This window comes from Lactuca saligna, chromosome 7 (genome assembly GCF_052625555.1).
Source record: "Lactuca saligna cultivar CGN05327 chromosome 7, ASM5262555v1, whole genome shotgun sequence".
NCBI classification, from domain to species: Eukaryota; Viridiplantae; Streptophyta; class Magnoliopsida; order Asterales; family Asteraceae; genus Lactuca; species Lactuca saligna.
The window spans coordinates 63593017-63665105 of NC_136423.1; the positions used below are offsets into that span (position 1 = coordinate 63593017).

General features: G+C 40.2%; 1 protein-coding gene and 1 non-coding gene across 2 annotated transcripts; one reads left to right on the forward strand and one right to left on the reverse strand.

Annotated features, from left to right (window-relative positions):
* Positions 1-36885: 36885 nt before the first annotated feature.
* LOC145007020 (uncharacterized) lies at positions 36886-39277 on the reverse strand. Its single transcript, XM_078966025.1, has 2 exons — positions 38849-39277; positions 36886-37284 (listed from the first exon to the last, which is right to left on the reverse strand). The coding sequence occupies exons 1-2, from the start codon at positions 39275-39277 to the stop codon at positions 36886-36888; spliced, it is 828 nt and encodes a 275-aa protein (XP_078822151.1).
* A 1301-nt stretch (positions 39278-40578) lies between these two features.
* LOC145007719 (small nucleolar RNA R71) lies at positions 40579-40685 on the forward strand. Its single transcript, XR_013663089.1, has one exon. It is a non-coding gene; the product is annotated as a small nucleolar RNA R71 (small nucleolar RNA).
* Positions 40686-72089: the final 31404 nt, after the last annotated feature.

Consider the following 72089-nt stretch of genomic DNA (forward strand, 5'->3'; position numbering starts at 1 on the left):
AGACTTGGTCGCGGGTTCGCAACTGGACTCGACGAGTCCAGATATGGACTCGGCGAGTCTGCGCTGTTCAGCGAAAACCCTAGCCGTTTGGTTTTGGGACGTATAAAATGGACTTATAGGCCGTCATTGTCCGTTTTAGCCTACTGAGAAGAACCCTAAACTGATTGTGTGCATCTGAAGCAAGGATTGAAGACCATTGTTGAGTTTGGAAGAGTTGTTGTGCGAGGAAGAGAGGGGCTTGGCTAAAGGAACAGCAAGAGCATAACATTCTGAGGTTTGGGGACGCAGAGAACACGTTATTCAGGTAATAAATCGAATTACACTCTTCCATGTTGATGTGTATATGGATTTAGGGTTTATGGAACCCTTTTGTGGCTAGATTGTATGTTACCCTTGTTCCCCAAATGATTATAACCATGTATTAGGACCTTTAGAGGTCCAGAATGCCCCATGCCTGTGCATTTCGGGAATTAAGAGAGGTTTTGGATTGGAATCCTTATGCCTTAAGTTAAAATGTAAATTATAAGTCTTGGGGTGTAGCATGAGCACCTAAATGAAGACATTATGTGATGGACCAGTTTAGGAGGACCAGACCCATGATTGGTCGAAACAATTCTGATCTTAGGAAGCAGTTTGATCGACTGCATGGCATGGACTCGCCGATTTCAATGAACAGACTCGGCGAGTAGCTTGGAGAATAACTGGGACTCGTCGAGCTGTTCTTCAGACTCGGCGAGTGGAGTCGGGGTGGCCCCGCGATTCTTCCACGAGGAACTCATCGAGTCAAGAGAGATACTCGACGAGTAGAAAGGGAACATCAGGGAATTGGTGAGGACGTATAGACTCGCCGAGTCGCCATAGCACTCGCCGAGTCCGGTCAAGTTGACCATTGACCGTTGACCGTTGACCAGAGTTGACCTACATGTGATTTCTTAGGGTCAGTTGTCTTGAAAGATAAAAGTGTTAATAAGGGATATATGATATTATAGGGAGTCTGTAGCTCGGCGGATCGAGCACGAGTGATTTCGGGATTTGCTAGCTTTTGATATTCACGAGGTGAGTCTTCTCACTATACTGTACCCGGAAGGGTTTGACTGTGTGACCGGAAGGTCGGATATGATATGTGATATATGTGCTATATGTGGTAAGTCATTTGTATTATGTGCTGTGTATGTTTATGGCCGGAAGGCAATATGTTATGGGCCGGAAGGCGATTATGTTACGAGCCGGAAGGCGTTGTGTTGTGGACCGGAAGGTCAGGGCCTGGAAAGGCGTATACGTGTAAGTAGTATACTGGGGAACTCACTAAGCATTTATGCTTACAGTTGTTATGTATGTGTTTCAGGTACTAGTGAGGACCGTGGGAAGGCGCCGGCGTGATGCGTACACACTGTTTGATATTATGAGATCTTGGGAATTTTATGATTGTATTTTGACATAAAACTTGGAATAATTATATTTAGTTTGAATAAAATCACTTTATTTGAAATGAAAAATTTGTTTGAAAATTTGCGTTGTTACAATCCGAGTTATAACGAAGAAGTTATGACCAACCGAAGATTCTCGGCCAAACTGGCAACACCGATTAAACGAAAAATGCGAATTTTCAATACAATAGTTTTTAGCCTTAAATATCTAAATGAAAGTTGTAGATAACATTAAACTGTAAACGTACGTAAAAAGAACGTCCAAGTCTGACATCATATGAAGCGGTTGTGATTTTTCCAAGATCTTGATATAGCAGTAGATAGCTAACTCGAAATAGAGATCGAGATACTTTTGGCCAAAACAACCTAATCCTAAATGAGAATCGAAGGTATCAACAATAGTGGTGCAACGATGAAAAGTCTGACGAAAACAGACATTAGATGAAGAAGTTATGGATTTTTAACGGAATTTTCGTGTCCCGACCCATTAAAAATAAATAATTAAAATTAAATTCAAAATTAGCGATAAAGTCTAAATGAGAGCTGTAGATCATATTCTCAGCTACGCGTTCATATAACGAACGTCAAAAACGGAGCTCATATGCGAAAGTTACGGATTTTACAAGTTCGAGGCCCGAAATCTGAGGCTATCAGGCTTGCCACGACGTGGAAAGTGTTTGCCGCGATCCGACAAGTTCCTGAGGGCGTCCCATCAATCGAAGAGGATACAATTTGCTCCCCACGACGTGGCCAACCTTAGCTACGACGTGGCATTCAAAAATCACCCCTATAAATAGAACTCTTGGGGTGCCGGGTTTAGGTGCTCCATTCTTCCATCTCTCGCACTGAACCTCTGTGTTTAAGCCCCCAAGACCCTCCCAAAGTCCCGGTTTTCACCTTCAAGTCCCAAAGGAAGGTTTTGTGTTCCTGAGATTCCCGAGAATCCCGAGATTTTCCCGCGTTTTCAACTCTTCCTATCAATGTTCTGCTCGATTCTTCTCTCGACTACTTCAAATCAACCATTTCAATCAAGTGAGTTCATACCCCTATAATTCACACTTTTAAATGTTTTATAAATACTTTTATATGCTTTTAAGGGGGGGGGGATACAAGTAAAACACTCAATTATTATCGTGTGTTATATAATAAAGTTTCATTATACGCTTTTTATCAACGGAATCATATGTGATTTATAACTATTATAGGGAAACTTTCGTATGCAAAATATATCGCGATAACATCATAACTTTTGAAATGAAAAATGTTGTTATATATATATATATATATATATATATATATATATATATATATATATATATATATATATATATATATATATGAATCAAACACCCTGCGTATACGATATGTATATGTGTCCATCTTTAGTACTACAAACATACGATTAATTTGGCACGAAAAATATCAATCTTTTACTATACTTACTGTTAATAAATCTATCATATGAGATTTATAACTAGTATACAAATGGATTTACTATAGGTTTAGCAGTTTTACCAAACATATTACTTAAAAGGACTTTCTTAAAACGTTTTTACATGTTTAAAGCTCTTTGTCAAACTGTCTTACATACTGTAAGCTTCCTTTCAAACTCGGTTACAAAGGTGTTTTCAAACAGAGGTTTTCCGTATACATAAACAATATTATCAAACAAAATACTTTCAATCATTTTATAAACTGACATCAGGTCATCGTTTCTTATTATTAAACTTTTCAAAGGTTTTAGAAAACTTCTTTTACGCTTTCATATTATAAATTGCATGCCTTTATATGTATAGTTATATAAGAAATGTTTAAAAGATTTAGGAAGGCTATCCACTGTGTTTCCTTTTCCTCGATTTGGATGTAGTCTGGTGGGATATCGGGTACCTGTCCGAAGGTCGTCCAAATATTATTTATATATCATGTATACATATATAGGTATCAAGGTTCCATTAGTCAGTTCAGTACCTTTGAGTAGCAAAGGTATACTTCCAGTTATACTCGTACATTACTAGTAACTATAATAGGTATAGTTAGGAGATACCACTTACTATTCCAAGTACAGGGAATCACACAAGAGTCAGTTCATTCATGAGTCTATACGAGTACATTACATGATACATGAGTACATTACATGATACATAAGTACGTTTACATGGGTACGCTTACATGAGTACGTTTACATGAATACTTTTACATGAATACTTTTATATGAATACTTTTACTTAGATATTATATGGCGAATTACTATTATATATTATATGTCTAGATACCATTATAGGTATACTTTAAGGGACTAACTATTCCTAAACCCAGCTATTAGCAACAGAGGTAAATGCACATCTACGGATGTCTACGGTTGATACCATTACAAGTATACTTTAAGGGACTAACTATTCTTACAACTAGCTGTTAGCAATAGAGGTAAATGTACATCTACGGATGTCTAAGCTTAACACTGTTAGTTATTCTAGTATAAAAGGATAATATGTAAGTTAGTTATATTATTACCATTATCTTGTGACTCATTCACATAACCGATGAGGTGAATTGTATTTGAGTATCCTAGTACCAAAGGATACAATTTCTTATATTAATAGTAATTGTCAAACAGTCGGGTCTTGGTAGAAGGCTACTTTCAAAACAGTCGGGTCTTGGTAGATAACTACTTTCAAAACAGCTAGGTCTTGGTAGAAGACTACATTCAAAACAGTCGGGTCTTGGTAGAAGACTACTTTCAAAACAGCTAGGTTTTGGTAGAAGATTTCATCTATACTAATAGGAATCATATAGATTTCTAGGGTTTACCAAACGGTTTTGATTACTTACAAACATTTCCACACTTATACGAACTTTCTTTCATAACAATATCAAGTCTTTCATTACAAGTTTTACAAATCAAAAACACATTAATACTTATGAATTCACCAGCTTTTTGGCTGCTACTCGCTTTCAAAATAACTTGTATTCTCAAGTCACAAATAGACAAGTACGACGACCAGGTTTTTTGAAGACGGAGCAGTCTAGACTCGTCTTATTTTCTGATTATTCAGTTTATTGTTGTATATTATGAAAGAACACACTTGTAATTAAAATTATACTATTAATGCAATGGACGATGTTGTTGCTTGTTTACTACTTTACATTGTTGTGATACATTACATGACGTCCTCCGCCCCAGAACGTTTTCGCCGTTCTCGGTTTTGGGGTGTGACAGATTGGTATCAGAGCATTGTTTATAGAAAATTAAGTATATCAACGCATAAAAGATATACTAACTATAACTACAATGGGATTAAAAATACTCTGACCAAGAGTTTATACTTTTAAATAATAAAATATTTAATTAAGTATACGTGTCTGCATTCATACTAAAATCAGTGTCTCAATGACAAGAACAAAAGCATTACGATTGTTGAATGTCACAAGTAAGCTTGGGGATGTATGGTCAGTCCTGGGAATGGCATAGCCTGAGCAACTATGCTGGTCCGAGGAGTGATTAGCATATGCCCAAGAATGGTTGTGATGTGGTAGCAAGTCTAAAAACTTACCAAACACTACCACAATGAGAACATTATAACAGAACCTAAGTCTAAAATACTATAGGAGTATTTTGTGTTACTATAATTACTTACTTGAGAACTAAAAAGGATCTTCATTACTAAGTTGATAGTTGCTAAGTGGATATACTAAGGTTATATGTAACTAGGATGTCATAGACTTAGAATCTGTGAAATTCTGCTTTACCTCGGTTCCTTGTGAATTTGGAGTTGAGTTCACTTATTCGAAAGCCTATCCTGTTTTGATTACATATAACTGGTACGCACTTTACAAATAATGATGTAACTAATGAGTATTATCTAATAATTATCTAGATAGTTCGTCTAATAATTATTTCTTTACCCAAATTCTCGTGTAGATAACATGCCTGGACTCTATCCCCACGACAACCCGTACTTCCCGAACAAAGGCAGTGCTGGATGGTTCAGAGAAGAACCAGAGAATGATCATCCACTCCCTTTTGAATGATCACCATGCTGAAGACCTTTCGGATTATGGTAACTCCGAACTCGAGGATGAGAACCTACCACCAGTAGCTCCCAATTCAAACCCTAACCCTCGTCTAGCTCTTCATGGCCTGACGCCTCCTTGGGTAGAATGCTTGGAAACATGGAGCGAAGAGAAAGATCAACCTATGCTGTTTAATGGATACCAAAGCGTCTACCACTCAAGCGAAGGAATCTCAGCAAACAGAGTTCTACAAATCCTTATCCGTAGAGTTGCCCGAAACGAAATTCAGGGGAGGATGACTTTTCAACGTATCGAAGAGGTTAATGCCAATGAAAGAATGCATACCATTCGCACCAATCACCTTGAACACAACCATGAGAGGTCTGAGAGAGACCATGAAACCTTTCTATGAACACTAGCTGAAACCCGAGCAGAAGTCGTAGAGCTCCAAGTACACCAGAGGGTGTACGAGAGATACCTGCTTGATATGAAACGTCAACTAACCGAACTAAGGGTTCACCATAGGGGTGACCGTCGCCAGTAGGAGATACCTGATGGGTTTTGAGCATTCTAACACTTCCTAAGTGTACATGCAACCCTAATAACCTTGGATCTATGTTTTGTCTAATTATCATGCAAAGTTGAATTCCAAGGCTATATTCCTATCTAGCATACATGGGGAAGAATTTTTAACTTGAATGATAGATAGAATAACTTACCGTGTTGTTGCTTATGTTCTTTGAAACCTTATGAGCCTCGCACCCCATGTGTGATGCCTCAAATGCTTCACACTACACCAAATGCTCTTGGAAAGACTTTTGAGAGATTACACACTTCTTGAAATCGGCCTAGCCCTCTTGTTTCATATGTGTAGCCAATTTTGGTGGAGAATGAGATCCTTATGTAGTGTTGACACATCTAGGGTTACACCATGTAAACCCTAATGTGTCATGACTCTTCATTTCCATGACCCATGGGTTTGTAACTCCCATGGAGCATCCATGGAGCATCCTATGGGTGGAACCCAACTTGATAATCCATGGAGCATCTTAGCCCACTATACAAGATATGGATGATTTACATAAGCAACCCATACGTTTAATTAGTTATCTTTTGATCACTTAATTAATTCTAAATTAATTCTTGATCAAACTAATCAAATAATATTATTAATATATTAGAACTTATAATATATTAATAATCTCCAAATGTTATTTCTTTCATTTAGTCTATCCAATTGCATGTTGCCATGCAACCCAAATGGACAATGTCGGGCCGGGTCAAGTATATACCTGAAATAGTTATGGACTTAGACACCTTATCCAACAGTCTCCCACTTGGATAAGTCTAATAATTATTACTGCAAGTATGACTTCAGGAACCGATCGCCAATCGTAGCTCTTTTCAAGGTTTCTCGGAACTGAGAAGATGATGGTACGCCATTTAAGATAAGTGATCATATAATCCTCTGTTCTAGATATCAGTCGGAAAAATACATGGAACAATGTCTTACTTATTGTCGAACAGGTTGTTTCCCGATTTCCGATTTGTTTGACAAAGAACTTAATTGAACACATCAACTTAGTTCTGACCGGGCCCGGTAATTAGGTCAAAACAAAATCATCGAGGGGCCCAGATATCATCTTCTAATCCAAGAAGGAACATATAAACTTCGACTCATATGTTTGTTCTACCACTCATTGAATTATACACAAAAGCACGTTTTATGACATCGAGTTACCAATACATTTTCGTACAATCAATGCATAACCAACTTGTAGGTAACATATCATATCTCTAGGTTTGAAGACTTATATGATATTACCGTCTCACGATCACTCGAGATAGAATTCCATGAAGTGATTCCAGTGAGCATGGGTTGAGTCCAATGCTCAGAACTTATGAGCACTCATGATTTTTGTAGCCTTGTCCAACACCTTAGACCTCTGCAACCAATCATGACAGTCTTGATTCATACCTACTTCTTACATATGACCGACTGTGGAGGTTTGAATAATAAGTTATACCAAACAAAATTATTCTGAAAGTCAAAACATGCAAAAGAAATATAGTAAACGATTGACAAGAGATAGCAACACTTTACTCATAAATAAAACACCTTTTATTCATCATCTAATGTCAATTACACTTTACAAATTTCGAGGTTATCTAACTACTAAATCTAATATTATCCTTCAGCCCTATGCTCCGAGCATGCTGGAGATGCTTAACCTGAGTCAGTCCCTTCGTGAGGGGATTTGCAGGGTTCTCATCGGATGATACCCTCTTTGCCACGAGGAGTCCTTCTTCTATTCGATGTCTGATAAAATGGTATTTTCTGTCGATGTATCTGGATCTCCCGTGATCCCTTGGTTCCATGGCTAAGGCAACAGCGCTTTCACTATCACATAAAATTTCCATTGGCTCTTAAATAGCGGGTACAACTCCAAGGTCTCCAATGAAGTTCTTTAGCCATATAGCCTCCTTTGTCGCCTCACTCGATGCAATATACTCTAATTCGCAAGTTCAATCAACCACTATCTCTTGCTTGGAACTCTTCCAAGAAATTGCTCCTCCATTTAGGGTAAAGACCCAGCCCAACTGAGAGCAGAAATTATCCCTATCAGTATAGAAACTAGCATCACTATATGCTACAACTCTCAAGTCGTCACTCCCACCGAGGCTAAGGACCCAGTCCTTAGTCCTTCGTAGGTACTTGAGGATATTCTTTACTGCAGTCCAGTGTGCCTTGCCAGGGTTCCCCTGATACCTGCTAACCATGCTCAGGGCAGAGGCTACATCAGGTCGAGTACACGTCATAGCATACATGATCGATCCTACAGCCGAAGCATAAGGTATTCGACTCATTTCTGCTATCTTAGCCTCAGTGCTAGGGCTTGGTGTCTTACTCTATCTGGTGTTACTCTGGATGGGTAACTCTCCCTTCTTGGAGTTCTGCATGTTGAATCTCTTCAGCACCTTATCCAAGTAGGTACTCTGACTAAGTCCAATTAATCTTTTACTCCGATTTATCAAGATCCTTATCCCTAGAATATAGGCAGCTTCACCAAGGTCCTTCATAGCGAAACACTTCCCAAGCCAGGACTTTACTTCCTGTAGGGTTGGGATGTCGTTTCCTATGAGTAGTATGTCATCCACATACAATACCAAAAAGCTAACTATACTCCCACTAGCCTTGACATACACACAAGATTCATCTTCACTCCTAGAAAAGCCAAATTCATTGACCTTGTCATCAAAGTAAAGATTCCATCTGCAAGGTGCTTGCTTTAATCCATAAATGGATTTCTCAAGCTTACACACTCTATTAGGGTACTCGTTGCTGACAAAACCTTCTGGCTGACTCATGTAAACATCTTCAGCCAACTTTCCATTAAGAAAAGTAGTTTTGACATCCATTTGCCAAATTTCATAGTTATGAAATGCAGCTATGGCTAACATAACCCTAATAGACTTAATCTTGGCTACTGGATAAAAGGTCTCATCCTAATCCACTCCAGGAATTTGAGAGAAGCCCTTTGCGACCAGTTGAGCCTGATAAGTGTGTACATTACCATCCATGTCATTCTTCTTCTTGGAGATCCATTTGCACCCTATTGTCTTACAACCTGGTACATTCTCAATCAAGTTCCAAACTTGATTGTCATACATGGATTGTATCTCGCTATCCATAGCCTCTTTCCATTTAGCAGACTCGGGGCCTGCCGTGGCTTCCTCGTAGTAGTTAGGGTCATCTCGACCTACTAGTGTCCCGTCACTAATAAGTGTCTCAGCTTCTGCAGTAATATGGAAACCATAGTAATGCTCAGGTGTACTCCTAACTCTCGTGGAACGTATTAGAGGTACAAATTCGTGAATTGGCTCAACAGGAGTTTCCTCCTCAAGTTGAGGGCTTGTGTTTGAAGTTCCTTCACCACTTGACTCTTGAATTATTTCAAGATCAATTTGCCTCCCACTGTCTCCTTGGCTTATAAACTCTCTTTCTCGAAAGACTCCTCTTATTGCTACAAAGACCACATTATCACTAGGTCTGTAGAAGAGGTGACTAAAGGATTGCTGTGGGTAGCCGATGAAAATACACCTCTCGCTTCGAGGTTCGAGCTTATCATGAGTCTCGCATCTCATGAAAGTCCAGCAACCCCAAATCTTGATATGGTCTAGTTTGGGTACTTTACCAGTCCACATCTCGTGAGGAGTTTTGGCAACTTTCTTTATAGGGACTAGATTAAGGAGATGGGCCGCAGTCTTTAAGGCATACCCCCAGAATGAGATTGGTAGCGAAGCTCGACTCATCATGGAACGAACCATGTCTAACAAGGTTCGATTACGCATATCAGCCACACCATGTAGCTGCGGTGTCCTGGGAGGTGTCAATTGTGAGACAATCCCATATTCCCTTAGATAGTCGAGGAACTCTAAACTAAGATACTCACCACCTCGATCGAATCCAAGCATCTTAATGTTCCTGCCCAATTGATTCTCGATTTCCTGTTTAAATTCCTTAAACCTTTTGAAAGTCTCTGAATTATGCTTGATTAAGTAGACATATCCATATCTACTGTAATCATCAGTAAAAGTCAAATAATAACGATTAGCATCCCTTGTGGCATGTTTGAATGGTCCACACACATCCGTGTGTACAAGGTCCAACAAACCATCACCCCTCTCATAAGAACCTATGAAGGGTGACTTTGTCATTTTTCCAAGTAAGCATGATTCGCAACTATCATTTGACTTTAGGTCAAACGACTCCAAGACTCCATCCTTTTGGAGTTGGCCTATGTGTTTCTTGCTTATATGTCCAAGATGACAATGCCATAATGATGCTTTATCCAAGTTATTATAATTAGGAGAATCAACACACAAAACATTATTTGCAAAGTTATCTACAACAGATACAACTTCATACACACCATCACAAGGTAATGCTTTAACATAAAGAACATTATTAAAGAAAGCATTAATCGAACCAACGTCATTATCAAATGAAAAGGTGAAACCTTGTTTATACAATGCATGAAAGGAAATAATATTTCTTGCCATTTCTAGCAAATAACAACATTTGTTTAAATCTAAATTTAACCCACTACTTAGCGATAAAGTATAAACTCCAATATTGGTGACAGGTGTAACTTTCCTATTCCCCATGATTAAGTTTATTCTTCCTTTCTCCACATTCTCACTTCTTCTTAGTCCCTGCAAGTCACAACAAATGTGAATACCACAACCGGTATCAAGGACCCAAGATTTAGAATGGGGTGAGTTATTAGAAATGATAGTGTAAATACCTGCATGGTTGGGTTTAAGTTTCCCATCCTTCACATCTTGCTAGTATTTTGGGCAGTTTCGCTTCCTATGTGATTTTTCATGGCAATAGAAGCATTCAGCCTCTTTTGGGTCAGAAGAAGGAGTGACGAAACCTTTCTTGGTACCACTTGAAGAAGAGCCATCAAGGGTCCTAACCTTGGTACCCTTCGAAGAACTCTTTCTCTTCTTCCCTCGACTTTTCCCAATTGCCAAAACTGGAGTGGAGTTTGGAGTAGGAGTGTTAACAACCGACTTCCCCTTAAGACCTGATTCAGCGGTCTTGGGAAGTCCCTGAAGTTTGCTGAGTGTGACCTCTTCCTTATTCATGTGATATGTCATGCGGAATTGATCATAGCACGATGGTAAGGAGCGCAAAATGATATCTATTGCAAGCTCCCCAGGGAAGTTCACATTAAGCTTCAGCAATTGATCCACATACCTTTGCATTTTCTGCATGTGGCTCGTGACGGAATCCCCATCCTTCATCAAGGTTGTTATCATGGAGCAGATGATTTCATACCTCTCTTGTCGTGCACTTTAATGGTATCTTTCCATCAAATCTTGGTGCATTTCATAAGGGTAGAAATCCTCATAGGACTTTTGGAGTTTCGCTGTCATCGTGGCCATCATGATGCATGCCACTTTCGTAGCATCCCTTTCATGTGCCTGAAAGACAACGATCTCCTGAGGAGTTGTAGTGGTCTAATGAACCAGTGTGTGTAAGCTTGTGTGTGGCCGAAAATTATACAAGTGTGTATACTCTCTCAAAGTTTTCCAAGAGTTTGTGGTGTTTTGTGATTCCATTTAAGGCATTCACACTATTGGTGCTTGGCCCCCAAACTCCTTAGAACCAAACTCATCAAAAGGTATGTAATCTCTTCTAACTCTTTTATGTTGAAATGTTCCCCATGCCATGTTAGATAAGTTATAAACCTTGGAAAATTATTATTTTGCATGTATTTAGACAAACATAGATCCAAGGTTTATTAGGGTTGCATGCACCCTTAGGAAGTGTTAGATTGCTCAAAACCCAACAGTATGAGTTGTATTATGAGCTTCAGGATAGAGACAGCCCAAGACTGCGAGTGATCGTGCTTTCGTGAGAATAAACTTAGAAATACCTACCCTTTTTCCTTAATTCATGAGTAATCATACTTTCTTTTAGATCTTCACGACATCTAATCAACCCCAAGGTTCTGACTTCATAATCAGTAGGAATTGGTTTTGTTCTTATGCAAGAGAACGGTCACTGCTTATACCTAAAGACAGCTTAAGACACAGAAAGTTAACTATACAACACATGATCTTGAGTCAGGAGCAATGGTAATTGCATTGAAGATCTGGAGACACTACTTGTAGGGTACAAGATGTACTATTCTCACAGTCCACAAAAACATTCAACATACGTTCCACCAAGAAGAGTTATCATGCCAGTGAAGTCAAACAAAAGAAGCAAAGTCGTATCCCGATAGTGAAAGGTTCGCTGGAATGCCAAGGAAGCAACCAAGTTCACTTAAGAACACTAGAAGCAAACAAAACTTCTAATGGTAGCATGATTATCAATTCTGTTTAAACTCAAATTTTAGGATGAAATTCCCTCTAACGGGGGGGATGATGTGACAACTCGATATTTCAAGACAATATGATTGATCACAAGTCAAATTTAGGGCACAATTTAACTTTCCTAAAATCTTATTTGGGTTAAATAAAGTAGTAGGAATCGTATCAAGGTTTTCGTACATATAAAGAACCCTAGAATCCAAGTTATAACAAAGAAGTTATGACCAACCGAAGATTCTCGGCAAAACCGGCAACACCGATTAAACAAAAAATGCGAAGTTTCAATACAATAGTTTTTAGCCTTAAATACCTAAATGTTAGTTGTAGATAACATTAAACTGTAAATGTACGTAAAAAGAACGTCCAAATCTGACTTCATATGAAGAAGTTATGATTTTTCCAAGATCCGGATATAGCACTAGACACCTAACTCGAAATAGAGATCGAGATACTTTTGGCCAAAACAACCTAAATGAGAATCGAAGGTCTTAACAATAGTGGTGCAACGATGAAAAGTCTGACGAAATCAAACATCAGATGAAAAAGTTATGGATTTTTAACGGAATTTTCGTGTCCCGACCCGTTAAAAATAAATAATTAAAAATAAATTCAAAATTAGCCAATGAACTCTAAACGAGAGTTGTATAGCATATTCTCAGCTACGCATGCATATAAAGAACGTCGAAAACGGAGCTCGTATGCGAATGTTACGGATTTTACAAGTTCGAGGCCCGAAATTCGAGGCTGCCAGACTTGCCACGACGTGGCACAAATTTGCCGCGACCTGGAAAGTGACTGACGGCATCCCATTAATGTAAGAGGATAGAATTTTCTCCCCACGATGTGGCCAACCTTAGCCACGATGTGGCACTCAAAAATCACCCCTATAAATAGAACTCTTGGGGTGCTGGGTTTAGGTGCTCCATTCTTCCATCTCTCACGCCGAAAGTCTGCGTTTAAGCCCCCGAGAACCTCCCAAAGCCCCAGTTTTCACCTTTAAGTCCCGAAGGAAGGTTTTGTGTTCCCGAGATTCCCGAGAATCCCGAGATTTTCCCACGTTTTCAACTCTTCCTATCAAAGTTCTGCTCGATTCTTCTCTCGACTACTTCAAATCAACCATTTCAATCAACTGAGTTCATACCCCTATAATTCACACTTTTAAATCTTTTATATATACTTTTATATGCTTTTAAGGGCGGGGGGGGGGGGGGGGGAATACAAGTAAAACACTCGATTATTATCGTGTGTTATATAATAAAGTTTCATTATGCGCTTTTTATCAACAGAATCATATGTGATTTATAACTATTATAGGGAAACTTTCGTATGCAAAATATATCGCGATAACATCATAGCTTTTGAAATGAAAAATGTTGTTATATATATATGAATCAAACACCCTGCGTATACAGTATGTATATGTGTCCATCGTTGGTACTACAAACATACGATTAATTTGGCACGAAAAACATCAATCTTTTACTATACTTACTATTAAGAAATCAATCATATAGGATTTATAACTAGTATACAAATGGATTTACTATATGTTTAGCAGTTTTACCAAACATATTACTTAAAAGGACTTTCTTAAAATGTTTTTACATGTTTAAAGCTCTTTGTCAAACTGTCTTACACACTGTAAGGTTCCTTTCAAACTCTGTTACAAAGGTGTTTTCAAACAGAGGTTTTCCGTATACATAAATTGTATTATCAAACAAAATACTTTCAATTGTTTTATAAACTGACATCAGGTCATCATTTCATATTATTAAACTTTTCAAAGTTTTTAGAAAACTTCTTTTACGCTTTCATATTATAAATAGCATGCCTTTATATGTATAGTTATATAAGAAATGTTTAAAAGACTTAGGAAGGCTATCCACCCAATTTCCTTTTCCTCCATTTGGATGTGGTCTGGTGGGATATCGGGTGCCCGTCCAATGGTCGTCTAAATATTATTTATATATCATGCATACATATATAGGTATCAAGGTTCCATTAGTCAGTTCAGTACCTTTGAGTAGCAAAGGTATACTTCCGGTTATACTCATACATTACTAGTAACTATAATAGGTATAGTTAGGAGATACCACTTACTATTCCAAGTACAGGGAATCACACAATAGTCAGTTCATTCATGAGTCTGTACGAGTACATTACATGATACATGAGTAAATTACATGATACATGAGTACGTTTACATAGGTACGCTTACATGAGTACGTTTATATGAATACTTTTACATGAATACATTTACATGAATACTTTTACATAAATACTTAGACATAGATGTTATATGGTGAATTACTATTATATATTATATGTCTAGATACCATTATAGGTATACTTTAAGGGACTAACTATTCCTAAACCCTACTGTTACCAACAGAGGTAAATGCACATCTACGGATGTCTACGGTTGATACCATTACATGTATACTTTAAGGGACTAACTATTCCTACACCTAGCTGTTAGCAACAGAGGTAAATGTACATCTACGGATGTCTAAAGTTAACATTATTAGTTATCCTAGTATAAAGGGATAATATCTAAGTTAGTTATATTATTACCATTATCTTGTGACTCATTCACATAACCGATGAGGTGAATTGTATTTGAGTATCCTAGTACCAAGGGATACAATTTCTTATATAAATAATAATTGTCGAACAGTCGGGTCTTGGTAGAAGGCTACTTTCAAAACAGTCGGGTCTTGGTAGAAGACTACTTTCAAAATAGCTAGGTCTTGGTAGAAGACTAATTTCAAAATAGTCGGGTCTAGGTAGAAGACTACTTTCAAAATAGCTAGGTCTTGGTAGAAGATTTCATATATACTAATAGGAACCATAGGGATTTCTAGGGTTTACCAAACGGTTTCGATTACTTACAAAAATTTCCACACTTATATGAACTTTCTTTCATAACAATATCAAGTCTTTCATTACAAGTTTTACAAATCAAAAACACATTGATACTTATGAATTCACCAGCTTTTTAGTTGATACTCGCTTTCAAAATAACTTGTATTCTCATGTCACAAATAGACAAGTATGATGACCAGGTTTTGTGAAGACGGAGCAGTCCAGACTCATCTTAGTTTCTGATCATTTAGTTTATTGTTGTATATTATGAAAGAACACACTTGTAATTAAAATTATACTATTAATGCAATGGATGATGTTGTTGCTTGTTTATTACTTTACATTGTTGTGATACATAACATGACGTCCTCCAGCCCAGAACGTTTCCGCCGTTCTCGGTTTTGGGGTGTGACACTCACACATTAACTTACTTATTTTCTAGTTAACCCTAGGTTCATGTTCCCTACTACTAGGCATACAATCTTGTTTTCACAAAACTATATGATTAAAGCAATCAAGAAAATGTTCGTGCAACTCGATATACTTAGTTATCAATAGAAAATAATTATCATTAGAACATAAGGATCTTTTAACAAGCTTAACAAGATAGATAACCTAATCAAATTAATCCAAGCCACTCAATCAAGCCATATTCATAAGATCCTTTACATCAATACTGAAGTATGGATTCTATCCCATAACTTCAACAAATAACATCATAAACTCAAAATCTAATGTTAAAAACATGATTCAAAAAAAGTATTAAGAGAAAGGTGATACTTTTATGCCTTTGATCACTTCAAAACTAAGCTTCTAGTTAAAATTCGAAAACCAAAGCTTCTCAGAACCTTTCTAGCCTCCAAAAGTCGTCCAAAGCCTCCCGTATGAGTTAGGGTTTCGGCAATAAACGATATATATATATATATATATATATATATATATATATATATATATATATATATATATATATATATATAGATTCCAAAATTCAGCTCCAACTCATCGAGCTTGTTACTTAAATCGTGTGTACGACAAGACAATGTTGAATCGGGAACTCTCTTGGCAACTTGTGGAGTTCTTCTTCCGTCAAGCCTTCTTTCTTCAAAATCCAATCTCCAAGCTTCCAATCGCTAGATCCACTTCCTTTTCCTTCCGAGCATGTCTTTATTGCTGAAAATGAAATTTAAACATAATTAAGCATCTTTTTAATCATTATTTGAGATAAAATAAACACAATGTATTAAAATAATGCATGATTTTCATGACTAATTATCCCCATATCAAATCACAAGAGTCTTCAAAATGTTTTTACACAGAAGGAATTAAACGTGAGGCAAATAAGATGGATAGAACTCATCAATGATTATGATTGTGAGATCATATATCATGAAGGGAACTCATCAATGATTATGATTGTGAGATCATATATCGAGTTTGGTGAAAATCAACAAGGATTGATGACCGCTAAGGGATGAATTTGGGTCCCCGAATATGGAAAGAATCAAAAGCCAGGTTTAGATAAGGCTCATAAGTTCAAATAGTCCATTCATCCCAAGAGTACTAAGATCTATAGAGATTTGAGAAGACACTTTTGGTGGCTCAGAATGAAACCAAAAGTGGTGAAGTACATCTCCAATTGTTTGACTTGTGGTCAAGTCACGTCAGAACACCAATTTCCTTATGGAAAGGTTCAATCACTAGAAACACTGGCAGGGAAATAGGAAGACATTACTATGGACTTTGTGATGGGTCTACCAAGAACAAGTAAAGGGAACGATTCCATTTGTGTGATTGTAGATAACTTGACTAAAATTTCACTCTTACTTTCCATAAAGAAATCAACCCCTTTAGACAAGCATGTGAAAATCTATGTTGATGAAGTGGTGAGACTGCAAGGTGTGCCACTTACCATAGTTTCAGATAGGGATGCTAGATTCACATCTAGATTTTGGAAATCTTTACAAGAAGAACTAGGGACAAAAATATGCTTATGCACTACATACCACCCTCAGACGGATGTGCAAATGAAAGGACCAACAAAACTTTGGCGGATATGTTGATGTCATGCGTGATTAATTTTCGAGGAAATGGGATGACCACTTACCCTTGGTGGAATTATCTTATAACAACAATTATCACTCAAGTATTAGAATGATACCTTATAAAGCATTTTATGGAAGGAAATGTAGAACACCCTTGTGTTGGCTTGAAGCTGGAGAGAAGAAACACACAGGTCCCGAACTCGTGAGGCTAACAAATGAAAAGATAGAAGTTATTCAATCTAACATGAAGGCGACTTGATGTGTGTGAAACGAGCTAGTTTTAATCCTACTTTTAGTTAATAAATTAATCACACAAAGGCAGTGAACCTGTCTTTCAATGGTATAGTTGGATAAGTAGGGTGTCGAACTTAGGGAACGGAAATTAATCTAATAACTAATTTTAACTAAGCAAGTAATAAAAGTAAAAGGGTTTTTTCTCTAGTTTTAGAAGACTAGAAACTTAAACAAAGCACTTAAACACTTAACTAACTAAACAATTAAAGCAAATGACAAATTCACCAAATATAATAAAAGGTTTCTGTTTAGGTTCAACCAATTCACTCCTATGGTTATTTAAATGATAAATTAATTATTATTGGTTACCAAGTATAGTGGTTAGGTTCATGTTCATTACTCCTAACCCTTAGACAATTAATCAATTCAATCAGTGGCCAATTGTTAAAATTAATTAATTCCCTAGTTCAATTGTTTGGATTAAATATGATTTGTAATTGGTTAATTAAGTTGGTGTTTCAACTAACCTCTTGTTTGTTGGTTTCTCAAACAAGCTCAAACATTAATTTACCCATTCTCTAGTTAATCCTAGTTTCATATTCATTATTCCTAGGCATATGATAAAGTGTTCACATAACATATGTGGTTAATAATTAAGAGATGTTCATGCAGCCTAATTACCTTCGAACTAACAGAAAATAGTTGTCATTAATGCATAGGGTTCTTTAACAACCATAATTTAATAATATCACCAAAAACAATCAATCAAAAAGTATACTTTAATACATAGGATTAAATTGTTCCTCCTGTAACGACCCGTTCCCGGTATGTTGATTTATTGGTAATTAGAGTGAATTTTACAAGAGGGACTCGGCGAGTTCATGGCTTGACTCGCCGAGTAAGGTCGTGTCTGCGGGCACGCGTGAGCCGGCGACTCGACGAGTCCATAATATGGACTCGGCGAGTCCATCCGTCTGGGTGAAACCCTAAATCCCCGGGTTTCCCACTATTTATACCCCCTTATAGCCCCCATCCTCGCCTCCCTCACCCTGAGAACGCAGTATTAGAGCCCCAAACCTCCATTGAAGAGCTTATATGTGTTTTGGTGCCCTCTTTGTGAAGGTGTGAAGAAGGAGAAGAAGAAAGAAGCAAGGAGAAGGGTTGTAATGAAAAGATCCAACGCCAAATCAGAGTTTATTGAGGTATTTTCGGAGTTCCATCTTATTATATGCTTTAAACTTCCATTAGAGCTCTCCTAAGAGCTAGTTGGTGCTTGTTTCAAGCCTTTCACTTGCATGAATGTCCTATTAAGTCGAAATATCTATGGATCTGAATGTTGGGGTGTTGTAGAGCCCAGATCTACTGTCTTTTTGGGGTTATATTGCATGTTAACCATAGATCTACCCATTTTATGCATCTTTTAGCCTTATTTCCCTTATTCATGAGGTTGTGCACGTAAAGTTGGAAACTTTACGTGGTAAAACAGCTTATTGGACTCAGATCTATCAATTGTATGCATTGGATTCAAACAAAATCAAGTAAAAATCTGTTGCATGGCGGTGACTCGGCGAGTCGGAAGAACGAGTCGACGAGTCGGGTCGCGAGTCCCGAGTCCTTCAGTTTTATCAATGTCGAGTGGACGAGGTGAGTCAGGAAGTGGACTCAGCGAGTTGAGAGTAGACTCAGTGATGGAGGGACTCAACGAGTTTGTTCATACAACTCGGCGAGTCCAAGGCAATCTTCTTGGGATCAAGAACAACTAGTCGAGTTTGTTCATACGACTCGGCGAGTCGGATGAAGATTGTCTGAGTTCTTGGATCCAGAGGGAACTCGTCGAGTCGATGCCACACTTGACGAGTAGCAACGTGTAGAGCTGAGAAGTGAGACTAGGACTCGGCGAGTTGGGCAGCCCGACTCGGCGAGTCAGCCCGTAGTGAGTTGACTTTGACCAAGGGTAAAAGAGTTATTTTACCCCTAAGTGCAGTGTTAGTTTTTGATTGAGTGTGTTTATGGACTTGTAGCCGAGGAGATTCAGGAGCAGCAGCCGTTAGCTTCCCGAGCCACACACTCATCAACTAGCTTACGAGGTGAGTTTCCTCCCAGTAGGGACGAGTCTAAGGCCACAATGTCGGCCCGTCCAGTTAGCAGTAGTTTCCGGACTTCGGTCCGATGTAGTAGTTAGTATGTTTGATGCCTTCGTGGTTCAAACATGATTTATGCGCTATGTGTTATGTGTTTTATGTTATGTGTTCCGGGCTACGACCCGATGCAGTATGCAATATATTTGTTCATGCTAGATGATATGCTATGCTATGCTCAGTCAGTTCCGGACTTCGGTCCGATGCAGGGGACACGGTCCCAGTCAGTTCCGGACTTCGGTCCGATGCAGTCAGTTCCGGACTTGGTCCGATGCAGTTAGTTCCGGACTTTGGTCCGATGCAGTTAGTTCCGGACTTTGGTCCGATGCAGGGGACAAGGTCCCAGTCAGTTCCGGACTTCGGTCCGACGCAGTTTCCGGGCTTTGGTCCGATGTAGTGGGCAAGGCCCAATATGTGTTTATATGTTATTGTATGGTATGTGGTATTTTGGGGGAGCTCACTAAGCTTTGTGCTTACAGTTTCAGTTTTGGTTTCAGGTACTTCCGCAAGCAAAGGGAAGAGCTCGGGGTGACAGCATCGCACACACACCACAACACAGCTTTTGTCCTGGGGATAACTTTTTGATATTTTGGAATTGATGTAGTATGATACAATCTTCCGCACAGTATTTTATTATGTTTTAGGGATACACCGCGTATGTTTTACGTTATGACACTTACGTTATGGTTTTGATTATATTGAAAAACAAAAATTTTTGGGTCGTTTCAAGTTGGTATCAGAGCCCTGGTTTGAGGGATTCGGATACACTTCCGGGTGTATCTGAACTCAAACTAAGGGAAATAAAAGATTTTAATAAAATAAAAATGTTTTTACAAAAAGAATTTTGAAAACACTTAGAAGAAAGAATTGTTTTTAATAAGATAGAGGTGTGTGCATGCGGTCAGCCGAGCTCAAGTAAGTACTCCCAAATTACCCATACAAATTATTTGTTCAGTTTCAGTTTCAGTAGAACAACATGCTAGTGTAGGACTAAGGATCTAGGAGTATGCCTTATGTGCCTACTTATGTGTTACAGCTTTATGAGTATTGCATGCTAGAACTGAGTAGACAGCAGTAGGATAGCCTGTGTAGGTTATGCCTGATAGTATGAGCTTAGCATCCTATGCTAGTACAATTTCTTGTTATAAGAATAGTTTTACTTGAGTCTGTTTCCCCTCATCCGAATGCTGCTTGCTTCGTGCTTGGTGGGGTTCCGAGTAATGGGAGTTAGCCATTAGGTGGACACGTCACACCACATGTAATCAGGTTTGAATAATCCGAGAGTGCTGGAACTGGCCCTATTGCGCAGCTCTTGTTTGAGTCCAACCGTTGTAGGGACGGATCTTTTACTTGAAGGATTATCTGATCCTCATCACATGTGATGGTGTTTAGGTGGTGGCTAACTGGCATTACAAGGAGACCTACAGCAGCTGAGGACCAGTCGTATTGAGCTTGAGTTTCCTCTAGGGCAAGCCTAGGATGAGAATAGTAGAGAATAGCAGCGGTAGAAGTGACTTGGGGGAGTCAAGGCAGTTCTTGAGGAAAGTACGGATAGATTTGGAAGGTAGTAGGGGCCCATACTACTGAAAGCAGAGGATCCGTACTCGAATCAAGGAAGGCCAAGACAAGACCAGGAAGCTAGTAGTAGTATCATGATCCCTTGAGATATTTCAGTGTTCTGATGTTGTTATGATATGTTTCAGAATGGTAGTTTTGCGTCCGAGGCCAGCAGCCGGCAGTTCAGATGCCGGAGGGGGATCAGGATCGGGATCAGACCCGGAGGTCGGACAGATGGATGAGCAGACTAGAGAATTCCTTTCTTCTGAGGTTACTCGCATCATACTAGAGCAGACTCCTGTGATCTTCGGTTCGATCAAGGAGGGCATTTTGGAGATGATGGATGAGAGACTGAGTACTTTCCGTACTGAGATGGCGGCCATGATGGGGTCGCGCACACTCACTTTCAGGGAGTTCAGGGCATGCGGGGCTCCTGACTATCACGGGGCACGGGACCCCATAGCGAGTACCAGGTGGTTGGCGGATGTGGCCAACGCATTCCGCACTAGCAGATGTCCCGAGGGGGACAAGGTCAGATTGGCGTCCTGTCTTCTGAAGGACAGGGCACGAGACTGGTGGGAGGAGGTCGGACATGCCATCGGGGATGATACGGCACTGGATGCCATGACCTGGGCTGATTTCTCTACCAGGTTCAGAGCAGAGTTTGCACCGGTGATTGAGGTGCAACAGTTAGCTAGGGAGTTCCAGGATCTTACCCAGACTACCGAGACAGTGGCGGAGATCACCGCCAAGTTCAGGGAGAGGGCTCTTCTTGTTCCACAGTATGCAGCCGATGAGGAGATGAAGAAGGCCCGTTATCACGAGATGTTGCGGAGTGACATTCGTATGTTTGTGAGCCGGTCCAGTTGCAAAACACTGGACGACATGATTGCTAGAGCCAGAAAGAGGGAGATTGATCTCGAGATGGAGAAGAAGAGGAAACCGGAGGCGGTTTCGGGTGCAGGCAGTGTGGGCAAAAAGCCCAAGGTTTCAGATCACAGGTCCAGGGGTCAGCAGAGCCACGGTCGGTGTGGCAAGTGTGGGAGGTTGCACGAGGGGGCGTGCAAGGCAGGGAGTTCCGGCTGCTACAAGTGTTGTCGAACCGGGCATATGAGTAGGGATTGTACGGCCCCTACCACTACGGTTACAGCATCGGATCTGATTTGCTTTCAGTGCAATCAGAGGGGACACAAAAGGTCCCAGTGTCCCAGTTTAGCTGCAGCAGGGAAGGTGCTTGCACCCGCCCCTGCCACCTTGAGGATTACGGATGGCCGGCAGGGCCGAGCTGATGCGCCATTGGCGAAGAGCAGGGCATTTCAAATGACAGCAGAGGAGGCGCGAGCGACTCCTGACGTGGTGACGGGTATGTATATTTCTTTCATCTTTTAATTATTAGTATATCGATTGAATATTATTTGATGATACGTTTTATTTAGGGTCGTTCTCGGTGAACGGCATCCCTGCTTTGGTATTATTCGATTCGGGGGCCACCCGATCATTTGAGTCGCTTGCGCTTAGCAAGAGATTTAGCAGAGCTCCGGGGGAGCTGGATTGTCCATTAGAGGTTGAGATAGCAGATGATAGGACCGTGAGGGTCGACAGAGTACATAGAGGGTGTTCCCTTCAGATATTTGAGGAGCAGTTTTCAGTGGATCTGGTTCCTATTCCCCTGCGCGGGAATAAAGTTATTATGGGCATGGATTGACTAAGCCCCAATGGGGCGGTGATTGATTGTGAGCTTCAGCTAGTGAGGGTTCGCACTCCCAGTGGAGGAGAGATAGTGATTCAGGGCGAGAGGCCCCAGCGAGGACCGACCTTTTATTCTGCCGCAAGGGCGAGACGCTACGTTCAGCAGGGTTGCGTCGGTTTTGTAGCTTACGTCTTGGATGCCCGGGATAAGGGCAAGACGACGATTGATGATGTTCCTATTATTCGAGATTACCCGGATGTGTTTCCCGAGGATTTGCCGGGGATACCTCCTGAGAGGCAGGTTGAGTTCAGGATCGACCTGGTTCCTAGTGCGGCTCCGATAGCCAAAGCACCGTATCGACTTGCACCCCCTGAGATGCAGGAGTTGTCTACACAGCTTCAGGAGCTGTTAGACAAGGGTTTCATTCGGCCGAGCAGTTCGCCTTGGGGAGCGCCGATCTTATTTGTGAGGAAGAAGGATGGGTCGCATCGGATGTGTATTGATTATCGGGAGTTGAACAAGGTAACGGTGAGGAACCGTTACCCCCTTCTGAGGATAGATGACTTGTTTGATCAGCTCCAGGGAGCGTCTTCGTTCTCCAAGATCGACCTACGCTCCGGTTACCATCAGATGAGGGTCAGGGATGAGGATGTACAGAAGACTGCTTTCAGGACCCGGTATGGTCATTATGAGTTCGTGGTGATGCCATTTGGGCTAACCAATGCCCCAGCCGCGTTCATGGATCTCATGAACCGCGTGTGCAGACCGATGCTAGATCGGTTGGTGATCGTGTTCATAGATGACATCTTGGTATATTCCAAGACATAGGGGCAGCACGAGGAGCACCTGCGGGAGGTGTTGGAGACTTTGAGGAGGGAGAGACTTTTCGCTAAGTTCTCCAAGTGCGAGTTCTGGTTGCGCGAGGTGTAGTTTCTTGGGTACCTCGTTAACCAGAAGGGTATTTTGGTTGATCCGGCCAAGATCGAGGCCGTGATGCAGTGGGAGGTACCGAGGTCTCCATCTGAGATTCGGAGCTTCCTAGGATTGGCAGGGTATTATCGGAGATTTATCCAGGACTTCTCCAAGATAGCGGTGCCGCTCACCCGACTAACCAAGAAGTCGGTGGTTTTTCGTTGGGGGCCTGAGCAGCAGGCGGCGTTTGAGACTCTCAGGCAGAGATTGTGCGAGGCTCCGATCCTTACCTTGCCAGAGGGTGTAGAGGATTTCGTGGTCTATTGTGATGCTTCGATCACAGGTATGGGAGCAGTGTTGATGCAGCGGGGCCATGTGGTAGCTTATGCCTCGAGACAGTTGAAGCCTCACGAGGCTAATTATCCTACCCATGACTTGGAGCTGGGGGCAGTTGTATTTGCCCTCAAGATTTGGAGACATTACCTTTATGGGGTCCGCTGTACTATCTACACGGACCACAAGAGTTTGCGATATCTTATGGATCAGCCGAGTTTGAACATGAGACAGAGGAGATGGTTGGACGTGCTGAAGGACTATGACTGTGAGATCCTTTATCATCCAGGGAAGGCCAACGTGGTGGCCGACGCCCTGAGCCGTAAGGTGTCGGCGGCCCCTATCAGAGATCTGTGTATGAGGATGACGGTGATCACTCCTTTGTTGGAGCGGATCAAGGAGGCTCAGATGGAGGGTCTCAAGGAAGAGAGGCAGAAGTGCGAGAGGATAGTGGGCCGAGTAGCTTCGTTTGATTACGACAGTCGGGGTTTGTTGACGCTTCATGGTAGGGTGTGGGTACCGTACTGGGGTGGGGTACGGCAAGTATTGATGGACGAGGCTCATAAGTCTCGATTTTCTATCCACCCAGGAGCGACGAAGATGCATCGAGATCTTCGACCTGATTATTGGTGGCCCTGCATGAAGCGAGACGTCGCTTGGTATGTTGAGAGGTGTTTGACCTGCCGAAAGGTCAAAGCAGAGCACCAGAGGCCTCACGGCAAGATGCAACCGTTAGACATTCCCGTGTGGAAATGGGAGGATATCACCATGGATTTCGTCACCAAACTCCCCAGGAGCGCACGTGGAGTGGACTCGATATGGGTAGTAGTGGATCGGTTGACGAAGAGTGCCCATTTTATTCCGATTCAGGAGAGTATATCGGCGGAAAAGTTAGCCGATATCTATGTGCGAGAGATTGTGGCACGTCATGGAGTGCCGGTATCGGTGGTGTCGGACCGAGATGTTCGTTTCACGTCCAGATTCTGGAAGCGATTCCACGACGAGATGGGTACTCGTCTCCATTTCAGTACCGCTTTTGATCCTCAGACTGAGGGGCAGAGTGAGAGGACGATTCAGACTCTCGAGGACATGCTTAGGGCATGTGTTTTAGATTTTAGGGGCAGTTGGGATACGTATCTTCCGTTAGCGGAATTCTCGTATAACAACAGTTATCATGCGAGCATTGATCGACCTCCTTTTGAGATGTTATATGGCAGGAAGTGCAGGACCCCGATTTGTTGGGGCGAGGTCGGTCAGCGAGTCATAGGGAGCACCGAAGTGGTGCTCAAGACGACGGAATTGATCCAGCAGGTCCGTAGTAGGCTACAGACTGCGCAGAGTCGGCAGAAGAGCTACGCCGACAGGAGGCGTTCGGACTTGGAGTTCCAGGTGGGAGATATGGTTCTTCTGAAAGTCTCACCTTGGAAAGGTGTCATCAGGTTCCGGAAGAGGGGCAAATTGGGCCCCAGATTTATTGTTCCTTTCAGGGTTTTGGCCCGGGTGGGTCGGGTTGCTTATCGGTTAGATCTTCCTGAGGAGCTTAGTCTGATACACAACACCTTCCACGTGTCGCAGTTGAGGAAGTGTTTGGTGGATGAGACAGCAGTCGTTCCCTTAGAGGACATCCAGGTTGATAGCAGCCTGAATTATATCGAGAAACCGGTCGCAATTATGGAACGAAAGACCAAGACCTTGAGGAACAAGGTAATTCAGCTAGTAAAGGTGCAGTGGCAGCACCGAAAGGGGTCTGAATGGACGTGGGAGGCTGAAGAAGAAATGAGAGCGCACTACCCGGAGTTATTCGCAGATCCAGCCGTAGCAGACTTCGAGGACGAAGTCTAAGACAAGTGGGGGAGAATTGTAACGACCCATTCCCGGTATGTTGATTTATTGGTAATTAGAGTGAATTTTACAAGAGGGACTCGGCGAGTTCATGGCCTGACTCGCCGAGTAGGGTCGTGTCTGCGGGCACGCATGAGCCGGCGACTCGACGAGTCCATAATATGGACTCGGCGAGTCCATCCGTCTGGGTGAAACCCTAAATCCCCGGGTTGCCCACTATTTATACCCCCTTATAGCCCCCATCCTCGCCTCCCTCACCCTGAGAACGCAGTATTAGAGCCCCAAACCTCCATTGAAGAGCTTATATGTGTTTTGGTGCCCTCTTTGTGAAGGTGTGAAGAAGGAGAAGAAGAAATAAGCAAGGAGAAGGGTTGTAGTGCAAAGATCCAAGGCCAAATCAGAGTTTATTGAGGTATTTTCGGAGTTTCATCTTATTATATGCTTTAAACTTCCATTAGAGCTCTCCTAAGAGCTAGTTGGTGCTTGTTTCAAGCCTTTCACTTGCATGAACGTCCTATTAAGTCGAAATATCTAAGGATCTGAATGTTGGGGTGTTGTAGAGCCCAGATCTACTGTCTTTTTGGGGTTATATTGCATGTTAACCATAGATCTACCCATTTTATGCATCTTTTAGCCTTATTTCCCTTATTCATGAGGTTGTGCACGTAAAGTTGGAAACTTTACGTGGTAAAATAGCTTATTGGACTCAGATCTATCAATTGTATGCATTGGATTCAAACAAAATCAAGTAAAAATCTGTTGCATGGCGGCGACTCGGTGAGTCGGAAGAACGACTCGACGAGTCGGGTCGCGAGTCCCGAGTCCTTCAGTTTTATCAGTGTCGAGTGGACGAGGTGAGTCAGGAAGTGGACTCAGTGTGTTGAGAGTAGACTCAGTGATGGAGGGACTCGACGAGTTTGTTCATACAACTCGGCGAGTCCAAGGCAATCTTCTTGGGATCAAGAACAACTCGTCGAGTCTGTTCATACGACTCGGCGAGTCGGATGAAGATTGTCTGAGTTCTTGGATCCAGAGGGAACTCGTCGAGTCGATGCCACACTCGACGAGTAGCAGCGTGTAGAGCTGAGAAGTGAGACTAGGACTCGGCGAGTTGGGCAACCCGACTCGGCGAGTCAGCCCGGAGTGAGTTGACTTTGACCAAGGGTAAAAGAGTCATTTTACCCCTAAGTGCAGTGTTAGTTTTTGATTGAGTGTGTTTATGGACTTGTAGCCGAGGAGATTTAAGAGCAGCAGCCGTTAGCTTCCCGAGCCACACACTCATCAGCTAGCTTACGAGGTGAGTTTCCTCCCAGTAGGGACGGGTCTAAGGCCACAATGCCGGCCCGTCCAGTTAGCAGTAGTTTCTGGACTTCGGTCCGATGTAGTAGTTAGTATGTTTGATGCCTTCGTGGTTCAGACAGGATTTATGCGCTATGTGTTATGTGTTTTATGTTATGTGTTCCGGGCTACGGCCCGATGCAGTATGCATTATATTTGTTCATGCTAGATGATATGATATGCTATGCTCAGTCAGTTCCGGACTTCGGTCCGATGCACGGGACACGGTCCCAGTCAGTTCCGGACTTCGGTCCGATGTAGTCAGTTCCGGACTTGGTCCGATGCAGTTAGTTCCGGACTTTGGTCCGATGCAGTTAGTTCCGGGCTTTGGTCCGATGCAGTGGGCAAGGCCCAATATGTGTTTATATGTTATTGTATGGTATGTGGTATTTTGGGGGAGCTCACTAAGCTTCGTGCTTACAGTTTCAGTTTTGGTTTCAGGTACTTCCGCAAGTAAAGGGAAGAGCTCGGGGTGACAGCATCGCACACACACCACAACACAGCTTTTGTCCTGGGGATAACTTTTTGATATTTTGGAATTGATGTAGTATGATACAATCTTCCGCACATTATTTTATTATGTTTTAGGGATACACCGCGTATGTTTTACGTTATGACACTTACGTTATGGTTTTGATAATATTGAAAAACGAAAATTTTTGGGTCGTATTTTTGGGTCCTTTCACCTCCCCAACAGAAACAAAATGAATTTAGTTCATAGTCATAGCAAAAACAAACTTAAAAACAAATTCAACTAAGATAAACATACTTAATTCCTAAAGCTAAGTGGAATGAACAACCTAATTGGGGACAAAAATATGCTTATGCACTGCATACCACCCTCAGACGGATGTGCAAACGAAAGGACCAACCAAACTTTGGAGGATATGATGATGTCATGCGTGATTAATTTTGGAGGAAATGGGATGACCACTTACCCTTGGTGGAATTCTCTTATAACAACAATTATCACTCAATTATTAGAATGACACCTTATGAAGCATTTTATGGAAGGAAATGTAGAACACCCTTGTGTTGGCTTGAAGTTGGGGAGAAAAAACACACATGTCGCGAACTCGTGAGGCTAACAAATGAAAAGATAGAAGTTATTCAATCTAACATGAAGGCAACTTGATGTGTGTGAAACACGCTAGTTTTAATCCTAATTTTAGTTAATAAATTAAGCACACAAAGGCAATGAACCTGTCTTTTAGTGGTATAGTTGGATAAGTAGGGTGTCGAACTCAGGGAACATAAATTAATCTAATAACTAATTTTAACTAAGTAAGTAATAAAAGTAAAAGGGTTTTTTCTCTAGTTTTACAAGACTAGAAACTTAAACAAAGCACTTAAACACCTAACTAACTAAACAATTAAAGCAAATGACAAATTCACCAAATATAATAAAAGGTTTTTGTTTAGGTTCAACCAATTCACTCCTATGGTTATTTAAATGATAAATTGATTATTATTGGTTACCAACTATAGTGGTTAGGTTCATGTTCATTACTCCTAACCCTTAAACAATTAATCAATTCAATAAGTGGCCAATTGTTTAAACTAATTAATTCCCTAGTCCAATTGTTTGGATTAAATAAGATTTGTAATTGGTTAATCAAGTTGGTGTTTCAGCTAACCTCTTGTTTGTTGGTTTCTCAAACAAGCTCACACATTAATTTATCCATTCTCTAGTTTATCCTAGTTTCATATTCATTATTCCTAGGCATATGATAAAGTGTTCACATAACATACGTGGTTAATAATTAAGAGATGTGCATGCAGCTTAATTACCTTCCAACTAATAGAAAATAGTTGTCATTAATGCATAAGGTTCTTTAACAAACATAATTTAATAATATCACCAAATAACAATTAATCAAAAAGTATACTTTAATCCATAGGAGTAAATTGGTCCTCCGCAACAGAAACAAAACGAATTTAGTTCATAGTCATAGCAAAAACAAACTTAAAAACAAATTCAACTAAGCTAAACATACTTAATTCCTAAAGGTAAGTGGAATGAACAACCTAATTGCCTTGATTCTTCAAAGGATTGAAGGTTAGGATTCCTTAGCTCCTCCAAGGGTTCTTTTTTGCAGTTTCAGCTCTCAAAATTGCCAAAAAGTCTTTTCCATTCGGATAATGGTTTGATATTTATAATTATCACAAAACAGGGTGTACTCGGCAAGTAGCATAACCAACTCGCCGAGTAGATGCTTGTTATCGGTCTTATACCAGGAGTCTTGACTTATCTTCTGGAATATTCTAGTGTACTCGCCGAGTAGCCTCGAGAACTTGCCGAGTAGCTAAGCTTTTTTCGCTCATTCTTCATTCTTTGGTCTCTAATTGCTTCTCCTTGTTCCCTTTCACTCCCAAGCATGTCTTTTGGACTGAAAACAAAATTTAAGCATTATTAAGTACCTTTTGTCTACATTATACACATAATTAGTTAAAAATGAATAAAAATGTATGCTAAATAATTAACTCATTATGCACATATCAAAATACCCCACACTTGACTTTTGCTTGCCCCCAATCAAAACTGAATTTTAACATATTAGAACCACATATGAAAACTCCAATGTAACCCAACCATTATGCCAAGACCGCAACGCATGCATTTGTGTCTAAAATTATCCTAAATACCCCCATATTCCAAATACTCACAATCCTCATAAACATTTTCCCACTCACCCCGAACTATGCTCATTTTATGCATCCCTCCGAATCCATCCTTAGAAAACCTCTTAACCTCAAGATATTTTTTGTTGAGAAACCCAAGCATACATAATCTAGATAATTACAATTGATGATACCACATTCGAGCTCTTTGGAATTCTCTATTTCTTTGACATTTGATCTTTGATCTCTTTGAATTGACCACCTTGTTGTTTGGTTTTTGGTATCTTTAACTATTTGAATTTCTTTGGAATTTTTGATCTTCATATTTGATATTTGACTTTGATGCTCCAAAAATTCATCAACTTTTCTTGTAACTTTCTCTCTTTTTTTTACATGTACCTCACTTTTTTCACTCAAATCCCTACATGCTTAAGCAGGGGCGCTCAACTTCAACCTTTATTGGTTAACAATAATAATTTTCCTGGGTACATTTCTAGTACACGATGCTAAAAATATTGCATCCCTCAGGCTGAGCGAGGTCGTCTTTTTGTCCCATGATTTCGTTGGAATAAGGAAGCCACAAATGCACTATAACCTATATAGGCTCAACTAAACATTTAGGTTTTCATGCAATTATCAACACAATTCTAACATGGAATCCTAATTGCTTTTACCAAAATTTTCTAAATTAATTCCTAAGTAACATTTTTGGTATGCAACAAATTTTTAAAATTAGCCTAAATTTAAATTCTAAATTTTCTAATATGCGACCAACCCCTACCCCACACTTATTTTATGCAATGCCCTCATTGCATATCATGGAAAAAAATAAAAATGCAAACTATAGAGAGAATTGGAACAAACTCCCCTAGGGTAGCAGTCGATAGGTTGATAACTCTTATCTTAAGCTCCATCTTCAATTGACTTTAGACATGGGAACAACTCATCCATGTCTTGGGTGTCATTCGTCTCGTGCGGTTGACAGCTCGAAAATATCAAGGAAAAAGCTTGTTAGAAATCTCTAGTAACAACTCTTCACGAAAAATGGACAAGTACTGCAATGAAAGTGGTCAAAACAGCTCTGGAACTCGAAAATTGTCAACCTACTCGGCGAGTAATGTCGTGTACTCGGCGAGTGGCTCTTAACTTGCAATTAGTACGTGTAATCACCCATGTACTCACCGCGTAGAATTTGTGCACTCGGCGAGTAGGTGTTGTATTGCCAAAGCTGATCCATCTTGTGTTCTTCTTAACTTAGGTTTTAAATTTGAATATTTCACTGACCCTTTCTCTAAACCTTTCAGCAGCAACACCGTCCATTACTCTCAACTCTAACAGACTCAATCCTAAGGAAAAAACTTTGCACTCTTTCTTGAACATCCTTCAATTCCTTACTTGACCCTTAACACTTTATTATGCTTCCTAACCTTCCATTCCTGAAAAATAAGCAACCAAAAGTGAAAGCAATAAAAGTCCTAAAAAAACAAATCATCCAAGTTTAACAATTGTTCAAACACCATAAATTAAAACACAAAACACAAAACATCAAACATAAAGTCCTCAATCCTCTTCCTCCATGCCAGCTCCTCTGGCTCCGCTTCCTCCTCCTTCATTACCCCTCATCATTCTTTCCTCCCAACTCATAATATAGGGATATCCCGGACCGGGTCTCGGTGCGATGTTCATTTGCTCGAAGAGGTATTCAAATGATTGATTGTTATAAGTGACCCCTCGTCCAATATCATCCAAATAGCGCTAGTACTCCACTTGATTCCATCCATCGTTCTCTTCATCCACCGGAATAACCGGTGGGTCTTCTCGTACCCGCTCGCTTCGTTACCTTACTCGCCTTCCCGGCTCCTCGGGGATTGCCGGCTCATCCGCATGTGGAATAGAAAAAGAATCACCAAACTTCTCCACGATCCTTGCCCTCCTATATAATGTGGTGTTGAACGGAGGGGGATAAATGACCGTCAGCGCCCTTGCCTCTTGCAAATCTAATATCCCAAATGACCTGGCAAGCCTTGTCACAAACATCCCTCCATTAATCTTGGAGTTCACCTTCTCCTTAACCGCCCCTTCCGCAAGATACTTGGCTATGCAGTAGGGAAGATTGCAGAAAACATCGGGAGTAATAATACTCCAAAGATAGAAGATGTCAAGGGTTGGAACCTTGTCCCAATCCTTCCGCATATTAATCGTACTGGCCACGAAACGATGAATGAGACGGAGGATCGGCGAATGAATGTGACCCTCTTGAGCGGTAGACGGGATGTACACCTGGTTAGCTTCAAAATCCTCAATCAACATAGTGGTTTGCTCATAAATTCCAAGCCTCCATGAAAATTCAGCCATGCTGCATTGTCGCAGCTCCCCACCAAGAGAAAAGGAAATTATATTGGGATTGTAGTACTCACTACCACCTCGGAATGAGATGGTAGCAAAAAACTCCCAACATAATTCAGCATAGACCGGTTCTTGTATTTTGAATAATTGTAACCAACCATCACATATGATGGTTGAATCCCCCAAATTGCATTCCTTCACCAAATATGGTGTTAGCTCTTCTTCCAAACCAACTTTCCCCAGCCAATCCCAGTCCACTACATTGGGCAAATGAATCTATTTTTGTTTCAATGCCTCTAACTTGTTTTTGGCACGAGCTTGAGACGATTTGGATGTTATTTGGCGGAATGAGAGCCACGGGATGTCCCCTTGGCTTCCCCCTCTTGAAGACTGACCTCTTCTGAACATGGTACCTGCATAACAACAGTAAGAAAGCAGAAACAAACAACACACCGCAATTAAAATCGAATAAAATAGATCCGTTTAGCCTCCTACTCGCCGAGTTCATGTCTTACTCGGCGAGTAGGATGAACATCGGGATCAGAATCTGTCGAACACATATGGGTTGTCCAAAACAACCAATTTTGCACAAGTGTTTCGTGTACTAAGTCCAATAACCATTAATCAAAAAGAAATTTCTCCTAACATCACCTAATTCATGGTAAAATTAAAACCTTAGAATTTGAGGGAACCCCCAAATCCGAATTTAGACAAAATAGGGGCAAATCAGTGATAAAGCTTGAACCTTTGATGAGTTTTAAGTGTAAAGATCATACATTTTCCCTTGAAAGTCGAGGATTAAACCAAAAATTGAAGAACTCACAGAAATCGCTTGAGGGAGGTTGTTCACGGCGAGTGTATGGGTTAAATGGGTGAAAACCCTTATTTTACAGATTATAAACCATCTGTGTAAGTTGGCTACTCGTCGAGTAGAAAAGATGTACTCACCGATAGAACTGTATTTACGTGTTTTCTAGGTTATTTTGACAAGTACTCGCCGAGTACATGTACCTACTCGGCGAGTAAACCTTGCAGTTTGAAAAAATTGAATTTTTTTTTCTCATTTTTAACCCTCCACCACACACTCTAGGCATTGCTTGCCCTCAAGAAATTATATTTTCAGAAGAAGACGAATGAAAAAGATCCTAAAGTAATTAAAAAGAAAGTAAAGGAAAAAGAATGCAAACTCCAAATTCGGGTTGCCTCCCGGAAGCGCTTCTTTTTAAGGAGTCATTAGCTAGACCCCACCCTTTCTACATTGTTGCAATCCCTTCCAGCAACATCAACTCTTCCATGCCTTCATTCCTTGGGATTCCTTCTTCATACTTTTTGACCCTATGTCCATTGACCTTGAAAGGTGTTCCATCTTTTGATAATTGCTCTATAGCACCATGTAGAAACACCTTCTTCACTAGAAAAGGACCATCCCATCTTGACTTGAGTTTTCCTAAGAAGACTTTTATCCTTGAATTAAAGAGCAACACCTTTTGGCCTTCATGAAATTCTTTATTTTCATTTATCCTGTTGTCATGCCACATCTTGGTCTTCTCTTTATAGATCAAAGAACTTGTGTATGCATCATTTCTAAGTTCCTCAAGAGCATTCATTTTCATTAACCGGTTGCTCTTGAGCTCCTCCATATTGAAGTTGCACATCTTTAAAGCCCAAAAAGCTTTATGCTCTATCTCCACCGGCAAATGACATTGCTTTCCATAAACTAACCTATATGGTGTAGTACCAATAGGCATTTTGAAAGCTGTACGGAAGGCCGAAAGTGCATCGTCTAGCTTATGCGACCATTCTTTTCGATTGCTCTCCACCGATTTCTCCAAAATTCTCTTTAAAGCTCGATTTGTCACTTCAGTTGGTCCACTAGTTTGTTGATGGTAGGATGTAGAAAATTTATGGGTTACCTTCCTTTGCACCTTCTCTAGTTGATCATTGGCAAAATGAGTGCCTCGGTCACTTATAAGAGCTTTTGGGACTCCAAATCTTGAAAATAACTTCTTTAAAAACCGCACCACCACCCGACTGTCATTAGTTGGCAAGGCTTGTGCCTCCACCCATTTGGATACATAATCGACCGCCACCAATATGTATTTGTTGCCTTTAGACATGGGAAATGGTCCCATGAAATCGATCCCCCACACATCAAATACTTCGCACACTTGGATACTATGTTGTGGCATTTCATTTCGACATGAAATGTTTCCCACTCTATGACAAGCATCACATTCTTTGACAAATTGGGTTGAATCTTTAAAAATCATGGGCCAATAAAACCCAATGTCAAAGATCTTCTTCGCAGTGTAATATGCTCCATGATGTCCACCCGTGGGCCCGCTATGTGACATCCCCAAAATCACGGCCAGAAAAGACCGATTTTGTTTATGCTTTATGAAAATCAGAGTACTTCATTTTATAAAAAGGTTGCGGAATTTGTTCCCAGAAAAACACAATAAATACGTTATTAAAACATTTTCGAAGAAACGTATTTTTATTCATCTTAAAACGTTTGGGATGTCATCGTTAATACAGAAACATAAGCATAAACAGAACTTGCATTTATTTACACTAGTGATCTACATCTCTTTAAATCTCTCAGTGTAAAGTGACTTCGTATCAACACCTGTGAAATAAATAAACTGAGTGGGTCAGGTTGGGAAACCTGGTGAGTACATAGGGTTTTCAACCCACAATAATATAATTATTATGTTTAAATCAATCAAGCAATTAAACCCAATTACCCATCCCCATTATCTTCTTTACTCTTAAGGATTTAACCTAAGGGTCGTCTATTCCGAAGTCCCTTACTTCCAGGGTCATAGGACTGACACTAAATTCATAGCTGCCAATGTTCGTTCGTAAAGCACTAATTCCATAGCTGCTATATCTTACTCATCGGGTACTAAATCCATAGCTACCAACGCTCAACAGGTACTAAGTCCATAGCTACCAATTCCTACAGGTACTAAATCCATAGCTACCAGTGTCTAACTAATAGGTACTAAGTCCATAGCTACCAACTCCTAACAGGTACTAAATCCATAGCTACCAACGTCTGGACAGGTACTAAGTCCATAGCTACCGGTGTTTGTCCCATAGGCACTAAGTCTATAGCTGCCAATGTATACTCACGTCATCCTCTATCTCTCATCATTTATCTACCCATCATCATACCCAACATATTCGTATATATATAATACGTATAAAGTTTAAATCCTTTAAAACATGTATAAAACGTTCATCCAGCATAGACAACAAGTATTCAGATAATATGCACACATAGCACGTAGTTTATATAAAATACTGCATATCTATGTGTAAGATGAAAGGGACCATGCACTCACCTGAGTAGGTGGTGACTCAGCACTCGGACAACGCTTCGATACTCTCAAAACGATATTCCTTCGATAAAACCTAGTACCAGTACCACTAGGGTTTAGTCTAACGATAATCGTGACTAATTAATAGTCTGACTATTATTATTATTATATAAGCATTAAATAACACTCAATATAACTCATAATAATAGCCCAAATACTCAGTATAAGTTCCTAATAATGTTACTATATTAAAACATAAGCTATACTAAAGATAGCGTAGGCATAGCTCACTTACAGCAGGTTTTTCGCAAAACCGGGCTTCACTGGAGCAGCGTTTCCCGAGCCGAAAGGCTCTTTTCTCGAAGCCGTCAGGCACTCCGCGGCTTCCACCTCATGCTAGGGAGTTACCCTAGGCTTTAGGGGGTTAGGGAGGCTTAGAGAGAGAGTTTAGAGAGAGAAAGAGAAGTTGGAAGGTGTGAGAATAAATGGAACCCGACACCTCTATTTATAGGGGTGCTGATTGGCCTACTCGCCGAGTAGGGGGGACCTACTCGTCGATTTGGTCCATGTGGTGGCCTTCTGGTGGTGTCACGTGTCCAATTCTGGTGGTGCCACGTCACCCCCTATCGCGTATCAGCCTTCAAACTTAGAAAAATCATAACTTTGGCATACGAGCTCCGTTTTCGACGTTCTTTATATCCACGCGTAGGTAAAATCAAGATCTACAACTTTTGTTTAGACTCTGTCAGGTAGTTCTCGACCGATCTCAAATTTAACAGTAGTAGGCGTCTAGACTGTTAAATGACCGCAAAGAGTTCATAACTCCTTCATCCGGACTCCGTTTTCGTCTGTCTTTTTACCGTTGAGTTCCTATTAATGAGACCTTTAACTCTCATTTAGGTCGCGTAAGCCAAAAACCGCTCGAACTAAAATTCGAGTTTCGAGCCGTGCACTACTAAGCCGAATCTTAGAAAAATCATAACTTCTTCATACGAAGTCAGATTTGGGCGTTCTTTTTATCGATGTTCTTAGTTAAACATATTCTACGACTTTTGTGTAGATCACTAAGGCTAAAAAGTCCTCCATCGTAAATTCACTATTTACGCTTCCCGGTGCCGTGCCGGTTTTGCCGTAAAACTTCGACGGGCCATAATTTCTTCGTTATAACTCAGATTTCGGCGTTCTTTATATGTACGGAAACCTTGTGAAATATTCTACAACATGGTTAAGATTATTTATTCTAAATAATCTTTTGTCAAAAAGTCATTTTCGACCCCTATTGCCTCTAAATTGACTAGCCCGGATCTGTGGGCGTTACACGCTATGACAATGCACCAATATTTTCCGGCTTTCATTCCCGAACACGTATCTTCGTATGATTCCATCCGCGCAGCTTCGAAAAAGATATGGTTCATCCCAAAAATAATATTTTATCTCAGAAAAGAATTTCTTCTTCTGTTGACTTGTGAGATCTTTTGGGATGTATTTACTAGCTAAGTAATTAGCAATATTGGCAAACAATTGTTCTTCTCCCACAGTCACTATAATATACTCATCCGGAAAATCATCTCCAACTCTATCTTCTTGCAATCGCGGGTTTTCAAGCCTTGACAAGTGGTCAGCTGCTACATTTTCCTTTCCCTTTTTGTCTTGTATCTCTATGTCAAACTCTTGAAGAAGTAGCACCCATCGTATCAATCTTGGCTTGGCATCCTGTTTGGCAAATAAATACTTGATAGCAGAGTGGTCAGTAAAAACTGTTGTTTTAGATAACACTAAATAAGTACGGAATTTACCAAAAGCATACACCACAGCTAATAATTCTTTTTCCATGGTGGTGTAATTTTCTTGGGCTGGATTTAAAGTCTTGCTAGCATAATATATGGGTCGAAAGTGCTTATAAACCCTTTGACCAAGGACAACTCCTAATGCAAAGTCACTAGCATCACACATTATTTCAAATGGTAAATTCCAATTTGGTGCAATAATGATTGGGGCGTTAGTTAATTTTTCCATTAAAAATTCAAATGCCTCTAAACACTCTTTAGAAAAATTAAATGGTGCATCTTTTAAGAGTAATTGTGTTAGAGGTCTAGTTGTTTTAAAAAACTCTTTTATAAAACGCTGGTAAAAACCCGAGTGGCCTAGAAAACTTCTAATGCCCTTCACATTAGTTGGTGGAGGTAATTTGGCAATGGTGTCAATCTTTGCTCGATCCACTTCAATTCCCATTTTGGAAACCTTGTGGCCTAACACTATACCCTTCTTGACCATAAAGTGAAATTTTCTCCCAGTTGAGGACCAAGTCGATTTTTTCAAACCTAGAAAGCATTAAGTCAAGATTTGTGAGACAATCATGGAAGGAAGATCCAAAAACAGAAAAATCATCCATTAAAACTTCCATGAATTTTTCCACCATATTGTGGAATATGGCTGTCATACACCTTTGAAAAGTCGCAGGTTCATTGCATAGCCAAAAGGGCATGCGTCGATAAGCAAAAGTTCCACTTGGGCAAGTAAATGTGGTCTTTTCTTGGTCCATTGGGTCTATGGGTACTTGGAAATAACCCGAGAATCTGTCTAGAAAGCAATAATAACTATGGCCCGATAATCATTCTAACATTTGATCAATAAAAGGTAAGGGAAAATGGTCTTTACGAGTAGCATCGTTTAGCTTTCGATAATTGATGCACACTCTCCAACTGGTTACCGTTCGTGTCGGAATAAGCTCGTTCTTTTCGTTGGTTATGACCGTCATCCCTCCTTTCTTGGGCACCACTTGGATCGGACTCACCCACGGACTGTCGGAAATGGAATATATAATCCCCACATCTAAAAGTTTAACCAATTCCTTCTTGACCACCTCTTGCATATTTGGGTTTAATCTTCTTTGGTGCTGTACAACTGGCTTTGCTCATTCTTCTAGATTAATCTTGTGGGAACAATAAGAGGGGCTTATTCCCTTGATGTCGGTGATGCTCCGTGCTATAGCCTGCTTTTGCTTCTTCAAAACTTGCACTAGCTCTTCATTTTCAGATTTGGACAGGTCAGAGGCTATGATTACTGGCTTTTGATTGCCATCTTCAAGGAAATCTTACTCTAAATGTTCTGGTAACTATTTGAGCTTAGTTTTTGGGTTCTGATTGTTGTACTCGCCGAGTGCAGGTAAGGGACTCCGCGAGTTAGTAGCTGCATTTACGAATTCTGATTTTTCTATGGATGAACTCAGCGAGTAGCTCGGCCCTACTCGGCGACTAGAGCTGTCCGATTGCTTCACCAATTCTTCAAACTCAACTTCTTCCAGCAGCCTCTCGATCTCCATTAAGTCTTTTTCTGCATCAAATTCTTCATCAAAAATTGTGGACTTGCTGGAATCTTCACTTATGCATTCCTCCAATAATTCATCTAGCATGTCAATTGAGAATGTTGTGTCGTCACTGTTCCTTTCATACTTCATGGCTTGATCAACCCCAAAATTTACTGAATCATCACCTACCCACAAAGTAAGCTTCGAATCCCTCATGTCTACTATAGCACTAGCAGTGTTGAGGAAGGGTCTTCCGAGGATGATCGGGACTTGAGGATATGCCTCCCTATCTAGAATTATAAAATCAGCGGGAAATATGAATTTGTCCACCTTGACCAATAAGTATTCACATATGTCTCTTGGAAAAGTGACTGTCTTGTTTGCTAAGTGAATCGCCATGTGAATTGGTCTTGGTTCTGGTAGATCCAACTTCTTGAAGAATGAATATGCACGAGGTTTACACTTGCTCCCGAATCGGCCAAAGCATGAATGGTAGCCAAGTTACCAAATTGGCAAGGTAAAGTTATGCTCTCCGGGTCACCCGTCTTCTTTGGTAGCTTATTTAGCATAGCAGCTGAGCAGTTTTCATTGAGGACTACCTTCTTCACTTCCTCCATCTTACTTCGATTAGTGAGAAGTTCCTTAAGGAACTTAGCATATTTGGGCATTTGTACGATAGCTTTGATGAAGGGTATGCTGATTTGAAGAGCCTTGATATGATCTAGAAACTTCTGGTACTCCTCTTCCTACTTCTCTTTCTTAGCTCTTACTGGGTATGGCAATGGAGGCTGGTAAAGCTTTTCAGGGGTCTGATCCTTTGGATTTGGCAGTGGACTCGCCGAGTCCATATTTTGTAGTCGGTGAGTAGAGCTGTCAGCTTAAAGATTTTGATTTCCTGCTTGATTTTCTATTTCCTCCTTCTGTGATTCTTTGGGTTATTTTCCCACGTCTTGTTGTAACTATATTTATGTGCACGCCTCGTGGGTTATTTTCGGTTTTACTAGGAAGTTCGCCCAGTGATCTTTGGTTTATTTATTGAGTAAGTTGCCCTAGCTACATTTCTATGTTGTGGATAGATGCTTGCTGGATTCTAAGGATATTTCTTGTTTCTTGAATTGTAGCATCATGATCACTATGTCCCTTTTCTAAAGCAGCTACAAATTTGGTAAGCATCTCTTCTACACTTGATTTTCTTTCTTGTGTCGGCTCCTCCTTTTGGTAAAAACCTCTTCCTTTCTGCTTGTACTTCTCCTCCTTAGCCTTCTTGTACTCTTCATACAGGATCCACTCTTTCTTTGGTTTTGCCAGTCTTCATCATATCGGTCCCCACTTGAGTAACATACTTGCACCTTTTTGTTGCCATTTTCATCCAAGTCGCAGTCTCTAGTAAGATGAGGTCCATTACAATTTTCACAACCCACTCGAATAGCATGGATCGTTTGATCCATTTTATCCATCCTCCTGTCCATGGTTTTTAGCATAGGCATGACCGCGGACAAGTCTTCAGTAGCTGCATATGCGGCTCCCCTAGTAACATCATTTCTTGGGTTGTGGTATTCTCTAGAGTGCTTAGAGAATTCTTCAATCAATTCCTTGATCACCGGGGTGGCTTCTTTGTGAGCCGGCCTTGCGAGTCAAGTAACTGCCTGGTTGTAACATTGACTCCATCATAGAAAATGGAGACTTCGTGCTGGATATTAAGATCATGGTGTGGGCAGTTTCTTAGCAAACTCTTGTACCTCTCCCAAGCTTCATATAGCGACTCTCCAGCTTGTTGTTCAAAGTTAGCAATCGCCTTCTTCAACTTGGCTATCTTGGAAGGTGGGCAAAAGTGATCAATGAATTCTTCTTTCATCTTGGCCCATGTGGTGACTGATCCGGGGGGAAGTGATTTGAGCTAGTCTTTTGCAACACCTTTGAATGTCACTGGAAGCATGCGGAGTAGCTGAGCCTCGCGAGGAACATTTGGAACATTAAAGTAATCAGCTACATCATTGACTTCATCCAAATGCTTGTAGGCATCCTCGTGGTCTTTTCCATAAAAAGGAATTTCCTTTAGCTGGGCGAGTATGTGGCCCTTTAGCTCGAAAGTAGCAGTAGCAGGAATTACAGGTTGCACAAGTCCCGGGGCGGTGTCATCGCGGATCCTCTTCTTCCACTCTCCCATGGGGATTTCATCAATGTTAGCCATGGTATGAGCTAACTCGTCGCCGGAATCGGAGTCGTGCTCGTATGTAGGTTCTTCTTCCTCCTCGGTGTCGTACTCGGTGTCTTCCTTGATCGGGTCTTCGCTTGCTAAAGATGCGCTGAATGCTCCTGATTTGCTGCTCTTCTTCTTCCTAAAAATAGTCTTCAAATTAGACAAAGGTGACTTCTTCGGTGTATTCGAGCTCTCCACGTCCTTTCCTCTGTTCCTTCTCAATGCGGATCTGGGATCTTCAAACGGGGGTACCAGCGGAGTGTTTGATCCTTTGGCCATGAAAGTCCTGCAATAAAACAAGATAAAAGCGTAAAAAGAAGAAAAAATGAAACTAAAAAAACAAAAATTAAAGGTAAAATACTGCTATACTCACCGAGTAGGTGCGAATGCACTCGGCGAGTAGCAGTGTATTTTTAAAAGAAAACTAAACTTAATATAAAAACTAAAACAAATGCTAAAACCTAACTAGTGATTATTAAACTGCAAAAAATTAACTTTGCCCCAGTAAACTCACACAAAGGATCGAAAAAATTAGGAATTAGATAAATTATTTAGAACCGTTCTCCAGCAACGGCGCCAAAAACTTGATGTGTGTGAAACGAGCTAGTTTTAATCCTACTTTTAGTTAATAAATTAAGCATACAAAGGCAGTGAACCTGCCTTTTAGTGGTATAGTTGGATAAGTAGGGTGTCGAACACAGGGAACGGAAATTAATCTAATAACTAATTTTTACTAAGCAAGTAATAAAATTAAAAGGGTTTTTTCTCTAGTTTTAAAAGACTAGAAACTTAAACAAAGCAGTTAAACACTTAACTAACTAAACAATTAAAGCAAATGACAAATTCACCAAATATAATAAAAGGTTTCTGTTTAGGTTCAACCAATTAACTCCTATGGTTATTTAAATGATATATTAATTACTATTGGTTACCAACTATAGTGGTTAGGTTCATGTTCATTACTCCTAACCCTTAGACAATTAATAAATTCAATCAGTGGCCAATTGTTTAAACTAATTAATTCCCTAGTTCAATTGTTTGGATTAAATAAGATTTGTAATTGGTTAATCAAGTTGGTGTTGCAACTAACCTCTTGTTTGTTGGTTTCTCAAACAAGCTCACACATTAATTTTGTAACATCCCAAAAATACAGGCTAAAAAAAATTATTTTTAAATAAGACATTATAAAACCAATAGTGTAATAAAACATTTGTAACATCATGTCATGTCAAAACCAAAGTAGAAATAATTAAACGTGTTATCATAAAACAATATCAGAGTGTAATCCCAAAGATCCCATGTGCGGAAAACCATAGTGTGATGCACTGCGATCAAGCCGACTCCTTTCCTTTAGACACGAAGTACCTGAAACCAAAACTAAAAACCGTAAGCATGAAGCTTAGTGAGTTCCCCCATCATACCTCATACCATATAATCACATAACATACATATATTGTCAAGCATATATGGGTGCCCGACCTACCCCTTCGGTCCTCTCGACCGGATACTGACTAGCATATCTGGGTGTTGGTCTCCCCTTCGATCCTCTCGACCGGATACTGACTAGCATATCTGGGTGCTGGTCTCCCTTTCGGTCCTCTCTACCGGATACTGGGGAATATTTCACCCCCTACCACTACCACATAACACGTATCACATAATCTATTTAGCATGGATGGGCTTGACTGCCCCTTCGGCGTTATCGACCGGTAACCTAGGGACTATCTCCCCTACTATCACTAGCAAATAACATCATATCATACAAACACATAAACATAACAGAGGTAGTAACAACCCTAGATGAATATCACAGAGACAATCATCTAATCATATAATTCCTACTAGTGGGTCGGCATTGTGGCCTTAGACCCACTACTACTAGAAGGTAACTCACCTCACACTACTGAAGTCCCGAAGACACAATCTCACACTTGCTGTAGTCCTTCAGACTCAACCCCAGCTGTTTGATGACAGATTCTCGAACTGTCAACAACAAAATAACACCCAATTAATAATTGGGTCCCAACACATAACCATAAATACATACTTGGATAATTCCTACATTACCCTAAGATTTGCTTTATTCAAGTCCAAGGCCCAAACCATAGGCCCAATGCGAACTAGGAATCAAAGCCCAACATATGGCCCAATTTTCTAAATTGGGCCCAAGACTATATGTGGTTTTATGGCCCAACATAATACAATCATTAAGGCCCATCTATGGTCCATCTATGGCCCAATTTTCCAAATTGGGCCCAACCCCTTACATGGGACTTACCCTAGGCCCATTAAATTATTTTAGCCGATATAATTATTCTTGGATGGCCCATTAATAATCCAATTATTAAGGCCCAATAGAAAGGCCCAACAATAAACCTAAGTGAAGTTAGGGTTTCACATAAAATGCCGATTAAGGTTAAGTTTCCTACTTAACCCATTAAGGAATTATTCCTCTAAGGAGTTAATCCATTAAGTCCATCATTCTTTTAAATAAGTCATATGGTGTGATTGGGCTTAATTACACAATTCCATTCCAATGGCCCAAATGTGGGTCTCGATAAGTCCAAGCGCATAATCCCAAATTAGAGTTTTCACATGAAATGATGATTAAGGTTAAGTGTTTCTTTCTTATCCCGTTAAGGACTTAATCCATTAAGTCCATTATTCCCTATGCTAGTTTGCCAATGATTATTAATTATTGTTTAAGATTTAATAATTAATTCTCGTGTGCGTCCCAAGCAATTTCCATAAATTAGGGTTTTATTGGCATTATGGTGTTCCAATCCAAATATTAGCCCATTTATCAATTTGTTGGCCTTTTATGACAATTAGGGCGTTATTGGGCCTAATAAGCCCACTAAAATCTTATTAAGCCCATTAGGGTTTTATTGGGTCCAATAGAGTCCATTAAGCTTCATTAGGCCCACTAGCGCTCCTTTGAGCCCATTAGGGTTTCACTAAGCCCAAACGAATCAATCACAAGAGGCAAAGCGCACCGGCACCCGAGACGGCGGCCGGTGGCGGCAGCCACCACCCTAAGGTGGTGGTTTTCAAGTTCTTTTCATTATTCCCGTTTTTTTGTTGTTACAATTACAATGTGAAATACCGAATTTATCCACGCACACCTACACTAAAATACACACACTAATAACATAAACACACACAGTGGTGGTTCATGGCGGTAGCCACCACCTCACGGTGGTGGCAGTGGTGGCTCTTACCATTTCCGGCTAGACTAAACATGCACTAACAGAAATACATGCACACACACCCACTATATGGTCATAAAACAACTCCAACCACCCATATGGTGGCTCACGACAGCAACAACAGCTGTTCACGATGGCAGCGACGCCGAAAAATGGAAGGAGTGGCGGTAGGTAGAGGATTTTGCAGTGATAGCCACCACCTCACGATGGTGGTAGCGGTTCTCCTGATTCCTGCGAGCAAGTAACGCACATACAACCCGATTAGCTCCCTAAACGGACCTTTAAGGCAACAGATACGCATATAGCCACCTACGAGGTGGCAGGATATCGCTAAAACTCTACTGGTCGGTCACCAACGGCGGTTAAGGCCCCAACAGCTAGAAAATGGAAGAAGGAGATGAGAGATAGTCTCACCGAGAGCATCTCAACTGCACACGACTTGCGTCCGCCGGTCACAGCTCCACCTTCATTCTTGGTGGGGCTTCTCTATCCGTTCATGACTTCACCGGAGGTGGCAGAGGAGATTATGGTGGCGGTTCTAAACGAAGCAACGACAGTCTCAGTGGCTCGCTCTGGTAACTATAGTGGCTCGCTCTGGTAACTATAGTGGTAGCATTGTCGGTGGTGAAGAAGGAGAGTGATGGAGGCTACAACGGTAACATGGAGTGAAGAAGAAGATGGCGGATGCCATTGTTTGCGCTAGGGTTAGGGTTACGGGACCCTAAATACCCGCCTCCATTTATTTAGTTTGCCATAAGGAGCATAACAGCCCTTCCCTACCCTTATTCTTTCAAAGCAACCCATAAATTACCATTTGAACCCTGCCCCTTAAATTCCTTTACACATTAAGTCCGAAGTTACAAAACAGTCCCATATATCTTAATTAGGCCATAATCAGCCCTTCCACCTCATTTCCTTTTAAATTAAATCCAAATAATTACCACGAATCCCATGTCTTCATAAATATTTATAAGCTAAGTCTGAACATTACACTTTTAATCCCTAATCTCTTAAAGTGTGACAATTAGCTCTACAAGACCATCATTTGGTGTATAATCATTTATTTTAGGGCTTCTATTCGCTTATTTATTTATTTATTTATTTATTTAAAAAATAAATGGGGCTTTACAACTCTCCCCCACTTAAATTAGATTTCGTCCTCGAAATCATTACTTACCAATCCTTACTTACCAAGCCACTCTAATAACATAGTCATGTTCTTGGGCACACCCTAGCCTTCCCAGGGTAGCCGTGACCAATCCTCTTTAATCCCTAAAATCCACAGGCGAACGAATTCCTCACCACAAGATCACATCCACTTCGTCTGAAATCTGTTGCCTTGAGATAGTCTGATTCCCTGATAGACCACTCATACATAATCATTATCGTTAAATCCAATCCATTTATCTCACAACTCACCACTCAACTTCTAATAGCATGTGGTTCCCGCCATAAACTTAGGTGACAAACCCAATTACCTCTACATATCACTTATTCTCGGCTAAGGCTTAGCTAATCCCACTGTAGCTGACTTATCACTCCCCAATAAACCAGCTATTCTGTGCGCATATGCAACTAAAACACACATACTATCATTGCCCAAACGTTGAAACTGCTCGAACATTGAACCGCTTGAAGCAGCATAAGCTACTACATAGATGCTTACCAAAAGCTACCGAGACCTCCTGGGTCTCAATTCACTTGCCAATCCTCTGAAATACCGGGTTTACACCCAGCTGCGGAGCCAAAGGACTCACTACTTAGTCGCCTCACACGACTTCTGAACGAAATCCTTCTCTGGAACCAGTTGCCACTAGTTATCATGACACTGTGACTCTACTACTTTCCGATATAACCGATCGGGTCCACACGTCGAATCCTGTTATCTTCAAATCCAAGGCTGAAAGTGATTGCCACCTGACCAATGGTAGCCTTATCTCACATGTCCTGAAGCAGTCCATTGCTTCTCTGATATCATAACTGTAGTGGCGCTCCTACAGTCCTATCACTGGCTCAACCAGATCTCATCCATCTGGGTAATTCCGAAATCCAATCCGTGGATTTCCTTATCCTTACTCCTACACCCGAACTGGTGGGTACTACTGTTCCTTCTGCATCCTAATAACGTGCTCACACTATCTACTAACCTAGTGAATGCTACGGCTACACCCGCAGACTCACAACACCCTAACACTATCTACTAACCTGGTGAATGGTACGGCTACACCCGCAGACTTACAACACCTCCATGATAACTGACTGCTATTGAATGCTACGGCTACCCCCGTAGTCTTACAACACTTTCCATACTAACTGACCACTAGTCAATGCTATGGCTACCCCCGTAGTCTTACAACACTTCCCAACTATCTGACTGCTAGTGAATGCTACGGCTACCCTCGTAGTCTTATAACACTTTCCAAACTATCTGACTGCTAGTGAATGCTACAGCTACCCCCGTAGTCTTATAACACTTTCCATACTAGGTCGAACACGCATTCGACCTAACACACAACTGAACTTGAGTCCTAACCGGAACTCTGACATGGTTCCCGAAACCTGCTATCCTGTGACCCCACTATATCAGTACCGTACCCATGCCCGTGATCAAAGCATCATGGTAAACCATGAAATCATCTACACCCTCTTGAAGGGTGAGAATCAGTACCTCGCACAGCTATTGTCTGAGAGTATTGAAGGTTGCCTACTATTCAGGCCCTCAACGAAAGGCCACCGACTTCTTGGTTAGTCGGGTCAAAGGAACCACAATCTCGGAGAAGTCCCATGTAAATATCCGGTAGTAACCTGCTAGACCCAAGAAACTCCGAATCTCAGATGGAGACCTCGGAATCTCCCACTGCATCACAACCTCTATCTTGGTCGGCTCAACTAGAATACCCTTCTGATTGACAAGATGCCCAAGAGATTGCACCCTGCGCAACCAGAACTCACATTTGGAGAACTTTATAAAAAGTCTCTCCCCCACTTAGATTCGACTAAGTTTTTACATTACTTGAGAATTGAAGTATTCCCAATCCTTCTCGCTTTTGAACATCCTACTTATGACAACTTGTGCTTGCCAATGCTAGCGTTTAATGGCCGATTAAACCTTGAGATCTCCCATCCATTCAAATCTCGATGAGTACTCTTGATATCTGATCCAATCTGACGCCTCGAACCATCTATCATGTTGCCAATTGAAGGTCTCAATCTTCACTCTGGCTGACGAATCCTCGTTCTCATTTCCAATCTTGCAGTACCACTGAACTCTAACCGGACACAGCCCATGCGAAAATAAATTTTTCTTGAACATGCGATGACCAACCACTTATGCATCTAACACCCGCGACTGACACTACCCACTTCCTATCACCAGTTCTGTCCCAACAACAGTAGTGCCTTGAACTCCAAAGTCCATCCATAAACAGCTACCGACCATACCTGAACAATGATAGGATCACTGAATGCTGACTTCACTGGAAAACTATCACTCCAACCCTGATCGATTATTCTCTAAATAATACTCCTGCATAGATACTGGCAAAGATCTGAAATGATAACGGTATGCGCGGAACCCACTACGCAAGATGAATCCCTCTTTGGGTTTATCAAGGACCTTTCGGCACGCTGGATGGCATATATGATCCCTGATAACCCAAACACTAGCAGAAAACCGACCCGAGATCTAACTTATCCAAACTTACTCATAACTCCAACACGATTTGTATCCCTAACATCCATCTAATAAAAATAGAAGATGACATACCCGCAACATCTGGGGGAATACTAATCACCTTTTTCTTACATGATCAACCCCGCTACCCTGTAGCATACTAAACCCTTGGAGTGAGAACTCCCTTGTACACTGTCGTGTACGTGCTGCACTGACTCTGGCCCTGCTGACCCTTCACCTGATGATCAGAAATCATGGGTCTCTTCCCGATACCCCTACTATATGCACCCGTCATACACCTCTCTTTCCCGGGTGCTCCCAAATCGATCCTGCATCTGCAACTCTTGGAAATCATATCCTTCAAGGTCTGATACCTTATCATGCTCGCTAGCTCGCTTGCTAAAGGCTGAGCTGCAACAACTAGAACATCCTCTGTCCCCAAACTGGGTCATAAACTCTTCCCTGAAGCTTCTTAGATTTTCCAAGACTCTTACTGATTCGAGTATGGATCCTGTGCTTTCAGTAGTACGGGCCCAATACTACCTTCCACACCTATCCATACTTTCCTCAGCATTCCTCCCGGATCCTCCAAGTCACTTCCTTAACTGGTACACCCAAGTCTAACTAAGCCTCACTACTAACACACTAAAATATATCCTAGGCTTCTCTAGGTTCCCGAACTCACCTAGTCCTCAGCTGCCGAAAGATTCCTAGTAATGTCAACTAGTTACCTCATGAATATAGCCATATGCAATAGAGATCATATAATCCTTCAAGTAACAGACTCATCCCTACAATGGTTGGACTCAGACAAGAGCTGTGCAATAGGGTCAAATTTATAACTCTGAGATTATCCAGTCTGTGCCACATGTGACTTAGCATATTCACTTAATAGCTAGCTCACATTAACAAGAGCCTCAGAAAGCACAAAGCAAACAACATTCAGACAATGGAAACTCTAACCATCATATTCTAATCAATTCATTCTATCCTCTAATCAGGAATATGTACATGCAATGCTAAGGCTCATACAATCAGGCATAACCTAAACATGTTATCCTATCACTGACTGATCTGTACTAACATGCAAGTCTACAAGCACAAATAATAGGCATATAAGGCATCCTCCTAGATCCTTAGCCCTAACCTAGCATGCAGTCCTCATAATCATATCATATCATAACATCTCATAACATGTATGGATATCTTGGGGAAGACTTACTTGAGCTCGGCTGATTGCACGCATCACACACCTTGTTCTTTTCAAAGTTCTTTTCTCTTTTCAAACTTCTTTTATAAAATGATTTTATTTTTGAAACTTTTCATACCAAGTCCTTAGTTTGACTTCAGACACACCCGAGAGTGTGCCCGAATCCCTCAAACCAAGGCTCTGATACCAACTTGTAACATCCCAAAAACACAGGCTAAACAAAATTTATTTTTAAATAGGTCATTATAAAACCAACAGTGTAATAAAACATTTGTAATATCATGTCATGTCAAAACCAAAGTAGAAATAATTAAACGTGTTATCATAAAAAAATATTAGAGTGTAATCCCAGAGATCCCATGTGCGGAAAACCATAGTGTGATGCGCTGCGATCAAGCCGGCTCCTTTCCTTTAGACACGAAGTACCTGAAACCAAAACTGAAAACCGTAAGCACGAAGCTTAGTGAGTTTCTCCATCATACCACATACCATATAATCACATAACATACATATATTGTCAGGCATATCTGGGTGCCCGACCTACCCCTTCGGTCCTCTCGACCAGATACTGACTAGCATATCTGGGTGATGGTCTCCCCTTCGGTCCTCTCGACCGGATACTGACTAGCATATCTGGGTGTTGGTCTCCCCTTCGGTCCTCTCGACCGGATACTGAATAGCATATCTGGGTGCTAGTCTCCCCTTTGGTCCTCTCGACCAGATACTGGGGAATATTTCACCCCCTACCACTACCACATAACATGTATCACATAATCTATTTAGCATGGTTGGGCTTGACTGCCCCTTCGAACCTATCGATCAGTAACCTGGGGACTATCTCCCTTACTATCACTAGCAAATAACAACATATCATACAAACACATAAACATAACACAGGTAGTAGCAACCCTAGATGAATATCACAGAGACAATCATCTAATCATATAATTCCTACTAGTGGGCTGACATTATGGCCTTAGACCCACTACTACTAGAAGGTAACTCACCTCACACTGCTGAAGTCCCGAAGACACAATCCCACACTTGCTGAAGTCCCGCAGACTCAACCCCAGCTGCTAGATGATAGATTCCCGAACTGTCAACACCAAAGTAACTCCTAATTAATAATTGGGTCCCAACACATAACCATAAATACATATTTGGATAATTACTACAATACACTAAGATTTTCTTTATTCAAGTCCAAGGCGTAAACCATAGGCCCAATGCAAACTAGGATTCAAAGCCCAGCATATATATGTGGTCTTATGGCCCAACATAATACATTCATTAAGGCCCAACTATGGTCCATCTATGGCCCAATTTTTCAAACTGGGGCCAACCCCTTACATGGGACTTACCCTAGGCCCATTAAATTATTTCAGCCCATATAATTATTCTTGGATGGCCCTTTAATAATCTAATTATTAAGGCCCAATAGAATGGCCCAACAATAAACCCAAGTGAAGTTAGGGTTTCACATAAAATGCCGATTAGGGTTAAGTTTCCTACTTAACCCATTAAGGAATTATTCCTCTAAGGACTTAATCCATTAAGTCCATCATTCTTTTAAATAAGTCATATGGTGTGATTGGGCCTAATCACACAATTTCATTCCAATGGCCCAAATGTGGGTCTCGATAAGTCCAAGCGCATAATCCCAAATTAGAGTTTTCACATGAAATGATGATTAAGGTTCAGTGTTTCTTTCTTAACCCGTTAAGGACTTAATCCATTAAGTCCATTATTCCCTACGCTAGTTTGCCAATGATTATTAATTATTGTTTAAGATTTAATAATTAAATCTCGTGTGCGTCCCAAGCAATTTCCACAAATTAGGGTTTTATTGGCATTATGGTGTTCCAATCCAAATATTAGCCCATTTATCAATTTGTTGGCCTTTTATGACAATTAGGGCTTTATTGGGACTAATAAGCCCACTAAAATCTTATTAAGCATATTAGGGTTTTATTGGGTCCAATAGATTCCATTAAGCTTCATTAGGCCCATTAGAGCTCCTTTGAGTCCATTAGGGTTTCACTAAGCCCAAACGAATCAATCACAAGAGGCAAAGCACACCGCCACCCGACACGGCGGCCGGTGGTGGTAGGAGGCGGCAGCAACCATCCTAAGGTGGTGGTTTTCAAGTTCTTTTGATTATTCCCGTTTTTTTTGTTGTTACAATTACAATGTGAAATACCGAATTTATCCACGCACACCTACACTAAAATACACACACTAATAACATAAACACACACAGTGGTGGTTCATGGCGGCAGCCACCACCTCACGGTGGCGGCAGTGGCGGCTCTTATGATTTTCGGCTAGACAAAACACGCACTAACAGAAATACATGCGCACACACCTGCTATATGGTCATAAAACAACTCCAACCACCCATATAGTGGCTCACGGAGGCATCAACAGCTGTTCACGATGGCAGCGACGCCGGAAAATGGAAGGAGTGGCGGCAGGCGGAGGATTTTGCAGCGATAGCCACCACCTCACAGTGGTGGCAGCGGTTCTTCTAATTCCTGCGAGCAAGTAACGCACATATAACCCGATTAGCTCCCTAAACGGACCTTTATGGCAACATATACGCATTTAGCCACCCACAAGGTGGCATGATATCGCTAAAACGCCACTAATTGGTGAACAACGGCGGTTAAGGCCCCAATAGCTAGAAAATGGAAGAAGGAGATGAGAGATAGTCTCACCGAGAGCATCCCAACTGCACACGACTTGCGTCCGCCGATCACAGCTCCACCTTCATTCTTGGTGGGGCTTCTCTATCCGTTCACGACTTCACCGGAGGTGGCAGAGGAGATTATGGCGGCGGTTCTCAACGAAGCAGCGACAGTCTCAGTGGCTCGCTCTGGTAACTATAGTGGTAGCATCGTCGGTGGTGAAGAAGGAGAGTGATGGAGGCTGCAACGGTAACATGGAGTGAAGAACAAGATGGTAGATGCCATTGTTTGCGCTAGGGATAGGGTTACAGGACCCTAAATACCCGCCTCCATTTATTTAGTTTGCCATAAGGAGCATAACAGCCCCTCCCTACCCTTATTCTTTCAAAGCAACCCATAAATTACCATTTGAACCCTGCCCCTTAAATTCCTTTACACATTAAGTCCGAAGTTACAAAACAGTCCCATATATCTTAATTAGGCCATAATCAGCCATTCCACCTCATTTCCTTTTAAATTAAATCCAAATAATTACCACGAAGCCCATGTCTTCATAAATATTTATAAGCTAAGTCTGTAAATTACACTTTTAATCCCTAATCTCTTAAAGTGTGACAATTAGCTCTACAAGACCATCATTTGGTGTATAATCATTTATTTGAGGGCTTCTATTCGCTTATTTATTTATTTAATAAATAAACAGGGCTTTACAACTCTCCCCCACTTAAATTAGGTTTTGTCCTCGAAATCATTCCTTACCAATCCTTACTTACCAAGCCACTCTAATAACATAGTCATGTTCCTGGGCACACCCTAGCCTTCCCAGGGTAGCTGTCACCAATCCTCTTTAAGCCCTGAAATCCACAGGCGAACGAATTCCACACCACAAGATCACATCCACTTCGTCTGAAATCTATTGCCTTAAGATAGTCTGATTCCCTGATAGACCACTCATACATAATCATTATCGTTAAATCCAATCCGTTTATCTCACAACTCACCACTCAACTTCTAATAGCATGTGGTTCCCGCCATAAACTTAGGTGACAAATCCAATTACCTCTGCATATCACTTATTCTCGGCTAAGGATCAACTAATCCCACTGTAGCTGACTTGTCACTCCCCAATAAACCAGCTATTCCGTGCGCATATGCAACTAAAACACACATAATATCATTGCCCAAACGTTGAAACTGCTCGAACATTGAACCACTTGAAGCAGCATACGCTGCTACATAGATGCTTACCAAAAGCTACCGAGACCTCCTGGGTCTCAATTCACTTTCCAATCCTCTGAAATACAGGGTTTACACCCAGCTGCAGAGCCAAAGGACTCACTACTTAGTCACCTCACACGACTTCTGAATGAAATCCTTCTCTGGAACCAGTTGCCACTAGTTATCATGACACTGTGACTCTACTACTTTCCGATATAACCGATCGGGTCCACACGTCGATTCCTGTTATCTTCAAATCCAAGGCTAAAAGTGATTGCCACCTGACCAATGGTAGCCTTATCTCACATGTCCTGAAGCACTCTGTTGCTTCTTTGATCTCATAACTGTAGTGGCGCTCCTACAGTCCTGTCACTGGCTCAACCAGATCTCATCCATCTGGGTAATTCCGAAATCCAATCCGTGGATTTCCTTATCCTTACTGCTACACCCGAACTGGTGGGTACTACTGTTCCTTCTGCGTCCAAATAACGCGCTCACACTATCTACTAACCTAGGGAATTCTACGGCTACACCCTCAGACTCACAACACCCTAACACTATCTACTAACCTGGTGAATGGTACGGCTACAACCGCAGACTTACAACACCCCCATGATAATTGACTGCTATTGAATGCTACGGCTACCCCCGTAGTCTTACAACACTTTACATACTAACTGACCACTAGTGAATGCTACGGCTACCCCCATAGTCTTACAACACTTCCCAACTATCTGACTGCTAGTGAATGCTACGGCTACCCCCGTAGTCTTATAACACTTTCCAAACTATCCGACTGCTAGTGAATGCTACGGCTACCCTCGTAGTCTTATAACACTTTCCATACTAGGTCGAACACGCATTCGTCCTAACACACAACTGAAGTTGAGTCCTAACCAGAACTCTGACATGGTTCCCGAAACCTGCTATCCTGTGACCCCACTATATCAATACCGTACCCATGCCCGTGATCAAAGCATCATAGTAAACCATGAAATCATCTACACCCTCTTGAAGGGTGAGAATCAGTACCTCACACAGCTATTGTCTGAGAGTATTGAAGGTTGCCTACTATTCAGGCCCTCAACGAAAGGCCACCGACTTCTTGGTTAGTCGGGTCAAAGGAACCGCAATCTCGGATATCCGGTAGTAACCTGCTAGACCCAAGAAACTCCGAATCTCAGAGCACTGCATCACAACCTCTATCTTGGTCGGATCAACTAGAATACCCTTCTGGTTGACAAGATGCCCAAGAGATTGCACCCTGCGCAACCAGAACTCACATTTGGAGAACTTTATAAAAAGTCTCTCCCCCACTTAGATTCGACTAAGTTTTCACATTACTTGAGAATTGAAGGATTCCCAATCCTTCTCGCTTTTGAACATCCCACTTATGACAACTTGTGCTTGCCAATGCTAGCGTTTAATGGCCGATTAAACCTTGAGATCTCCCATCCATTCAAATCTCGATGAGTACTCTTGATATCTGATCCAATCTGACGCCTCGAACCATCTATCATGTTGCCAATTGAAGGTCTCAATCTTCACTCTGGCTGACGAATCCTCGTTCTCATTTCCAATCTTGCAGTACCACTGAACTCTAACCGGACACAGCCCATGCAAAAATAAATTTTTCTTGAACATGCGATGACCAACCACTTATGCATCTAACACCCGCGACTGACACTACCCACTTCCTATCACCAGTTCTGTCCCAACAACAATAGTGCCTTGAACTCCAAAGTCCATCCATAAACAGCTACCGACCATACCTGAACAATGATAGGATCACTGAATGCTGACTTCACTGGAAAACTATCACTCCAACCCTGATCGAGTATTCTCTAAATAATACTCCTGCATAGATCCTGGCAAAGATCTGAAATGATAACGGTATGTGTGGAACCCACTACGCAAGATGAATCCCTCTTTGGGTTTATCAAGGACCTTTCGGCACGCTGGATGGCATATATTATCCCTGATAACCCAAACACTAGCAGAAAACCGACCCGCGATCTAACTTATCCAAACTTACTCATAACTCCAACACGATTCGTATCCCTAACATCATTCTAATAGCAATAGAAGATGACATACCCGCAACATCTGGAGGAATACTAATCACCTTTTGCTTACATGATCAATCCCGCTACCCTGTAGCAGACTAAACCCTTGGAGTGAGAACTCCCTTGTACACTGTCGTGTACATGCTGCACTGACTCTGGCCCTGCTGACCCTTCACCTGATGATCAGAAATCATGGGTCTCTTCCCGATACCCCTACTATATGCACCCGTCATGCACCTCTCTTTCCCGGGTGCTCCCAAATCGATCCTGCATTTGCAACTCTTGGAAATCATATCCTTCAGGGTCTGATACCCTATCACGCTCGCTAGCTCGCTTGCTAATGGCTGAGCTGCAACAACTAGAACATCCTCTGTCCCCAAACTGGGTCATAAACTCTTCCGTGAAGCTTCTTAGATTCTCCAAGACTCTTACTGATTCGAGTATGGATCCTGTGCTTTCAGTAGTACGGGCCCGATACTACCTTCCACACCTATGCATACTTTCCTCAGCATTCCTCCCGGATCCTCCAAGTCACTTCCTCAACTGGTACACCCAAGTCTAACTAAGCCTCACTACTAACTCACTAAAATATATCCTAGGCTTCTCTAGGTTCCCGAACTCACCCAGTCCTCAACTGCCGAAAGATTCCCAGTAATATCAACTAGTTACCTCATGAATATAGCCATATGCAACAGAGATCATATAATCCTTCAAGTAACAGACTCATCCCTACAATGGTTGGACTCAGACAAGAGCTGTGCAATAGGGTCAAATCTATAACTCTGAGATTATCCAGTCTGTGCCACATGTGACTTAGCATATTCACTTAATAGCTAGCTCACATTAACAAGAGCCTCAGAAAGCACAAAGCAAACAACATTCAGACAATGGAAACTCTAACCATCATATTCTAATTAATTCATTCTATCCTCTATTCAGGAATCTGTACATGCAATTCTAAGGCTCATAGAATCAGGTATAACCTAAACAGGTTATCCTATCACTGACTGATCTGTACAAACATGCAAGTCTACAAGCACAAATAATAGGCATATAAGGCATCCTCCTAGATCCTTAGCCCTAATCTAGCATGCAGTCCTCATAATCATATCATATCATAACATCTCATAACATGTATGGATTTGTTGGGCAAGACTTACTTGAGCTCGGTTGATTGCACGCATCACACACCTTGTTCTTTTCAAAGTTCTATTCTCTTTTCAAACTTCTTTTATAAAATGATTTTATTTTTGAAACTTTTCATACCAAGTCTTTAGTTTGACTTCAGACACACCCGAGAGTGTGCCCGAATCTCTCAAGCCAAGGCTCTGATACCAACTTGTAACATCCCAAAAACACAGGCTAAACAAAATTTATTTTTAAATAAGTCATTATAAAACCAACAGTGTAATAAAACATTTGTAATATCATGTCATGTCAAAACCAAAGTAGAAATAATTAAACGTGTTATCATAAAATAATATTAGAGTCTAATCCCAGAGATCCCATGTGCGGAAAACCATAGTGTGATGCGCTGCGAGCAAGCCGGCTCCTTTCCTTTAGACACGAAGTACCTGAAACCAAAACTGAAAACCGTAAGCACGAAGCTTAGTGAGTTTCCCCATCATACCACATACCATATAATCACATAACATACATATATTGTCAGGCATATCTGGGTGCCCGACCTACCCCTTCGGTCCTCTCGACCAGATACTAACTAGCATATCTGGGTGATGGTCTCCCCTTCGGTCCTCTCGATCGGATACTGACTAGCATATCTGGGTGCTGGTCTCCCCTTCGGTCCTCTCGACCGGATACTGACTAGCATATCTGGGTGCTGGTCTCCCCTTCGGTCCTCTCGACCGGATACTGGGGAATATTTCACCCCTACCATTACCACATAACACGTATCACATAATCTATTTAGCATGGTTGGGCTTGACTTCCCCCTTCGACCCTATCGATCGGTAACCTGGGGACTATCTCCCCTACTATCACTAGCAAATAACATCATATCATACAAACACATAAACATAACACAGGTAGTAGCAACTCTAGATGACTATCACAGAGACAATCATCTAAACATATAATTCCTACTAGTGGGCCGACATTGTGGCCTTAGGCCCACTACTACTAGAAGGTAACTCACCTCACACTGCTGAAGTCCCGAAGACACAATCGCACACTTGCTGAAGTCCCACAGACTCAACCCCAGCTGCTAGATGACAGATTCCCGAACTGTCAACACCAAAATAACTCCTAATCTATAATTGGGTCCCAACACATAACCATAAATACATACTTGGATAATTACTACATTACACTAAGATTTTTTTTATTCAAGTCCAAGGCCCAAACCATAGGCCCAATGCAAACTAGGATTCAATGCCCAGCATATGGCCCAATTTTCTAAATTGGGCCTTGGCCTATATGTGGTCTTATGGCCCAACATAATACATTCATTAAGGCCCAACTATGGTCCATCTATGGCCCAATTTTCCAAATTGGGGCCAACCCCTTACATGGGACTTACCCTAGGCCCATTAAATGATTTCAGCCCATATAATTATTCTTGGATGACCCATTAATAATCTAATTATTAAGGCCTAATAGAAAGCCCCAACAATAAACCCACGTGAAGTTAGGGTTTCACATAAAATGCCGATTAGGGTTAAGTTTCCTACTTAACCCATTAAGGAATTATTCCTCTAAGGACTTAATCCATTAAGTCCATCATTCTTTTAAATAAGTCATATGGTGTGATTGGGCCTAATCACACAATTTCATTCCAATGGCCCAAATGTGGGTCTCGATAAGTCCAAGCGCATAATCCCAAATTAGAGTTTTCACATGAAATGATGATTAAGGTTCAGTGTTTCTTTCTTAACCCGTTAAGGACTTAATCCATTAAGTCCATTATTCCCTACGCTAGTTTGCCAATGATTATTAATTATTGTTTAAGATTTAATAATTAAATCTCGTGTGCGTCCCAAGCAATTTCCACAAATTAGGGTTTTATTGGCATTATGGTGTTCCAATCCAAATATTAGCCCATTTATCAATTTGTTGGCCTTTTATGACAATTAGGGCTTTATTGGGCCTAATAAGCCCACTAAAATCTTATTAAGCACATTAGGGTTTTATTGGGTCCAATAGAGTCCATTAAGCTTCATTAGGCCCATTAGAGCACCTTTGAACCCATTAGGGTTTCACTAAGCCCAAACGAATCAATCACAAGAGGCAAAGTACACCGCCACCCGACACTGCGGCCGGTGGCGGTAGGAGGCGGCAGCCATCACCCTAAGGTGGTGGTTTTCAAGTTCTTTTGATTATTCCCGTTTTTTTTGTTGTTACAATTACAATGTGAAATACCGAAATTATCCACGCACACCTACACTAAAATACACACACTAATTACATAAACACACACAGTGGTGGTTCATGGCAGCAGCCACCACCTCACGGTGGTGGCAATGGCGGCTCTTATGATTTCCGGCTAGACTAAACACGCACTAACAGAAATACATGCGCACACACCCGCTATATGGTCATAAAATAACTCCAACCACCCATATGGTGGCTTACGGAGGCAACAGCAGCTGTTCACGATGGCAGCGACGCCGGAAAATGGAAGGAGTGGTGGCAGGCGGAGGATTTTGCAGCGATAGCCACCACCTCACGGTGGTGGCAGCGGTTCTCCTAATTCCTGCGAGCAAGTAACACACATACAACCCGATTAGCTCCCTAGACGGACCTTTATTGCAACAGATACGCATTTAGCCACCCACAAGGTGGCATGATATCGCTAAAACGCCACTGATTGGTGAACAACGGCGGTTAAGGCCCCAACAACTAGAAAATAAAAGAAGGAGATGAGAGATAGTCTCACCGAGAGCATCCCAACTGCACACGACTTGCGTCCGCCGATCACAGCTCCACCGTTATTCTTGGTGGGGCTTCTCTATCCGTTCACGACTTCACTGGAGGTGGCAGAGGAGATTATGGCGGCGGTTCTCAACGAAGCAGCGACAGTCTCAGTGGCTCGCTCTGGTAACTACAGCGGTAGCATCATCGGTGGTGAAGAAGGAGAGTGATGGAGGCTGCAACGGTAACATGGAGTGAAGAAGAAGATGGCGGCTGCCATTGTTTGCGCTAGGGTTAGGGTTACGGGACCCTAAATACCCGCCTCCATTTATTTAGTTTGCCATAAGGACCATAACACCCCCTCCCTACCCTTATTCTTTCAAAGCAACCCCATAAATTACCATTCGAACCCTGCCCCTTAAATTCCTTTACACATTAAGTCCGAAGTTACAAAATAGACCCATATATGTTAATTATGCCATAATCAACCCTTCCACCTCATTTCCTTTTAAATTAAATCAAAATAATTACCACGAAGCCCCTGTCTTCATAAATATTTATTAGCTGAGTTTGAAAATTACACTTTTAATCCCTAATCTCTTAAAGTGTGACAATTAGCTCTACAAGACCATCATTTGGTGTATAATCATTTATTTTAGGGCTTCTATTCGCTTATTTATTTATTTATTTATTTAATAAATTAACGGGGCTTTACAAATGTACCCATTCTCTAGTTAATCCTAGTTTCATATTCATTATTCCTAGTTTCATATTCATTAAGAGATGTTCATGCGGCTTAATTACCTTCCAACTAACAGAAAATAGTTGTCATTAATGCATAAGGTTCTTTAACAAACATAATTTAATAATATCAGCAAATAACAATCAATCAAAAAGTATACTTAAATCCATAGGAGTAAATTGGTCTTCCCCAACAGAAACAAAACGAATTTAGTTCATAGTCATAGCAAAAACAAACTTAAAAACAAATTCAACTAAGCTAAACATACTTAATTCCTAAAGCTAAGTGGAATGAATAACATAATTGCCTTGATTCTTCAAAAGATTGAAGGTTAGGGTTCCTTAGCTCCTCCAAGGGTTCTTTTTTGCAGGTTCAGCTCTCAAAATTGCCAAAAGTCTTTTTCGTTCGGATAATGGTTTGATATTTATAATTATCACAAAATAGGGTGTACTCAGCGAGTAGCATACCCAACTCGCCAAGTAGATGCTTGTTATCCGTCTTATACTAGGAGTCTTGACTTATCTTCTGGAATATTCTAGTGTACTCACCGAGTAGCCTCAAGAACTTGCTGAGTAACTAAGCTTTTGTCACTCATTCTGCATTCTTTGGTCTCTAATTGCTTCCCCTAGTTCCCTTTCACTCCCAAGCATGTCTTTTGGACTGAAAACAAAATTTAAGCATTATTAAGTACCTTTTGTCCACGTTATACACATAATTAGTTAAAAATGAATAAATATATTTGCTAAATAATTAACTAATTGTTCACATATCACGACTCAAGATAGGCAAAGAAGTTTTGAAAGTTTGAAGCAAAGACCTTATGACATAAAAGAAGGTGAATTGGTAATGTTGAAAGTCTCCCCGGGGAAAGGAGTCATGAGATTCACTAAGAAGGGTAAATCGAGTCCAAGATAAATTGGACCCTTCAAGGTGTTGAAAGTGTTTGGAACCCAACCCTTTAAGTTAGAGTTGCCCCAAGAACTCCATGGAGCACATGATACCTTTCTTGTAAGCTACTTGAAGAAATACATTAAAAAAAGGAATTGACAATTCCATTAAAGGACTTTAGAATTGACGAGAAGAAGAGACTAGTAGAAGAACCGAAAGCAATTTTAGACTAGAAGACCAAAAAGCTAAGGACAAGGAAATTGACTTGGTTCTATCCAAATGGAAGCTTGCGCTCGGCTCCAATTACACATGGGAGACAAAAGAATAAATGAAGAGGAGATACCCTACCATCGTAGACTACGAGGCGATTCCGAGGACAAAATCCTCTTAAGGGGTAGGTAATTGTATCATCCTAAAAATTTAAATTAAAAATAAGCTAAGGATGTTAATGGTTAAAATATATCTAATAACATGTTAGAGTTGGGAAAATGCAAGTAATGGTAAGAACTAAAAAAATTCTCAGATGCAAGCTCACTTCCCTCATTCTTGCTAGATGAATTTTGAAAGGAATAGAGATCTCTAATGGTGAATGCTTCATTTATTGACATTTAGGGCTTAATTTAAGAGGATAATTGGGAAATAAAGCAAAGGAGAGAAGGAATCAAGGCTAGCAATGTAAAACTCTTCTCTATTACCCTTAAAATTCGAAATTGTGAAGAGGGTGACACCCTAATGTTGAGTGTAGTAGGATTTTATGGTTAGGGTTTCAATTTCTAACCCCCTTTGGGTGGTTTTGATGGTTCTAATCTCAAACCAATCATTCAATTGATGGTTTTGATGATTTGGGTGAAAACCATCATGAACCCAAAAAAAACCCAAATTGAGAATATGGCAGTTGATAATAAAATGGGATTAGATTATTTGACCAAGATGATATTTGATAGCAACAAGGCAAATTAGAAAGCTCAAATTCATCAATGATGGTAGAATCAAGCATACAGATGAGTTTTAGATGGTTATGTGAGAAATTGTGATGAATACAATGAAATTCTTTGAATGTGAGCATTTGATGAGTATATGATACTCATAATCATGAGTTGATACTAATAATATGATTTGAATGCAGTAACATGAAGGATTGAGTGGTCTATCGTTCAATTTATGGAATTATTGGTCATAAGAGCATTTTGGGAAATCTATTGACAATTGCATAATGAATATCATATTAGAAGTGAATGATATTCATGAATATGAATTGAAACTCAAGAGATGATAATGAAAGATAAAAATGAAGGAATGTTAGCAAAAATTTGTCTCTAGTGATTGTTATGACCCATCGATAATTTTGGAACATACAATGGAATTGAGAAATCCATAGTTAGATTGCCACTTTCAATGAAATTAATGGGGGGGGAGGGGGGGGTTATGTGCTTGACAAAATTTATTTTAGTGTTCAATAAGTTGGGAACAAGCATTGCGAGCTTTGGAATGTTCAAATGAAAATTGGACTAGTTCACCCCTCTTCTAACATGTGAGGATCAACATGATGTTAAGGATTCAACGAACACTTAATGGATTGAGTGGAGTGTTTTATGATGATAAAACACCTCCTAAACATGTGTGAGAACCTATACAAATGGTATAAAGTGATTTGGAAAAGGGTTTTCAAGAACTATGCAAAGTATCTTGTTATTCTGAGAAAAATCGAGTTTTGTGTGTGTGAAGACATGAAAACACGGCCTGTGTAAATGCATGCTTTAATTTACACGACCCGCATAATTCCCTGCTATGGAGATTTTCTTGTTTTCTTCATAACTTTTGCATATAGACCCGGATTTATGCACAGTTTTTGCCTACATTTGTATTTTGGCATGGGAAATGATTTCAAACAATAAAATTTAGTAATGGAAGCTATGAGGGGTATTATGGTTATTTTAATGACTTATGTCCATATATGGTGTAGCTAGTGTTTAAAGAGGAATGATCTAGGGAAAGGAACTAGAAGAGCATTAGCTAACCTACGTGTGATTGAGGTGAGTATGTGTGGACTTTTTTCTCACTTTGGGGTGCATGGCTAAATTTTAAACTATCTTATGGAATAATGTTTTGAAAATTAAAGTGTATCTTTTGAATATGTTTCAATGATTATATGTTAATAGAAAAAGGTAAGAGTGTAATGGTGTAATGAAAACCATCCGGACCATTATACATCATAATAGGCACTAGAGGAATCTACTGGGCTGGTACCTCCCTATCGTGAAGTAGATGTCCTATTATGATACCTTGGTGGATTGATTTGTTCTTTCCACCTTGGCCTTGGGAATAAAACAGGAAATAAATGTAATGATATGAAGCGATAATTTATGTTATGTAAGAAATGAATTTCTTTGAAAATAGTTGAAATGTTTTAGGGTGTAAAACCCACATAACTCACAAGTCTTTTTGTCTTATGTATCTTTTTGAAATGCCATGTATCTTAGGTGATAGCTAAAGGTTTGAAGTGATCTAGAAGTAATGAAGTCCATGGGAGACTTGGTGGAGCATAAGATACGCTTGACTTTTATCTTGTAAATCTTGGCTTGATTTCTATGTTTATTTGATACAATGTTTGTAACACCCAAGAGATTGTTTTCAAACTGTGTTTAAACTCTGATGATTTGATAAATATTTTTTTTAAACCTTTCCTTTAGGTTAAACCATATCATTAAATTTTATTTGAAAAATATGGGGTGTTGCATGATTTGCTACCATTTCAGAGTTGTAAACTATCTTCAATTCTAATCTCTAATTTATAATGGTTCATTCTGGATTTACTGTCATTCCTGACACACATTCCGTACGTCTAGTCAATCATTCATGTCAAGTCAAATTAATCGTTCATGTCATAGATTCTTGATATTTCGGTATCACGGACACACAACCACATGCACAAAATCTGAAGACGAATTTCGTACACACTATTCCAGATACACTATTTCAGACATACTATAATATCTAACAGCTTCACACTATTAATGTGTAGCTACTGTACATCATAAACGTAGTATATTAGAAAAATAAAACTTGAGAATGAGTTAATTTGAGTTTGGTGTTTGGCATTGTAAAGAAAAAGATTTCTATGTTTTTTCTGATATGTACCTATTTTTTGAAGGCCCAGATTTCCCACTATAAGATAAAATGCATGATGAAATTTTCAAAGCTATGATGGCTATCGAAAAAGCCACCAAAAGGGAATCAGAAATAAATCGGACACTCAATTCACGTGCAGACGATTTAGGCAAACAAGTAAATGCAAAAAGAAAAATAGGTTGTTGAAACTATCAAAAAAGTCAAAGAAGTTAAGGAGTAGATTCGATTTGCAAATGCAAAAATTGATATAATCCGGGCTTAACGGGACCGTCTTACATATGTTGTGAGAATTAGATGAGATTTTATCGACTGCAAACAAATTACGTATCTCTTACAATTTCCTAATTTTTGGAAACCAATATAAGCATGTAATATATTTTGTAACAATCATTTAACTAATGTTAATGGAAATAATTGTCATTGTAGAAAACCCTATCATTTGTTTTACATAATTAAGTTTAAATTGAAATTGCAATATTTAAAATTGTAGTACATTTCTAGGATAAATAAGAACATACATCTTGTGTAAACTAGCAATCTCTACATGATTTTCAAACAATTCTATGTATAGGTCTCAATTAGGCAGAAACCATTATTAGTCATTTGCACTCATTCTTCTATTGTTGCATTTGTCATACGTACTTCTTCGATGACGTCCATTGGGTTCATAAACTGTCGTATATCTTCAGACATCGTGATTAGAAGCATTTGCATATTATACAATGCTAGTTTTCTAAGTTCCTCGACCTCAGAAGGCGGTAATGGGATTTCTAATAATCATTTCTAACGCAGTCGTATCAAAAAGACATTGCTAGTCTTCAAGACATATTATTTCGAATTATTTTGGCAACACATCCTCATCACTCGAGTCTAAAATGTACCCTTAACAAAAATGGAGGGGAATAGCTTGCAAAAATGTACCCTTAACAAAAATTATAAATTACAACTAGTCTATAATAATTGCTTTGTCTAAATTTGCTCTGGTCCTATCTTTTGGAGTTCTGTCTCCTCTCAATTTAAGCTTTAACACCATTTTTTATTTCTTTTTTAGTTTTAAAGGTGTCGTTGGTGGCTTACCTTTTTATTTTGTTTTTGTAATTCAACATCTTGTTTTTTGATCTGAAAAAAAATTCCAACATTATTTTAATATATTACCAAAAAATAAAATATTAATAAGGATTTTGTTTTTAATTTGGTTTAACCTTTATCAGATGTAATTCTAAAAGCTCTTGTAAATGGAATATAACTTATGCGTCCGTAAAACTCACATTTTTTAACAAGATGCACGCAAATTGATCTCCAGACTAGCAAGAGGTATTTGTTTAACGCAAATAACTATTAAAATTAATTTAACAATATCATAATAAAAAATAAACAAATATTAAAGTGTTATTGGACCATCGTTTTGGAATTGATATTTCTATTCGAGACTATGTTCTTTGTATTTCGGATTGCTACTACCATCCAAAATTCCTTTCCATGCCTAATGTAGACTTAACTCCTCAACTAAAAAATAATTCTAAACACAATTAAGATAATTATATGGTTCTTATATGTTTATACAAAAAAAAAAAAAAAAGATATTTCAGGCATGTTCTTTGTATTCCGGACATGATCTATTCATTCCGGATTACATATAATTGTTTGTAAACTTAAATGCAAGTAAATTAAAGAGTAGAACTCACATGGCTTGTTGACTGCATGGTAAAAACTCTGTCTTAAATGTCAGTACAAGAGCTTTGAAATTTCAATTTTTATAATGGAAATTATATACGTACCCCTAATTGCTTTTTGCATCCCTGTATGAGTGTAATAGTGTCTATCTACCCCCCCCCCCCCCCCCCACCCACCCATGATGTGATGATTTATATTGAGGTGCATATAGCAACACCCTTTTCAGAATGCTTATTCCGGATTTTTTAGTGTGGTCCCCAATATATATATATATATATATATATATATATATATATATATATATATATATATATATATATATATATATTAAAAAAATATATATTTTAATTTGGTTTTACCTTTATCAGACACAATTATGAAAGATCATGTAAATAGTATACAAGTTTTTCGTCCGTAAAACCTACTTATTTTGAACAACATCCATTCAAACTGATATTCAGACGAATTCAGAGTATTTGATTAACCAAATAAATACTAAAATTAATTAAAAAAATATCATAAACAAAAATAACAAATATTAAACTGATATTTCGGGGTGTCATCCGGACCATCATTCAGAAATTGATCTTCGTATTCCACATTGATACTACCATTCCAAAAGGCATTCTCATGGCTAATGTAGGCTTCTTTCCTCACTAAAAAAATGCTTCTAAATACATTTTAAGATACTTATATGGTTCTTACATGCGTAATACAAAAAATAGACATTTCAGACATGTTTTTTGTATTCCGGACATGGTCTATGAGTTCCGGATTACATAGAATTGTTCGTAAACTTAAATACAAGTAAATTAAAGAGCAAAACTCACCTGGTTTGTTGAATGCATGGTAAAAACTCAGCCGAAATGATTATACAAAAGCTTCGAAAATTCAATTTCCTAAAAGTTTATTTTGGATTTTTGATTGTGGCCCACATATATATAACGTTGGTCTACAGTAGTAGTAATAGGCTTGGGTGGGCTCTGAAATGGCCATCCCACTTTCACCACTAACAGGGTGTTTGGGCCATCCCACTTTCACCACTAGGAGGGTGTTTGGCAAAGCTTGTTTAAATTAGCTTTAACTTTTTAACTTATAGCGGTATTAAAACAAAGTTTTTAAAAAAGTGTTTGGCTAAGCTTATCCGGTGTCAAAACACAATAAACTTATTAATTTATAGCAAAGGATGTCAGCATGATTGGGACTCAACCAATGTAACAACAGCAAAATTCAGGTCAAAATTTAAAATTTTATAAAACCGTACTTAAGTATACTAAGTGGTAGATATTGTAACAAGGTTTTCATACATATAAAGAACACTAAAATCCGAGTTATAACGAAGAAGTTATGACCATTCTAAGTTTCCCGACAAAAATCGGCAATACGAAGTTACGTAAAAACGCAAAGTTTCAACAAAACACTTTTTGACCTTAGGTGTCTAAATGAAAGTCATAGATATCGTCAAACCGTAACCGTACATAAAAAGAACGTCCGAATCTGACTTCGTATGAGGAAGTTGTGATTTTTCTAAGTTACAGATATAGCAGTAGACAGCTAAAAACTCGAAATAGAGATCGAGAGACTTTTGGCCAAAACAACCTAAATGAGAATCAAAGGGATCAACAATTCTAGTGCAACGGTAAAAAGTCTGACGAAAACGGACGTCGGATGAAGAAGTTATGGAACTTTAACGGACTTTTCCTGTCCCGACCTATTAAAAATAAATCAAAACTAGCCGACGGAGTCTAAACGAAAGTTGTAGATCGTAGTCTCACCTTCGCGTGGATATAAAGAACGTCGAAAACGGAGTTCGTATGAGAAAGATATGAATTTTTGAAGTTTGTTAGTTAATTTAAATATAAATTAAATTAAATCCCGGTATTATCCGAAGGAGGAGTCACCGGTCCGATCCCTCGTACGCCCAGCGTACTCGGATGCTAGGCTCCGGTTCGTCCACGTCGCTCCAATGTTTCGACCGAGGATGCGCTCATGCATGACGCCTGAGTACGCAGCGCGTACTCTAGTACACCCCGCGTAACGCAACCCCCTCAGACCCCTATAAATAGCATGCGAGGGTGCCGGCCAAAATTGCTAATTTCCTTCCTTTCTCGCATCGAAGCTCTGCGTTTCAACCCTCGGAATCATCCCAAAGGCCTGGTTTTCATATCCAAGGTGGGAAGAAAGTTTTACACTCCTGATATTTCCCGAGAATCTCGAGAGATCCGCTTTCTCGAGTATAAGTTCTGCTTGGTTTTCGTCACGCTTTCTTCAATCAATCAAGTGAGTTCATACCCCTTTCAAACACACTTTAAATACATTTTTAAATGCTTTTATACTCTTTTAGGGGGGGGGGGGGGATACAAGGTAACATACGGTTATTATCGTGTATTTTATAAAGTTTCACTTCACTTGTGTTATCAAATAAACCACTTGGAACTCATTACTTTTATGGAAAACTCTTGTCATACTTTGTGTGCATTAGACTTATACGAAGCATATAATGATCTTTCATTGTTAAATCGTTTTATACATTCTAAAAACTTATGATTTTGCTTTGTCAAATATTTTGAAAAAGGATAAACTTTGCATACAAAACTATCACTTTAATATAAACTTAATTGAGAATCCATGAGACGCATACATCTTCAAACGTTACTTTTCTTTATTAGAAAGTAATGCATCAGGTCCTGTCTATAACCAGAATCTTCCGCGACGAGAACGTGTCAAATGTGTATAGATCTATACGGGAAGTCATGATCCCGCGCCCTGACTGTTAGCTACAGTCCGTCTTTTGGGGTAACAGTTGTCATAGCACTGCGACGCCTGAAGAACGTCGTTACAGACATATTATGTTTAGTATGGTTATAGAACTCATTGGATATTCAATTATTATGATATTAAGCTTTGATGAACGAGTTGCTATTAAAACTATTCTTCATCCAACCGGTTCGATCTTCGCGTAGTTTTATTATATATAAAACTATGACACAATTTACGAGAAACGTCGGTTTCTTGCAATTTTCGGTCTTACAGACTGCCATTTTGTGTGAGGAAAATAAGGGGTTTTCCTGCATACAAACCAAACAACAAATTTAAAACTTACCAAAAGCATATCATTAAAGTAGCCACTGGGAAGAATGTAGCCTGATCAACTACATTTGTCCAAGGGCCGACTAACGTATGCCAAGGAGCATCTACAATGGACAACAAATTTAAAACTTACCAAAAGCATATCATTAAAGAATACTAAGGGAGTATTCGAGTGCCTTCAACCATTAAATTTAAGATTAAATTCCATGTGCTTTAGCTTATAGTCCATTCTTAACCCTATTCTCGTATAGACTCAAGTGGCTGGATTCCATCACCCCGGTGACCCCTACTACCCCAACCATGGTAATAGAGAAGGGATAGAGAATGATCCTGAAGAAGGAATGTAAGAAGAATCAGACTCAGATCCAGAGAACAATAACCTACCCTTAACGGCTCCAATTCAAAATCCTAATCCTCGACCGGAATTTCATGGCTCGACGCCCCTTTGGGAAACTAACCTGGATAGGTGGAGCCGCAAACAGGATCAACCCCTTCCATTCAACGGAGACCGAAGCTTCTACAACCTAAGCGAGGGAGGCTCAGCAGACAGAGCCCTTCCTATATTGGTTCGTCGAATTTCTCGCCTTGGTGAGCAAGGACGGACGACCATCCATCAAACTGAGGAAAATGATGCGAACACTGGAGTCAACACAGTTCGCATCCGATAGTTAGGATTATCTCACGGGAGAATCGTAAATCGAAACGAAGCATTGCAGAGAGAGCTAACGACAACTCAAACCGAAGTGATAGAACTTCGGGCACGCCAGGCAAGACATGAACTACGTATGCTCGAGATGGAGCGTCAGTTGGCATAATCTAAGACCCATCTAGCCAGCTCACGTAACAAATAATACTTGTCTGACTTTCAAAATTTTGTCATAGCATAAGACCTCGGATAAAGTCCTTACTTTTCTTAACCTCGTAATCGGAGACCTTTAGATAGGTCAAATTTTCCTAACTACAAAATGTAATGCACCATGTTTTATAATATGATGTATTTCCTTTATTAAACCCTTTGCATACCTCTCCAATTCATGAGTTCATCCACTCTCCTTATGAGTCGAACTCAAAACCCTATTCAGGGGTAAACCAAACTTCTGATAGAACAGAACACTAATGCGCGACTTTTGAATCATTAAAACTTATAGTTCTTCTTGTTATTTCCTTATCAGAATCATGTCGCCAAAGAAAAACGATCAACCCATCAACCAAACACCAACTCTTCAGATTGATGCAGTTACCTTTCAAGCTGCAGTCTCGGCTGCCGTATCAGTTGTTCTGACCCACCTTAACGCTAACAGCGCGAATGTTAGCGGGATTGTTAACAATAACTCCAATCCAAGTAACCATCAAATACCTCAACGGGCAACAAATTACCACGAAACCCCGAATCCCAAGCCCAAGAATAACAAACGAAAGCTCTGGGCTAAAGCTAAAGGAAAATCACCCCAAGGGACGAGCAAAAGACGACAACATGTGGCAACCTTCGCAGCCACGACATCTGTACATCCTACTACCATCCCTTCTGGTATCCCAATTGTCCCTACACCAGCTAGGCAGTATGCTGGAAACCTACTGGAATGCAATAAGTGCGGCTTCCATCATCTAGGTAGTTGTCGTCCGTTACACTGCTTTAAATGCAACAAGAACGGACATACTACAAATTGCTGCTGGACTCGGACCCAACACATTACCTCAAACACCAATGTCGAAATCTCTCGAATATGCCATCTATGCGGCGTAATGGGACACTTCAAGAGGGACTGTCCAACAGAGAAGGACGACGGCGAATCCGGAGGAGTTTGACCTCAGAATGGAAAGAAGCAACAAAAGAACCTACTATAGTATACGTTCACTTCCAATAGTCAGTATTATGTATGTCTTTTTAAAACATGTTTAAAACTAGTGCAACTAGAGTCTTATCTCTTGTGGGATCCCGTCGGTATAGGGATGCTCGTACTGCGTATACTTACCTTTTGTAGTATACCTTATTCGCAGCAATAGTCTTATAGTAGTCTAAAGTGTTGTAACTCTGTTGATGGTTGCACGATTATGTTTTGTCTGTAAACATCTTACGTTCAAATCTAATGTCTTTAAGTTTCCTTATGATTCTGACATTATCATATGACTTGATTCAATTTGATCCTCAAAAAAAAAAAAAAAAAAAAAAAAAAAAAAAAAAAGATCAGCTTCATACGTACATCCCTTCCTCCGAAATTCTCTTTCTAGCAAAGCCGTCATTGTAGAATACCAAATTACTCGTGCATAGAGCACTTATTGTTTCTCATCCTTTCCGAAGAAAAATTCAACGAACCGCCCCGAAGTACCACACATGTAGTACGTCAAGTTCAATCCAAAGACCCACAGTTTCAAGCCTAACTATATACGGCTCATATACCTGAGACTATGATTGACGCACCTGGTATGGTTTCTACTTTCAAAACCCCGAAGTACTCATGTGAGGAATCATTACAACTTTCCCGTAGTATCCCCCAACAGATCATTTAGAAAAACCACTCTTACAACAAGTCAAATCCAAGCTCAGAAACTAGCATTGAATCCAACCATGAACTTCAAAACATGGCTGCCCTAATTCATCAAGTGAATATGCTAACGCTTAGAAGAACATAAATAAATAAACCCAAAAACCGCACGATCCCGATCGGTCGCAGTGATAGGCGGAGAAATGAAGGTCCGCTGAAACACGCACATTAGGATCTAGATTCATAAAGGAACGAGAGGAACAAATGGACCATAAGCACTCACGTCTGCCTGCAAGTATCGGAGTCCCAGTAAAAATGCGAATTTCGGGACGAAATTCTCTCTAACGGGGGGATAATGTAACAACAGCAAAATTCAGGTCAAAATTTAAAATTTTATAAAACCGTACTTAAGTATACTAAGTGGTAGATATTGTAACAAGGTTTTCATACATATAAAGAACACTCACTACTAGAAAAAAGGCCTTTTACGATGCTCATTGCGCGTCGTAAAACGCTCAGACGACGCGCATTTATGACGCGCATTTACAACGCGCGGTTACGACACGCAATGCGTATCAAGGAAGGGCCTGTCATAAAGGAAGACGATACGCATTCGCGTGTCGTAACCTTACGACGCGAGTGTTAATGACACGCAATGCGTATCAAGAAAGCCTCTGTCAAGAAAGGTCATGTCATAAATGAAGATGACACACATGTTTACATATCATAATTTTAAATGTTAAAAAAAAATTATTTTTTATAGATTTACTAATTTTCAAATTAAATTTGCATTTAATGCCTCACAATATAAAATAAAATATCATATACAAAAAATATAATCCATTTCATAAACTTTAATGTCTTACAATTCTATTTCTTACAATATATAAATTTACATGTAAAAACATCTCTACAGTCTACATGTTTCATGCTTGATTTCCATCTTTTATCGTTTTTAAAAACAAAAGTTCTAACAAGAAACCTTCTTTTAGTAATGCAAGTGATGCTCTTGATAAGCTGATATTCTTTAGTGTAACAGATCCCTCATTACTTGGAGATGCTGGTGAGCTTG

Bases quoted from the DNA above. Each gene is read 5' to 3' on its own strand.
- LOC145007020 (XM_078966025.1), bottom strand. From the start codon at position 39,277: ATGGCGATTCACTTAGCAAACAAGACAGTCACTTTTCCAAGAGACATA. The intron at 37,285-38,848 runs GTGAAGCAATCG...TTTGCCAAACAG, and splicing joins AAGTTGAGTTTGAAGAATTG to GATGCCAAGCCAAGATTGAT.